This window comes from Amia ocellicauda, chromosome 6, assembly GCF_036373705.1.
Source record: "Amia ocellicauda isolate fAmiCal2 chromosome 6, fAmiCal2.hap1, whole genome shotgun sequence".
In the NCBI taxonomy this organism is placed as follows: Eukaryota; Metazoa; Chordata; class Actinopteri; order Amiiformes; family Amiidae; genus Amia; species Amia ocellicauda.
In genome coordinates this window covers 1,335,437-1,407,525 of record NC_089855.1, presented here as the reverse complement: position 1 = coordinate 1,407,525, position 72,089 = coordinate 1,335,437, and the positions used below count along the sequence as shown (strand labels likewise).

Below are 72,089 nucleotides of genomic sequence, written 5' to 3'. Positions count from 1 at the left end.
ACACCAGTATTAAAATGAAGCCTAAAGATGGTGATCAAAGTAATTATTTTAAGGTCTATAAAAATTTATATGGACCATTTATTAAGAAGGGAAAAACTACTCATAAGTTCAACATCGGTTCACGTTTCAAAGCTATGGAGTACTTTTGCCAAAGGTTTTTCTGACAAATATTTTACAGTTACCGAACAGTTGGCTAGAGACCCCCTCATGTACCGGTTAAAAGACTATGATGGGAAGGATATAGATGGAACGTTTCACGAAGCTGAGTTACAAAAAATTATTGTGGGTAAAGACAGTGTATACAGAGTTGAAAAGATATTAGCTGAAAAAACCCAGAACCGGAAAAAATATGTGTTGGTGAAATGGCGAGGATGGCCTGAAAAGTTCAATAGTTGGGTCCCGGAACAACAGGTTTGCGATATTCAATCATTATAACAACATGACCGCGGGTGTGGTGGGGGCATTACTTTCAATACTCAAGATGGAATCAGGAGGCTTCTACGTGACTCTACCCAGTAACGCGTCTCTCGATATACACTCACCTAAAGGATTATTAGGAACACCTGTTCAATTTCTCATTAATGCAATTATCTAACCAACCAATCACATGGCAGTTGCTTCAATGCATTTAGGGGTGTGGTCCTGGTCAAGACAATCTCCTGAACTCCAAACTGAATGTCTGAATGGGAAAGAAAGGTGATTTAAGCAATTTTGAGCGTGGCATGGTTGTTGGTGCCAGATGGGCCGGTCTGAGTATTTCATAATCTGCTCAGTTACTGGGATTTTCACGCACAACCATTTCTAGGGTTTACAAAGAATGGTGTGAAAAGGGAAAAACATCCAGTATGCGGCAGTCCTGTGGGCGAAAATGCCTTGTTGATGCTAGAGGTCAGAGGAGAATGGGCCGACTGATTCAAGCTGATAGAAAAGCAACTTTGACTGAAATAACCACTCGTTACAACCGAGGTATGCAGCAAAGCATTTGTGAAGCCACAACACATACAACCTTGAGGCGGATGGGCTACAACAGCAGAAGACCCCACCGGGTACCACTCATCTCCACTACAAATAGGAAAAAGAGGCTACAATTTGCACAAGCTCACCAAAATTGGACAGTTGAAGACTGGAAAAATGTTGCCTGGTCTGATGAGTCTCGATTTCTGTTGAGACATTCAGATGGTAGAGTCAAAATTTGGCGTAAACAGAATGAGAACATGGATCCATCATGCCTTGTTACCACTGTGCAGGCTGGTGGTGGTGGTGTAATGGTGTGGGGGATGTTTTCTTGGCACACTTTAGGCCCCTTAGTGCCAATTGGGCATCGTTTAAATGCCACGGCCTACCTGAGCATTGTTTCTGACCATGTCCATCCCTTTATGACCACCATGTACCCATCCTCTGATGGCTACTTCCAGCAGGATAATGCACCATGTCACAAAGGTCGAATCATTTCAAATTGGTTTCTTGAACATGACAATGAGTTCACTGTACTAAACTGGCCCCCACAGTCACCAGATCTCAACCCAATAGAGCATCTTTGGGATGTGGTGGAACGGGAGCTTCGTGCCCTGGATGTGCATCCCACAAATCTCCATCAACTGCAAGATGCTATCCTATCAATATGGGCCAACATTTCTAAATAATGCTTTCAGAACCTTGTTGAATCAATGCCACGTAGAATTAAGGCAGCTCTGAAGGCGAAAGGGGGTCAAACACAGTATTAGTATGGTGTTCCTAATAATCCTTTAGGTGAGTGTATATATATATATATATATATATATATATATATATATATATATATATATTATGTTTTATTTATCAATAGACACTAAAGACATGTACACCACTTTTCTTAGAGAGACTCAGTGAAGCACTATTTGTGAGTACTCATATGTATAAAATAATATATAATATATGTATATATATCATTTGTTTGTGCTCAAATGTATATAATTAATAAAATATATATACACACACACACACATAATGGTGACTTTTATTGTGACAAACAAGCATTTTACCACATGGAACATAGTCAGAAGTAGAAAAAGATACTCCACAAAATGTTGTACAGATACTTGTAATTAATTTCTGGTTCACAACATCAACATTGGACAGAAAGAAACACTGACCTGTATGGAGTAATGTCATTCCATAACATTTCCAGCATATTCCATATATATTCTATTAAGTCTTTCACTGTTGGCTTCTTTTTCAAAGTTATACCTGATTCTGGCAACAAAGTTCATCAGGTATCTATTGTAAATAAAGTGAGAAACACTTTTATATTATATTCCTTTGAAAATATCTTATTTTTTAAACCTACAAATACATGGTGACAACTGCAAGCATGAAACACATACAAAACACAGAAATAGGGACCACATTGCAAGGATATAATAAGCACAAATGGTATTTTATTGCAAATTTTAAGTTTTGTAAAATTATTTATATAACTTCTAGGAGTAATCTGCAAACTACATAGTGAAAATGCAGTCAGTCTTCAGGAAACACATACAGCAGACAGAAATAAGCACAACGTCATATTTATACAACCCAAAACTGCATTCTACTAAACCCTGAAACTCTGACCAACACTTACACAAAGTATGATGTAAACTTAAAGGTTTACCAGTACTACAGGGGTATTAATAATCTATTCATGCAACTTTTAGACACTTGTCTAATACAGAGCCAACAACGGCATTGAGAGCGGGTAGCAGGGCTTAGACAACGCTGTGCGCTGGGGTTTAAAATGACTCTGTAAGCCAGGGCTTCAAAACCTTACCCCATTTTAACATGGTCAAATTAGTCTCCAACCCCTAAAATACTAAGACATGTTTTTTGTATCATATGTATCATGTTGTATTACTATGTACATTAATGTGGTTTATACTTTTGATTTAATTTGACATAATTGTATCATATTTTTAATTACAAATTCATATATATATATATATATATATAGAATATAGAATAATATACAGAATAACAACAAAAAAATCCAGAAAAATGCATTTCAAAAAAGTTATAAATTGAGTTGCATGTTCAACTCAAGTTCAGGTCAAAGGTCAAATCCCCCGCAGCCCCCCTTCCAAAAAGTACCCAATATTACTACTTGCGTGGTAGAGGTTCAATAGGACTATAAAATCGAAAATGTGGAAGTACTTTACAACTGTGAATACTTTTAGGTATGTGGATGTCTTACCAGACCTGGTGTGCAGTTACAATCACATATTCCACAGAACAGTCAAGGAACGTCCAGTAGATGTCACCCCTGACAATGAGGGTATGGAGGACAGTGTATGGGTCATTTTTAAAAAGCAAACCTTCAATATTAAAGTTTAAAGGTGATCATGCGAGAGTATCAAGGATAAAAGGGACATTTGAAAAGGGGTATGAGCAGACATTCACTGATGAGATTTTCATAGTCAAAGAATGTGTGTAAAAGATTATGCTGGTGATGAGATAAAAGGTCAGTTTTACAAAGAAGAGTTACAAAAGAAGTTACAAAAAAAACTGAATGTTGACAGAGTATATCGTATACAAAACATTTTAGACTCGAGAGATTGTGGCAGAAATAAACAAGCTTTAGTCAAATGGCTGGGGTGGGGGGTTAAATTTAATAGTTGGATCAAAGTTTCAGAGGTGAAAGACATAGCCCCGGGGTTGTGAGAGGCCCAAAAAATGAGTGAAAACGGATTTTACCTGACTTTAACAAGCAATGCCTCACAGGATCTATTTCCTAATAACAAGAGCTCCAATTTTGCTGATAATCTAGCCAAATCCATCGATCTATCAGGTAAATGGGAGGTAGGGATGGTGGAGATGCACTACCCCATGACTGTCAATAAGTTTGACAGGAAACAGAGCTTCAAATTGCATTCTGAGACAACCGATACAAACTGGTATTATGAAATATCACAAGGCTACTATAAAAACATTGATGTATTGTTAACAGCCATGAATAATGCTTTCAAGGCTGTCCCCACATCGCCCAAGGTATATGTCCAATACAATTATATTAGTAGAAGTGTAAGCATTTTCGGGGATATGACTATATTGTTTTTTTACCAGGGGCCAACTAGCACACGTCTTGGGATTTATTCCCGAGGAGGGGAAAAAAAATCGCCCCACCCTGTGGATATTACTGCAGGGTTTAATCACATGTATGTTTATACCGATATAATTGAACACCAATTAGTTGGTGACACTTATGCCCCACTTCTGTGCTGTGTACCTAAAAAAGGGGAAGAAGGCAAGTTTGTTACGCTGTTATATGATAAGCCTCACTATGTCCCGCTGAGCATGGATCAGTTCGACACCATCAGTATTGAAATAAAGACCGATCAGAACAAACATGTCACATTCGCATACGGCAAGGTGATAGTAAAGTTGCATTTCCGACCTGTTAGATACAACCACTTTTAAATCATGGTGATTGTTAAGAACTATGGAGACCCGCACATGTATAGGAACTACTATAAGTAAGGTTTCCCTGGGATGCCGGTGCAATATGGTGCAGGGGAAGCTGGTATATTTAAATCATTATTAAGAAAAGTTATGCCTTTTCTGAGACGTGGGTTAGAAATTGTCAAGCCGCACGTCAGATCGGCGGCCACGAATATAGCTGTAGATGTGCTTGGACAGGTTATAAGTGTGGTGGCCAGTAGAATAAATGCTCCGAAACAGGAGGGTTCGGGACTAATGTATATCAGGAGAGGCATTAAAAGGAAAAGAACGACACCACTGGGGCTCACAGGACCTCCTGCCCCTGTTAAAAGAAGGGCTGTACAGAAGAAACACAATCATAAAAGAAACGGGGCCGGTAAGAAGAGGAGCTCCAGGCAACAAAATCACAGGGATATATTTTAAACATGGCTTTCGTGCACTGTAGCTCTGAGGAGTGCACCAAATCTGAACTGGAACTTTTTCAGCTGGCGCCCACACAGACCAGCATTGAAAAGAGTTTCTATGTGGAGGTGCTGCCCCTCACAGCGCTCTCTGACAACGCCCCACTGGAATTCTACATCACTGGAAATGGCAAAGACTATCTAGATCTGAACAACAACGTGATCTATCTGACTTTTAAAATAACTAAGCACGATGGCACCGATCTGGCCCAGGATGATCGGGTGCGTCTGGTAAATTACTCCATGGCCTCCCTTTTCAGTCAGGCCGACATCACAATCGGTGACAGAATTTTTAGCCAGAGCACAAACTGTTATCCATACAGGGCTATAATAGAATCTATTTTCAACTACATTGAAAGCACTTTGAACACACAGTACTCTGCAGGCCTTTTTGTCAAGGACACAGCCAGCCAGCATGAAGTAACCGCTCTGAACGGGGCAAACTTGGGGTTCAGAAATAGAGCTGCCTATACAGCAGGAAGCTGAAAACTGGAATTGTTGGGTTGTATTCATGCAGACATGTTTTCAAGACAAAGTAATGATGAACGGTGTTGATATAAAAATTAAACTCACCCGTAACAGAGAAGCGTTCTGTCTGGATTTTAAACTGTAGGTTCTCTCAGCCGCTCTGTTTGTGAAGAGGGTCCGGGTGGCCCCCGCTGTCAGGCTGGGCCACGCCGATGCGCTGCAGGTGGCTAATGCAAAATACCCTGTAGATCGGGTTCAGATGAAAGTGTTCAGTCTGGCCAGAGGAAGCCGGGTCTGCAACCAGGAAAATGTGTTTCTGGGCCAATTGCCTAAAATAATAGTAATTGGGTTTGTGGATAATGACGCATTCAGCGGTGATGTTACACAAAACCCCTTCAACTTTAAACATTGTGATATTAATTTCCTGGCCCTGTATGCAGATGGGGAGCAGATCCCTACGAAACCGCTACAACCGGATTTCGCAAATGATAACTGGGAGTACTTTAACCTGGTGGAAACAGCCGGAAAGCGCCTCAAAGACAAGCCTCTGGTAGTGGACCGTAAGAAGTTTGCACCCTGTTTGCATTCAACCTCAGCCCGGATCAAGAGTGCACCGGGCACTATTCGCTCATAAAAACAGGGAACCTGAGAGCAGAAATTCGTTTTTCCCAGCCATTACCAACCACTGTGACTATGATAGTGTACGCTGTTTTTGATAACATTGTTGAAATTAACATGAGACGCCAAGTTCTTTATGACTACAGCTGAAAAGGAAAACAAATGATTGCTTTTTTGCCTTTCACTAAACTGGCCATGGATACCATTTTCTGGGTGTGTTTCCATCTGATAAGCTCCCCAAACGACCACGAGTCCCGAATAGGAGATCGGTCTGTTTCATCATTAACACCCACCCCCACGACCGACCCGGGGAGCACTGGCTCGCTATCTATCTAGGAGGAGATGGGGAGGCTGAATTCTTTGATTCTTACGGATTACCTCCCAATGCTCCTTTTTTCCCTAAATCAATCATGCGTTTTTTAAACACAAATGCCATGTTAACCATGTATAACAGTAACCAGTTGCAAGATGCTTTGTCCACAACATGTATTTTTTACAACAGCGTTGTAAAGGTTTAGCTTATAATCAGATATTGGATTTGTATTCTGAAGATTGAATTAGTAATGACAACATGGTAATGCAGTTTGTGAAAAGTAATAACAGGAGAATGAGACCTATGTATTTGTTTAAGCTTCATGTAAATGAGAATTGTCAGGTGTGTAACCGAATGTATGATTTTAGGATCTGTCATAATTGCTAAATCAGTCATGAACAGAAATAAGCAATGTTAGAGCAGTGTATGAATAACGCTATAGAGGTATAGACACGCTAGATTAGTGCTTGTGTGTGTGTGTGTTGGGGTGTTTAAGTTAATGAAATTTGAAATTGTCATATATGTAATGCCTGTTAATCAGATAATAAAATATTATATACACAATAATTACGGTTTTACCTAGTTAATAAATTCACACATACAAACACCATTGTTTACATTTTTATTCAATCCTATTATCACAAACAAATTACAAAAAAACAATGAAAGACCACTGACAATTGTTATTTGGTATACAAACATAATAATAATAATAATAATGATAAAATATGTTTTTAATCAGAACACTGATATTACAGATAACAACAACTTATGTATTTCTATAACCTATATATAAACAAACACCCACCAAAATACAAAAAATAAAACAATGAGACCCCCCCTTTTACAGAGATAACCATGATAATTTGCGTCTCTTTGCGCTGCTCTCTCTGTGGAGTTCCGGGTGGGGCAGCGCCCCCCTCCAGTGAGATAAGCTCTGGATCAGGAGAAATAGGGTATCTGAGCAGACATAGAACTGTCCCTAGTAGGGGCCATTTTTAGTTTCTCTAATAACACCCTGTTAACTCTGTTGGACAATACAGAACCGGGGATATTAATCTCCGCCATAGCGGTCATAAAACTGCCCCAGCCTTTCGGTGCCCTGCCTGAGGCAAGAGTGTGCTGTTGTGTGACAGCCCTAACGAGATCTATCACATGAGACCCGCGGATAGGACCCCCTTGTACACAAATTCCCCATTCTTGTTCCATGAAGTTACAGCATTGTTGGATACCATTCTCTTAAGTAATAGCAATGATCTGTGTCACTGCCCTTGCCAATAAACAGGTAGAGGGCGTTGCTAGTGCAGTGCAGTTCAGCTGTTTCTTCCTGTCTGCTGTAGGAGTTGGGCATGGGAGATCACTGGTCACCCGTATCAGTATCTAAACTCACTGTCTACGTCTGACCTGATACTATGTTGTCATGTTTAGATTGGTCACAATAAAAGACTGAGATTCATGCATATTTTACTGAGTCTCGTTTTTCTTTTTTAATTTACTAAAACAAGTTTCTCTTAAACCGCACCCGCTCTTGGTTTGTGCACTGTCTAAGTATATTGATCCGATAACCATTGTGAAACATGTTCTCTTTTTACATGGGCACCCTTTGCTCTGGCACTTCTCAGTAGTGTATCGATTCCTCCAAAACTTCCTGCTTCACTGGGTGTATAATACATCTCTTTTAACCTCTTTTCACAGCTTATTCTCTCACGATTCAATAATACCTGTTGCCCTTAACAACTTATACCAAGTAGTAACACCTGGGTGGCCAAGTGGTTAAGGTGTTGGACTCAAGATCCAGTGGACATATGGCCGTGTGAGTTTGAATACCAATCTGGGTACATTTACTAAAACAGTATCATAAAACAATATAACCTGATAACCTGCCCCGTCTCCAAAGGCATCAAAAGCATTTAAGGTTATAGAGGCGGGCAGACTGGCCAGCCTTGATTTTAAATACAAGGGGGCTGTATTGAGGCTGGTCAATGTCTATGCCCCCACCAGCCAGAGAGAGAGAGTCCTCTTTCTCCCTCAGCTACGCCCGCTCCTGATCGGCACCTTACCAGTTATCATTTCAGGTGATTTCAACTGTGCTCTGAGGGATGTAGACCGGAGTAAGACCCGCAATGATAGATCCAGCAGGGACCTCGCTGCGTTCGTGGAGGACTTTGAACTCTGCGATGCAGGTCGGGACCTGGTCCCCTTGTTCACCTGGGTGAGTTCTTCTGGCTCCTCCTTCTCCAGGATAGATCTCGTCCTCCTCAGTAAGCCACTGGAGAGGACCGCCATGTCTTCGGAGGCGGTCTTCTTTTCAGACCACAGGCTCCTGACAACAGAGGTGCTCATCCCGAGCACACAGGAGTCGGGGCCTGGGGTCTGGAAGCTCAACACCTCCCTGCTCGATGACCCTCGTGTTATTAAGACCTTTAGCAGACGCCTCGAGGAGTGGAGGACCCTGAAGGACCTTTTTGATTCTCCCATAGAGTGGTGGGAGATGGTGAAGAAAAGAACCAAGGGCTATTTCATTCAGCTGGGGAAACGGAAAGCTCGTGAGAGGCGGGCGAGATATTCCCATCTAAACGCCCGCCTCCAGTGCCTGAGTCTTTTACAGCTCAGAGGCTTCGACCTAGCTGAGGAGGTGGCTCGGGTCAAACTGAGTCTCTCCGCCCTCTATCGGGAGGACCAAGAGAAGATCAAGGTCCTTTCCAGGGTCCGCATCATGGAGGACGATGAGAAATGCAGCCGCTTCTTCTTCAAGAAAACGAAGGAGAGGCGGCCTGCAATGTCCTCCATGATCGACTCCTCGGGGCAAGAGGTGGAGGGCAGAGAGGCTGTTGAGACAGTGGTGCGGGATTTCTACAGGGAGTTGTATGATCAGAAGGTGGTGGATCAAAATCTGATCCATCACTTTCTGTCCCTGTTGGAGTCCCGCAATGAGGGGGATGAGGAGGAGGAGGAGGATCCAGAGATCACCACCACTGAACTCTCCCAGGTGATAAAGAGTCTTAACTCTGGAAGGAAACCGGGTCCCGATGGGATCCCTGCTGAGTTCTACAAGATCTTTTGGGAGGTGCTTAAAGAAGATCTGGCCCAGGTCTTGGGGTCGATGTACAGAGAAGGTAGATTGGCCCCTTCTATGAAGAAGAGTATCCTCTCCCTTCTTCACAAGAAGGGAGACCAAAAAGATCTGAGGAACTGGCAGCCGGTCAGACTCCTGTGCACCGACTACAAGATACTGGCCAAAGCACTGACGCTCCGGCTGCAGTGGCCACTCCCTCAAGTCGTGGGTCCCGACCAGGTCTGTGGTGCCCGGGGGAGATCGGCGGCCGACAACGCCATGCTGCTCAGGGATGTCGTGGCCTACTCGAACGAGAGAGGGCTTCCCCTGGTCCTAATCAGCTTGGACCAGGAGAAAGCCTTCGACAGAGTGGGCCACGAAAACCTGCAGCTCGTCATGGAGAGGATGGGTCTCGCTCTTGGCCTGAGGAAATGGGTTAAGATCATTTACAGCTGTCTAAGCAGCAGGGTCCTTGTGAACCGAACCATTTCCGGTCAGGTTGGGGGTCCGGCAGGGTTGTCCCCTGTCGGCCCTGCTGTACGTCCTCTGTCTGGAGCCGTTCATGCAGGTGACCCGCCGGGACGCCCGGGTTCCGGCGGAGAGCAACTGAAGGCCCTGGCCTACATGGACGACGTGGCCGTGGTTTGCACAGACGCTCCGTCCGTGGCCAGGGTCGAGGAACTGCTGGACGGCTTCTGCAGGGCGACGGGGGCCGCTGTCAACAAGGCCAAGAGCGGGGTCTACCTCTCCAGGGCATGGCCTGTCGGCCGGGGCCCGCTGACCGTGTTCCCTGTGAAGCTGTTTATCAAGGTTCTGGGGATCACGATCGACGGGACCAACACGGGCACCCGGAGCTCGGAGGAGGCCATATCTAAGGTCCAAAAGAAGATCCACGGCTGGAGCACAAGGACCTTGACGATGGCTGGTAAGGTGCTGGTCGTAAAGGCCATCCTCTTCCCGATACTCCTCTACGTAGGAATGATCTTCCCCCCAGACAAGGTCATCGCAAAATTTGTGACCCGAATTATATTTTGGTTTGTCTGGGGGAGCAAAATGGAGAGGCTGAAAAGAGTGCAGATGGTGAAAGGTACCCTGGATGGAGGCAGGGGGGTCCCGGACGTTGTGCGGCTGATAAAGGCGCAGGGGCTGCCCTATGTGGTCAAGAACATCCAGGCTGCTGGCAAGAAAGTGAGTTTCATGAACCGCTTTTATTTTGCCAGCAGCCTGAGACCATTCGGCCTCTGCGCCATGGATAACACCAGGCCGCACTCGTGGGATCCCCCGCCGTTCTACAGGGTGCTCCGAGCCTTTGCGGTCTTATACGGTCTTATACGGTCCTGCCAGGGGATTAACATCTTCCACCCTGAGGTGCTGGTGGCGTGTCGTCTGCGCAGTGAAGCAGGCCCTGTGGGAGGGACGGAATATCTGTCTATTCAATAAGCAGGAGCTGGACCCGATTGTCATCGCGCGGAGGGGCATGGTGCTAGTGAGAGACTACGTCAATCTGGAGGTCCATCAGTGGGGCAAGGAGGAAGCCTATAAGAACTGGCATATACAAGATCTGGGGGAGCTCAGGATCCCATGATGGGACCCACCTCCGGGGACGGTCAGTTCCCCCTGCTGGAGCCCGAGTCCAAGATCTTTTAACCATTTTATGAATGATTGTTTTTAAAATGACGTTTAAAAATGAATCTTAACTGTTTTTAAAGATTTAGTTGTTTTTAAATCACTAATTGTTTAGGGTTTTTTTGGTTTAGTTTTGTTCTATTTTTTTGTCAAACACATTGTCCGTTTTGGATTTAATTTTAAATGCATTGGACCTTTTTTGTTTGTTTTTTATTTTTACCTTTTTAATTGTTTCTTTATTTTGTCCAGTGCATTTTCAGTTATTTTCAATGTATTTGACTTTTATGTTGGTAGCAGTTTTTGCTTTAATCACATTTGTTTTGTTGTTTTGTGCACTTTTGTGCACTCGTTAAATCACAAAGATTTTAAAATTTTTAATTGATCTTAAGAATTGTATTTTTAAAAAGTTTTTAATCATAAGTATTAAAAATTGGTTATATGTAAAATACTCCAAACAATAAAACATTATATTTCTCCTCAGCCCCTGAGCACTGTGACTCACCCAGCCTGGGTCCCAGGACTGACGGACTGACTCCAACACTCATCTCCTCATTCACACAGGCAGCACAGTGCCAGTCACACTGTGTCAGGAGTTGTTTTCAATGGTTCATTTTATTAAGTGTAAAAAGAATAAAACAAAGCCTGCAATAAAGGAAACCATTTCGACCTCAAATAAAATACCTCCAGCTTTACTCATTATATATGATATATATACATTTAAAAGACAAGTGTCTGAACAGTATATGTCAGAAGAGGGAGGTGTGTGCAGGTGCAGGTCCAGTGGCTCTGCTCGGCCCCTGGTGTTCGGGGCCCCTGTATTTCCTCCGGGTCCCAGATCAGATCAGCCCTCAGCGCTCAGGTCCTCTGCAGTAGATCACAGCCAGCAGGGCCACACAGAGCAGCAGTGCTGCCGTCCTCGCCACGGAGAGCCACGCCAGCACACTCAGCTGGGCGGCACAGGGCCGCTCCAGTGGCTCCAGTGGCTCCGCCTGGTCACCTGATGACACAGCGATGCAGTCACTGCTGTGGAAATGATCATCACTCAGAGCTGCACCCTGCGCTCCTCAGGATGGAGAGCCATAGCAGCACACTGATCTGAGGGCACAGGGCTCTACAGCTCCAGAGGACAGCAGTCCCATTATTGTCAGCATGAACTCATTGAAGCATCAGTTACATACTTAATACATACATCACCATAGAGAGAGAGAGAGAGAGAGAGAGAGAGAGAGAGAGAGAGAGAGAGAGAGTGAGACAAATGCATTCAGTTCAATGTGTGTGTCCTGTTAAAATGTATTGATTTAGATAATTTACAGGTAGGCACAAAAGGAACCAATTTAATTTGTGAACAGCATGTGTAACGGAGTTAATTTTGTCTTGTTACTATTAAATTTATGCTGAAATCACTGGTTAGAAGTTACTAATTGCAACCTGATATTTAAAGGGTTACATTTCTTTCCTTCATCCATTTTGTGTTGCTTCACTGAGTCCGCAGCAGTTTAATGGAGTCTCGCTGCTGGTAAGACGGCCCTTATTTTGATTAATAATATATGCAAACTTGATTGATTGAGTCAATAATGCCCCAATTGATGTATTAATTCAGTGTGCGCCTTCGTAACTGTGTAGGATGCACAAAATACCACATTAAACAGGTTCATTTTGTTTATTATTTTTTAACCACGAGGTGTAGGCTTATTTAAAAACTCACGTGTAAGCTCTGATGTTTTAAGAGACAGACGATTAACTCTGCATTTCTGCTTGCTTGTGCAGTGGTTTTGCTGAGTGAGGAACATTTCCCTGAACCCTGTATCTATTATTATTTTCCCAGCATAACTATTTCTCCAGACTGCGAGTGTGGTTTATCTAAGGCCCTCTTCTCCGGCAAATGGAAGGAACAGGAACTTAAACTGTCACACATGCATGTCAGGCGGACTGTTGTTTCCTGCCATTGAAATGAGGAGCACATTTCAAATGAACACAATATTTATATTTATATCTACACATTTGACATAGTTGACTAAACAATTCTACCTCACGAAATGTCAGTGACCAAGAAGAAGATTGTGATAGTTAAGAAAATGACAGAAACACAAGTAACAGATCACCTGTTTCCATGTTTGAGTGATGTCCTCCTGCAATGAGCACAGTGTTCACAGTCTGATGGCAAAGCAAGTCTTGGAAAGAAGCAGTTCAACGTTTTGGCTCTGATTTAATTTCTATACCCAGATTAATCAAAGCGACTCACACAGTGCAGACATGAAGCAGGTTTTATTCACGTTTATTAGTCACAGCAAAGGTGGGAATGTTAGAAAGGTCTAATTAAGATTATGTTTATTATTATTTGTTAATTTATTTTTACATCTAGTACTAATATAGAGTATCACTCCTGTTCACATGGGTGTAAATGAGTCCTGGAAGGGCTTCTCCTGAGCCATGCCTGAACCAATGGTCTCAGTGTGTATTGTACACTGCAGAGTCACACTGTCTCCTGGCTGGATGGGGACAGACGCCGGCTGCTTCTCCACTCTCCTGCTGACGGACCCTGAGCCTGAGAGAGTGACAATATGGTATACAGTAACACATTGCAGCCTGGATCAGTAATGTAAGGGTTAATATACAGTTGAGATTGTGTTACATAAAGTAATCTGAATCTTTACATCTTGACGTAGCTGTGCATTTTTCATGTGAAATTATTTTTCGTAGATCTTCTCAATTTGCCCAATTTCTGTTTATAAACACAATTCCTATATAAACATATCTAAACATGTCTCATCTTTTCTGGCTTTGTCAGCTCTTTCCGCAACTTAAACTATATTTGTATCTTGTATTTGTTTAGTTATTATTAATTATTTTAAGACATGGAGCTAATTTTAGTATTATGTTATTGTGGCCTTTATGAAGAATATCTATAAGGCATTTTACGTTATATATTTATTAATGACAGTAAATTATTATTATTATTATATTACTCAATACATTCGTTTTTGCATCATGAGAAGCACTGCAGCTTTGAGTATTGTTCTTTGCATGAATTTATGAATTGTGAAATGAAATCCTAGTCTTTTTGACAGAAACACACGGGTGAGAGATTTGTACTGCAGCAGGCAACTCAATCTGCCTCCAGCGCTGCATCTAGTGACACACAGCCAAATACAAGCAATGCTTTTATAAGGAGAATATTTGGACAATCCCGTAATACCTTTCTTTATGATATTGTGAGCGTACGGCCTTTAAAAGATGATGCCGCCTGAAACACAAGATTGTAATTTAATGGAAAACCAGTATCCATTATAACTTCACACTTAGCATGAGGGGAAATAAAATGTAAGATAAAAACCCCTGATAAGAGAATTTCTTTACTCACCTTTCAGTCGTATTGAAGTTCCAGATCCGAATCTCACTGTTGTGTCCCTGATTGCTCCACAGTAGTATCTTGCAACGTCTGACGCTTCAATGTTGGAAATCTTGAGATTAAAAGCATTACCTCTTCTATCTATTGCAAAGCTCTTGTTCTTGTTATCGCCACCAAGTAATGGAGACTCATGATTTTTAAATAATTCTATGGATGTTGAAGGTCCTCCAGATGGTTGCTTTATCCAGACCAAGGCATTGCTTGCGTAACGCTCAGGAACGCTGCAGCTCAGGGTAGCTGAACCTCCGAGCTCCACTGTCACCGAGGAAGGGGACTGAGCAAACAGCTGACAGAGAAGCAGACCTGGAAAACACAGGGAGTCGGGCAGGGAGGACGACATACAGCTCCATCTGGACACGACCTCCTGCTCTCAAATACTGCATCTTAACGAGAATCAATAAACAAAGCAACTGAAAGAACATATTGAAACACAAGCTAAAGAAATACCAGCAATACAGTGGGGGAAAAAAGTATTTGATCCCCTGCTGATTTTGTATGTTTGCCCACTGACAAAGAAATTATCAGTCTATAATTTTAATGGTAGGTGTATTTTAACACTGAGAGACAGAATAACAACAAAAAAATCCAGAAAAATGCATTTCAAAAAAGTTATACATTGATTTGCATGTTAATGAGGGAAATAAGTATTTGACCCCTTCGACTTAGTACTTGGTGGCAAAACCCTTGTTGGCAATCAAAGAGGTCAGACGTTTCTTGTAGTTGGCCACCAGGTTTGCACACATCTCAGGAGGGATTTTGTCCCACTCCTCTTTGCAGATCCTCTCCAAGTCATTAAGGTTTCGAGGCTGACGTTTGGCAACTCGAACCTTCAGCTCCCTCCACAGATTTTCTATGGGATTAAGGTCTGGAGACTGGCTAGGCCACTCCAGGACCTTAATGTGCTTCTTCTTGAGCCACTCCTTTGTTGCCTTGGCTGTGTGTTTTGGGTCATTGTCATGCTGGAATACCATCCACGACCCATTTTCAATGCCCTGGCTGAGGGAAGGAGGTTCTCACCCAAGATTTGACAGTACATGGCCACGTCCATCATCCCTTTAGTGCGGTGCAGTTGTCCTGTCCCCTTAGCAGAAAAAAACACCCCAAAGCATAATGTTTCCACCTCCATGTTTGACGGTGGGGATGGTGTTCTTGGGGTCATTCCTCCTCCTCCAAACACGGCGAGTTGAGTTGATGCCAAAGAGCTCGATTTTGGTCTCATCTGACCACAACACTTTCACCCAGTTCTCCTCTGAATCATTCAGATGTTAGCAAACTTCAGATGGGCCTGTACATGTGCTTTCTTGAACAGGGGGGCCTTGCGGACGCTGCAGGATTTCAGTCCTTCACAGCGTAGTGTGTTACCAATTGTTTTCTTGGTGACTATGGCCCAGCTGCCTTGAGATCATTAACAAGATCCTCCCGTGTAGTTCTGGGCTGATTCCTCACCGTTCTCATGATCATTGAAACTCCACGAGGTGAGATCTTGCATGGAGCCCCAGACCGAGGGAGACTGACAGTTATTTTGTGTTTCTTCCATTTGCGGATAATCGCACCAACTGTTGTCACCTTCTCACCAAGCTGCTTGGTGATGGTCTTGTAGCCCATTCCAGCCTTGTGTAGGTCTACAATCTTGTCCCTGACATCCTTGGACAGCTCTTTGGTCATGGCCATGGTGGAGAGTTTGGAATCTGATTGATTGATTGTTTCTGTGGACAGGTGTCTTTTATACAGGTAACGAGCTGAGATTAGGAGCAGTCCCTTTAAGAGAGTACTCCTAATCTCAGCTCGTTACCTGTATAAAAGACACCAGGGAGCCAGAAATCTTGTTGATTGATAGGGGATCAAATACTTATTTCCCTCATTAACATGCAAATCAATTTATAACTTTTTTGAAATGTGTTTTTTGCTGTTATTCTGTCTCTCACTGTTAAAATACACCTACCATTAAAATTATAGACTGATCATTTCTTTGTCAGTGGGCAAACGTACAAAATCAGCAGGGGATCAAATACTTTTTTCCCTCACTGTATGTTTACATTGACTGCATCATCTGCAATTTATTATAATTTATTTTACAGTAAGATTATCTGATTTTTAGTTTATCCAACAGATATTAAATGTATACTAATGAAAAGTAGTTTCTTGCTATTAAATGCTTTATTGTTTTTGAAATGTGTTTGTTTCTGTAAGGACTGTCATACAGATTTGTGAACAACACTAAGCCTTACCTGCTTTAGAGCAAAATGAAAGAAGAAATAAGATTATGTTCATTGTACTCTGTTAGAGTTTGTCTTCTCTATTAGTTCTTCTCAATGAAGTGTTCTGTCTGAACTGAAGATTACAAATCTGTAGATGAAAGGACTGAGCACATTAGACTGTCATTTGATTGGCTACTAAATGGTTCAGTTACACTGCTATATATAGACAAAGACTATTCGCCTCTTGCAGATCTATGCTCAGAAGGGGGGCTTGTGTTCTTATGCTATCATAATCACAGGCGTGAAATATCTCATTCACTTACTCTGTAATTAGACTATACTGGTGCTAAATGTGTACAGTGTCCGTATGTCTTGTTTTTTTGCATGAACCCCAATACAGAGATCAATCAATCAATTTTTATTTGTATAGCGCCCTTCGGAGGGTAGCCACATAGCGCTTTACAGACTGGTAAACATACAACAAATGTACAGCAAAGTAAAAAACATAAATACAATAAAATCAAATATAGACCTGTAAACATTTTACATGATCTTGAATAAAGTGAGTGAACATTTAAGTAAATAAACCATTTAGGCACGGAGGAGAGAAAAACAAAAAACTCCTATGGATGGCATGTAGGAGAAAATGAATCTCTGGGGGTCCACGGCTTAGGGCCCAGGCCTAATGGTTGCCTCCCCTCCAGGCAGTATAATTATTACAGCATGTTTCCTGCTAGGTCTTAGTTTTGGTGCATGTAGAGGCTGTGAGTCTGTCTTCATGGGCTGAGATATTGTATGAGCGCTCTTTGTGTTGTATCTTGTCCACCGATGTCCTTTTTCACAAACTGTTTGTCCGTTCTTGACTCCAGACTGTGACTTCTGTATTTTACTTATTTCTACAACATATAGTTCTGAGGTTTAGGTTATACATGAGCCAAACCAAGATGCTGACAGGGGTGTTAACAAGGGAGCTGACTCTATGGTGTTAACAAGGGTGCTGGACTCTATGGTCCAAGTTTTATTTTGGACCGAATCAGTTGCTCAATGTTGTTAATTCTGGCTTAATTCTGTTCAAGGTGACAATAACATCACACTGAGAAATAATAACATGAGAACAAAAGCCCCTCCCCCCCCTACAAACAAAGCCTACATGTGTCATCTGCAAGAGGTGCATAGTCTTTGAGATGGCATTATCACCTGCCTTGTTCCATCTTCAATCACAGATCATTTAAAATCAATATCATGGGGATATTATGGACACTTATTCATGAATGTAGATGAGATTCTTAGCTCAATATGTCACTGAGCCGCCTGCTTGATTTGACAGTGTTGTGCTGTTTATCATTCAGATATTCATGCTCATTGAATACCTGCCCTTAACTGCAGTGTTAAAACAATAGGGATATTATCTGATTTCCACTCACGTTTGATAAATCGGCGACTTCATTACAAAGGCTCAGCATTAAAGATAACATAGTTATCTGCCAGCAGTCTGCTTACAATTAAAGCAGTAAACACAACTGAAACTAAGGAGCAGTAGGGAGTGCTGTGCACTCGACAGAATCTCCTGCATGGAAATCAGTGTAGCGAAGGCTATTAAGGTACAAAATAAACCAACACTGTCAAATCAAACTAAACATGAATTTGCAGTTCACAAAACTGACAACACTTAATAATTTACTATAATTGAGATGAATATGAATAAATATGAATATGAATGCAGAAATTGAAACTCGCTCCATATCAGGAAACAAAAACAAAATAAAAGAAGCAGAAATCTTGGCAAAGGCTTATGGTATCTGTTGTCTGTATTAAACTACATGACCATTGAACGACAACCTTACTGTTATAAATGAAGGAGGGGATTGGCCGCATAAAAAATGACTGGCGGTTATTCCAATGACCAATGCCAGTGCTTTTAATCCTGTGTGGGCGTGGCTTGTCCGGAGAATTAGTGGGTTTCATAATAAACCTACACTACATTTAAGCTCTGTGCGTCTGACGACAGTAGCACGTACACAAGCACGCGTGCGCACATCCTCTACATGAAGAACATATAACATAGCATGAAAACTCATTTCTTTTTTACGGAAGATAACTAATATTATTACTCAAATTAAACCTCTAACGTGTTATATTAACTCGTTATTGAGACGTAATATTATTACAGTAGTGCGTTCCCAACTGTATTTCAGTCCTCCAGCCCCAAGAGGCCGATACAAGGGGTGGCTGACGGTGCTTTGTCGGACTATTTGACCACTGTTGCTTCATATCCGTGTTATTTTTAGGGGGACTGAGAGAAAATACAGGGGGGTAAAGTCCCATAAATAGAGTCAGCCATGGATATCAGCTAATTACAGAGACTTCTCTTGGGTTGTGAAATGCTTTTGTCAACATTTATACGTAATTATTCCTTGGACAACGATGTTATCTATCGCTGATGTTATAGTTATTTGTGCTAACGTGACCATTAATACGACTAAATTGCTGCTCTGACGTTAGCTAGATAGCGTGCTACCTCTATGAGCTGGTTGCGTCGGGGCACTCGTAGGCTTGACTTGAACAGTGACTTTCTGCTGAGCTTGACAAGATGATGTTGACGGATAAGATTTCTATAAAAGCTGTATAAACAGAGCTGACCCGGCAGTGAAGAGCATGGCTGCTCCACAAGGCTGTGCTGGCCGCATGTTAGGATGAGTTTATGGCAGGGCTGGGGATCCTTCTTCCTATCAAGGGCCATTCGAGTGTTTACAGATGTATTCATGGGCCACAACCTTAATTAATACACCTGCATCAAAACATGAACACAGATGAAACTTACATTCTAATGCAAGAACAAATCACTTTTTCTAAACTCACACACTGCAGTCAATAATGAATAACGATGTAGTCTACAATAAGCAAAAAGCTCAATACAATAAGAGAATGAAACCAGTGTAAACGTAAATATTGGAGTAATGCTCAAAAGCAATATTAAACAAAAATAACCATTGCATTTATCAGAACATAATTGTACACTAAAGTAAACATTTTCGAAACTCTGTAAACTTGGTTTTCAACATACGGTGCTTGTATTCACTGTAGCTTTGTATTTCAATAAACTATTTACATACCTGACAGCTCATACAGTCACACAGGACAGTTTCTGCACTTTCCCTGCATGAGCTCATACCTCACACTGCATTTTGACAGCCTCTCCAGGTGACACTTACTCCACAAATATATGACATCACAATTAATGCTCAGCCACTGATAATGTCCTGAATCATTATTTTGGTGGATGTGCTGCGCATCAGTGGAGTAAAAGCACTCGGTGCCATTTGGACCTGCGTTTCATGTGACAATGACAAAGGGGGGGAACAATTGCCACCGTCACATAACCACGCCACCCCCATTTTATTCCAGTGAGGAGGGGGTCTCACTATTCCCACCTCTCCCCGCGCAGGCTAAAGCAAGATCCGAATTTACACACCACAGAGTCAATATTTGGAATTACAACAAGTTTATTACAATGGTTGCCAGGCGGGGCAGGAAGTCCACCGGCCTAGAGGCCCCATTACCTAGAATTAGAAACACTAAAGCCGCCTTTAGTAACAAGCGTTTGCGCTAGCAAATCGATCAAAAAAAGGAAACGGGAAATGTTTAAAAGACAGGCAAAATAAGATCCTATAACTAATCCAGTAAAGCCTGTCTTGGCCGCGCCCAAAATCAAAGTCCCGGAATTAAGGTGCGAATCTGCTGCAAGGAGACTTCGTCACCAATGTCCGTTCAAGTTCATGGCAGGTGGATTCCTAGGAGGCTTGGCAGTACGGTGCCCCCCTCCTACTGTGTCAGCCCCTGGGCCAGGCTCTGCAGTGCCACCAACACACACAATACAGTGGTTATTTTCCCCATTCACGTCCCTCCGCTATCCTTTTCCCCAGCATCTCTCCACAGGTGCACTGCTTTCCGTCTCAGGCCCAGCTGACCACCGGGGGAAACACCATCTCTACCAGCCCAGTCAGGTAAGTAGGAAATCAGTCCGGTATCTTCTCAAATTAACTTTCCTTTTCTCCTCAGGATACCACACATGTTACACAGAGGCAGCCAGGAGCCAGGAAGGGTGCACAGCAATCAGCCAAAACTCAAGGAGAGCTTTCCCAGAAGACATCAGAGTACTTATCCTGCCATGAACAATTCCCCTGTTCCCATCTGCAGCTTCCTCTGTTCCTCAAGGCTGTCTTCTAGGCTTGTTCCCCATTATCACACACCCTCCTGCCTGGCTCCCCACAGTGCTGTCCTCCTTCCTTCTCAGTCCCAGGTCTGCTTCTTCCTGCTCTCTGCACTCTTTTTAAAGCAGGTGCTCTTCAGTAGGGGTCAGGAGATGAATGAAAACAGTTGTGCTAATTAAAGGAGTGGGGGACACCGCCCAATCAGACGGGTGTGTCCTTGATTGGTGTCTGCAGTTGGTGAGAATGTTGCCTTTAAGTGAAAACAATTAAGTGAAAAGAAACAAAGCAAATCAAGTGAAAATTAACAAGCAATATAACAAATACAAAAGTAATGACAAGTGAAAATAAAACCCCACAAACTCCATAATAAAATTAACATAATAAATAACACCAATTAATAGGCAACACCAATCACCCCTCCCAACACCTCTTGTAACACTTCACTCGCAGTGTTTTCACAGCACTGGCACAAACCCACGACTGATCTGTCATTGCCAGTATCACTGATCCCCTGAATCAGTCACGTTCATATACACGGCATGTCCGAAACGAGCTCTCTTCAGTCTCCGTTTCAAATCCATGTTTATTTGCGGTAATCACTGTATCCACTCAATCTGAATACAGTTGTAAGAAACACCTGTAATGCTGTACAATGCGTGTGTTTTCCAAGCACATGAAAGACTGTAGACAGGTAGAGATCACCACTGCGGCACCAGACTGACTGTATTGTAAAGGGCAGGCAAGGATTATGGGTTATATTTGAGTTATTATGTATTTAAATGACCGGTGGAAATAACCCAATTTTGGCTATTCTACCTAATTGTTTTTATAACGTATTTATTTCCGTGTTTATGCAGTTAAAACACAGTAGAGATGTTTATTACATAAGTTCAGGGCTTCTAGTGTTAAGTGTATGTCACAGAAATTATTTTTTTCAAATGGACTCAAGGGCCGGAGCAAACAGCCTGAGGGGCCACATACAGCCGGGCGGTGGTCCGCAATGGCCGAGTTTGTTGGAAACGAGGAGGAAAAGCATTATGTTTAGTTATCTCCGGTATCAAATGGAGAAAAGGCCGCAAGTATTTATATTTAACACTCCGACAATTTAAAAACGTATCAATTCCCAAAAATAAATAAATGATGCCTTTGATTTGTAGAGTACATTTGTGCATATTCATGCTCACGATAGATTGATACCACTGCATTTTGTCTTAAAACATAAGTGCCACACAATGTATATTAATCTAGCAGTTTTAGGTATTTCACAAAATGTAAAAGCAGAAGAAATTAAGTAAATATACTGTAACGGCTGGCACCGTGTCTCTAATTGTTGCAGTGATTTGTCCTGTGTGTGTGTTGTGCAGCAGCTATGTCTCTCTCTCTAATCCCCTGCTTTCCCTGTGGTTATCATTCGAGCTCCCATTGGTCGGGTCTGGACCAATGCACTCCTGAGAGAGGCCGTGATTGGTCTGTTCAAAGTTCCCGCTAACCTGCACTGAGGCTATAAAAGCCATTGCCGAGCCTGTTGTATGGGTATGTGTTCCCGAGTTGTCTTGAATAAAGTTTTGTTGTGCCAGTCTCTCGTTGTCGTCCTCTCACCATTGAACTCTGGTGATGATGACCTCTGGTGGCGAGTTGGAGAAGTGTGGGGGGGAACAATACCTAACACTAAATCGCAGTAAAGGTGAATAATTTGAAAGGAGGAGTCTTAATTAATGGGGAGTCTTAATGGTTTATGAGAGGTCACCTTAAATACCTACACCTTTTCCTTTGTTCGAATCATCTCCACAGGGTGTAATTTGTTAGGGTCTCTCTCTGGTCCACAAAGTGCTGTGTCTGAAATAAACATTGCAGCAGAAAGTCTTTAGAGATAAAAGGCAAACACACTTCATTCTGCTGTTTGATTGGTGTACCATTGATGCTATAAACACACTTGTTAAAGACTAACCACCTCCTGTTCTCACTACAACTAGGGTGACACTCAGGAGTGCCTTGTTTTTATCTAAATATCTTTCACATGTCCAAGAAATCCTAAACCAAACCATTCAGTTCCACTTTAATATTTTACTTGCATCCATTGATCTCATATCGATATAGTATTTAAATACTCTTTATGTACGTAAGTGTTAGCGGAAGAGTGGGGCTTTGCTCTGGGTTACAGTTACAATTAAGGCTAAGCTGGCTGTTGCTGATTATTCGCTCCACCAGCAGGGCTCAGAGGACGTGCAGAAGACAGGAGTCTGTCTAGGCAGCATCCCCTCTGCACTGCACACACCATTCATTTAAAATGGCACTGGAACATGTGTTTCCTGGAGGGCTGGGGTCCAGATATTGGGATACACAGAAGCTCCTGGACTTGGTTGCTTTTCAGTTTCAACAGATTGTCTGTATAAGTTATAAACAAACACAAACTAATATCGATCAGCATGTGACCTGTCCCCCTTCACTGCAAATGGAGGACACAGGGGTAGAGTAGTAATCTGTGCACATTCATAGCAGTGTTGAGATTGTGAGGACTGGCTCTGTAAGTGTCCCTGAGAGATGTGTTTCCCAAGTGTGTTCAGATCAAGGCAGGAAGCACACATTTCACACGCTGCCCAATAGATCTCTCACTTCCCTCTGATAACGCTGCCCCCATGTGAGGCTGTGAGCTGCAGTGTGGCTCTGTGATGTCATTATTCATGGCACAGGCCCATTAAACGCTGCACTGCGCTGTGTCCTGCCCCTCCCTGTGAGCAGAGGCTGCTGATTGGTGTGCTGGAGCAGGAGGGCTGCAGGGCTCCACCTCACCCTCACTCTTGATTGGCCGGCTGAGCACTTCCTGTGAACAGCGGTGAACTCACTGGTGACGACCAGGACTGGATCATATGGGTTTAACACTGCATTAATGGCAGGCAGTCAAAGTGCATGAATATCTGAATGATAAACAGCACAACACCGCCAAATCAAGCAGACTGTTTAGTGACATATTGAGTCAAGAATCTCATCTATGTTTATGAAATACTGTCCAAAATATTATTATTATTATTATTATTATTATTATTATTATTTTTATTTCTTGGCAGACGCCCTTATCCAGGGCGACTTACAACATAAGTGCAAACAAAGTGCAAAAATACAGAGAAGTACAAGGCATCAATCATTACAAATTCAATTTGGCTAAAACAGCAATTCAAAATACATTTTAGTACATTAAGAGACTTCCTACATCCTGGATGGTGAAAGCTAAGTGCTGTCAAGATGTAGGATTACAGACGAGGGCTACGGGAAAGGGAGCAAGGAGGAAAACAATCAAGAACGCAAGAAGCATAATAAAACTGAAGTGTTATCTAGCAGGGATAGAGGACTAATATTACAAGTACTGTCGGAAGAGATGCGTCTTGAGTAAGCGCCAGAATGAGGTCAAGGACTCTGCTGTTTTGACTTCAGTGGGCAGGTCGTTCCACCATTTAGGGGCCAGGGATGAGAAGGAGCGGGCTCTGAAGGAAGGATATCCCCTTGATATTTATTTTCAATGATCTGTGATTGAAGTTGGAACAAGGCAAGCCATAATGCCAACTCTATGCACCTCTTGCAGATGACACATGTAGGCTGAGAAGTGGGGATCTGATGCTTATGCTATTTTCTATCAGTGTTATTTTAATGTTAACTTTAAAATGTTTATGTCATAATTAACACCATTAAACAACTGGTTTGGTCCAAAACAATCATTGGACCATAGAGTCCAACACCCTTGTTAGAACCCCATGGAGTCAGCACCCTTGTTTGGGCACATGTAAGAACTGTAACAAGCAGTTTGTGAAAAAGGCCATCGGTGGACAAGATACAACACAAAGAGCGCTCATACAATATCTCAGCCCATGAAGACAGACACACAGCCTCTACATGCACCAAAACTAAGACTTAGCAGGAAACATCTCCTTATTGGGGTTCATGCAAAAAAATGAGACACTCAGAAGCTGGAGAGACAGGCAAGTTCAAAATGAATTTATGAGCCTGTAGACATTTAGCACCATTGCGGTCTAATTGAGTTAGTGAATGAGATATGTCAGACTTGTGGTGATTTTGAATTAATAGTAAAGATTTTATGATCATATAGGAACACAAGCCCCTCTTCTGAGCATAGATCTGCAAGAGGCGAATAGTCTTTGAGATGTCTATATATAGCATTGTAACTGAACCGTTTAGTAGCCAATCAAATGACAGTCTAATGTGCTCAGTCATTTCATCTATAGATTTGTAATCTTCAGTTCAGAAAGAACACTTCTTTGAGAAGAACAAATAGAGAAGACAAACTCTAACAGAGTACAATGAACATAATCTTATTTCTCCTTTCATTTTGCTCTAAAGCAGGTAAGGCTTAGTGTTGTTCACAAATCTGTATGACAGTCCTTAGAGAAAAAACACATTTCAAAAACAGAAAAGCATTTAAGAGCAAGAAACTACTTTTCATTAGTATACATTTAATATCTGTAGCTCCCTCCAGTAGTCAACACGAAGCACGAGGTCTTGGTTAAAAAACGGGGTTTTATTTCAACAACATATCATGTCAACCCGTGAGAACTGGGTTGAAAGAGAGAAAAAAAATAAAAGGAAATTATAAATACAATGCATGTATGTATGTCTTGAATACAGTTTGTGCCGTTATAGTTACACACTAGTTAACACAAGCTATGCACATGAAATATATCACAGACAACTGGATACAAAAGAAACATACCTCGTAGGCTGCTTCCTACTTAGGAGGGGCTAAATCTCAAAAGCCTTCTTCCTTGTCTTCTTTACTCGGATAATATACATTTAGATATCTTTATATTCTTAATATTTACTTAGCTCGGAGAGCTCTTGCGATGCTATGTTTTAGCTCTACACTTTAGATGTTGTGCCCCCTTTAATTACGTGCGGAACACAAGGATGGCGCTAATTAGTTCCGCCTCTACGATATCCTATTAATTTTAGGTAGGAACCAAAAAAATAGTCACAAACTTAACTAAAGCTGAGAGGCAGTTACACTCCCACCAAATCACAAGTGATTTCTCAGAACAGCTTGGAGACACACATACTGCATATAAACTGCACATAATATTAATTTCAAAGTACTAACTATTTACTTATTATCTTAACTTAAGAACTAGTTGAAAGAGTGACTAGAGGATGCTGGAGTCTTCAGTCTGCTTCCAACAATGTAACTGTCTTATGGATGGGCCTCTCCAAATGAACAGGTTTAGAGATGCGCTTTCCTCTTCCATCCAGAGTTGAATCGCCGATAAGCAACTTGAGCCTTCTCACTCTTCCGTCCTTTCCTGGGTACACTTCAATAACCTTTGCTAACTTCCACTGGTTTCGTGGTGTAGCATCATCTTGCAAAATGACAATATCATTGACCTTAGCGTTTCTGCGGTCTTTGGTCCACTTCTGTCTCTGTTGGAGATTGAGGAGGTATTCCTTTTTCCACCGTGTCCAAAAGTTGTTGGCTAAGAGTTGAACTCTGCGCCATCTTTTACGGAGGTACAGATCTTCCCTGACGAACTTTCCAGGAGGTGGAGAGATGATCGTGGATTTCATGGTCAGGATGTGATTTGGTGTCAAGGGCTCTGGACAGGATGGATCGTTCAGATGATCAGTGGTCAGAGGTCTGCTATTTACAACCGCCATAACTTCATATAGGAACGTTCGTAGTGAGGAGCAGTCAAGTTGTCTGGCTGACTGTTCTAGAATGGACGTCAAGACACTTCTGATAGTGCGAATTTGTCTTTCCCAGACGCCACCCATATGACTTGAAGCTGGGGTGTTCATGATGAACTCACATCTCAGTTCTTTGAGTTCCTCTTGATCCATCTCCTTTAATGCTTGAATGAACTCACGCCTGGCACCAACAAAGTTTGTCCCTTGATCACACCTTATTTGCCGTACTATTCCATGAATAGCGATGCATGAACGCAGAGCGTTAATGAAGGCATCTGTGGTCAAGTCGTCGAGCATTTCAATATGCACTGCTCTGGAACACATGCAGGTAAGTAAGAGTCCATAACGCTTTAACTCTTTTCTTCCTTCCTTGATGTGGAATGGCCCGAAGCAGTCCATCCCGCAGTAAGTAAATGGAGGGGTTGTTTCCATTCGATCTTCCGGGAGATTTGCCATCCTTTGTTGTTCTGTGCATCTTCTGAACTTCCTGCACGTTGTGCATTTGTAAATATGGGATGACACTGCCCTGCTGCATCCCAGGATCCATATACCATTGGATCGGATCTCATTTATGGTCATTCCCCGTCCCTGATGGTGCACTCTCTCGTGATAGTGCTTGACGAGTAATGCCGACACGTGACTGTCTCTAGGGAGAACAGCTGGATGCTTCACATGTGGATGAAGAGCAGCATGAGTTAAGCGGCCTCCGACTCTGAGGATACCTTGGTCATCCAGGAATGGACCCAACTTGTGTAACTTGTTGGCCTTGTCTTTGATTTGTGAGTTCTTATGACACTGGATGCCCTGTATTTCTTGAGAGAGGGTTGCTTGTTGGACCATCTTGATTATGCTGAGCTCTGCATCTCTCCTTTCCTCTAAACTGGTGCTTTCCCAGGACCTTGGCCTGAGGCCTTTCGCTTCCCTTGCACGCCGCTTTAGTCTGGCTATAGCTTTCACCATTCTTGACCAGTCAGAGAACTTTCGTAGACAATCTAACAGTGACCTTATTTCCTTTGCCAGGGTGTCATGAGCCTGGGCCTTCTTGATCTCTGGATCACTACTTGCAATCTCTCCCACCTTGACTACTTCGCTGGTCAGCTCTTTCTGCCAAAGAAAGCTTGGACCCGTGAACCAGTTGGAAGCTACAAGTTGTTTTGCTGCAAGACCTCTTGAGGCATGATCTGCTGGATTCTCTTCGGAAGCCACATACCTCCATTGCGCAGACTCCGTACTTTGCTTGATGCGTTCCACACGGTTTGCCACGAACACATGAAATCTCCTGGCCTCGTTACTGATGTATCCGAGGACAACCTTTGAATCGGTCCAGAAGAATTCCTGTAGGCAATCTATCTCCAGTTCCCTTTTGAGCATGTCACTGGTGCGGACGGCTACGACTGCTGCTGACAGCTCAAGTCTTGGTATGGTGGTAACCTTAGCAGGGGCTACTCTTGACTTCCCCATTACCAAAGAGCAGTGGACTTCACCTGATGCACTGACTGCTCTGAGGTACGAACACTCGCCATAACCTGACACGCTGGCATCAGAGAAATGATGGAGCTCGTAGCTCTGAACCTTAAAGTTTAATGGAATGTAGCATCTCTGAATCTTTACACCAGCCAGGTTTTGCAGGTCTTGGAGCCAAAACTCCCACAGGGGTCGAAGATCATCAGGTAAGATGTCATCCCAACTGAGCTTGTTATGACACATCTGCTGCAGAATCTGTTTTCCCACCAGGATGAACGGTGCCACAAATCCGAGTGGATCGTATACTGAAGCGACAGTGGATAAAACTCCTCTTCGGGTAAGTGGATTTTCTTTCACAATCACTCTGAACTGGAACTCGTCAGAAGCCACGCACCACTGTATGCCAAGTGCTCTTTCCACGTGTAGCTCTCCCAGGGCCATGTCCAGGTCTTGGGCAGCTTTTGCACATTCTTCTTTGGGGATTGAGGCTAGGACTTTCTTGCTGTTGGAAATGAACTTGTGCAGCCTGAGTTTGCCTTTGTTGCAGAGCTCTCTTGCCTCCTTCACTAACTGAATAGCTTGGCTTTCAGACGCTAAGCTTGACAAGCCGTCATCAACGTAAAAGTTCTTCTGAATGAACTTGATGGTGGCTTCACTGAAGTGTCCGTGTCCTTCGGCTGCGAGGTGCTTGAGTCCATAGTTAGCGCAGCCAGGTGATGAAGCAGCGCCAAACAAGTGGACCTTCATCCGGTAGATGGATGGTTTGGCTTCAAGATTTCCATTCTCCCACCACAGGAATCTTAGGTAATCTTGGTCTTCTGCTTTAACGTGGAACTGGTGGAACATGCGTTCAATGTCACACATGATTGCCACTGGACCTTTCCGGAAACGACACAGAACTCCCACCAAGGTGTTTGTCAGCTCTGGACCGGTCAGGAGATGGTCGTTTAAGGATGTCTCTTGAAATCTCGCCGAACAATCGAAGACAACACGTATCTTCCCAGGCTTTTGGGGATGATACACCCCATGGTGTGGGATGTACCATGCTGGAGCTTTATTGAGGTCTTCTTCTGGGACCCTTTCTGCATCTCCACGTGTTATGATCTCATCCATGAAGGTCTTGTAGTCTTTGTAGTACTGTTTGTTTCTTTTCAGCTTCCGTTCTAGGCATCTGAGACGGTGGATGGCGCACACCATGTTATCTGGTAAGTTGGGTCTTTCATTCTTGAATGGCAGTGGCATCTCATAATGACCATTGTCCTTGAGCCTGATGCCTCTTTCCATCTTTGACAGGAATCGGAGATCCTCTTGAGAGATGTGACTGTCCTCCAAAGACCTTTCGACAAAGTCCGATTCCAGCACCTTGATGACATCTGCAGGTGAGACTACCTCTTTGACTTGAGTTCTACAGACATAGTGAACTTCGCTTGTGAGGTTTGAAGAGGACTGAAGACCAGGCATCACTTGCCTCACGATGACCTGGTGACTTATTCCAATTTCATCTCCATAGTCAAGACATGGGTTGCCATAGCCAACTACGCTCCAGCCCAGGTCTGTTCTCTGAGCAAAGGGCTGATTTTCTTTACCAGGCACCACTTGCCTTGGGACAAGAGCTTGAGGACAGTTGTAGCCGATTAGCAGGCCCACGTCGCAGCTTTGTTGAGGAGCAATCTCGTCTGCGACGTGTTCCAGATGAGGCCATGCCTTTGCAGTCTCTGGTGTGGGAATATGATCTCTGTTTGCAGGGATGAATTCTCTTGAGTAGGTCACTGGCAGAGGAATTATCTTGTCTGAGTAGAATCCTCTCACTTGTAGTCCAGTCAGTTTCCGACAGGACACAACTGTGTTTCTTGAAGCCATTGTGGAGAGCTTTAGCTGAACTGGTTCCTTCTTTGTGTGAAGAGTCTTTGCCGTTTCTTCCAGGATGAATGTCGTGTCGCTCTGTGTATCGAGGAGTGCATACACAAGAACTTCACGATCTGGCTCACTTGTGACTGACAACCACACTGGAATGACTGTGGATGTATGAGTGTCTTTAACATTCTGTAAAACTCTGTTGGATGTTGACTCACGTGATGATCTTGCTGCCCTATCTTGTGGCCGCTCTATTTTCCTTTCCCTTGACTTGCCACTGTTCCCTGCTCCACTAAGCCGTGTTGACATCCTTTCTTCTTTGGTGCGATTATCATGGAGGCAAGCTGGATGTCTTTTTTCACACATATCACAGATCTCTCTGTTTTCACAGTCCTTCGAGCGATGGCCAAACTTCAGACAGCCGAAACACAATTTCTTCTCTTGAACAAACTTGACTCGCTCTGAAATAGTCTCATCCATAAATTTGCGACACTTGTGTAGACTGTGACCTGCCTTCTCACAGAAGATACAGCTTGTGGTAACAGCTTTCTCGTCTGAGTTGGTTGCCAATACCTTTGCTCCATGACCTCTTGTCTTTGAAACCTTGATCTTCTCATTTTCACTTGGTTTTAGAGCGTGGAGGGACGTTATTGAGTTACAGGCGATTTTGGCTTCACGTGTGAGAAACTTGACGAACTGGCTAAAGCTTGGGAACGTGTGACTTTGTTCTTCCACTTCTATCACCTTCCTATTCCATCTTGAGGTCAGCCAGTCTGGAAGTTTAGAGAGTATTTTCTGATTTTCGTTGCAGTCGTTGAGTACTTCAAGACCTCTGATCTGAGACATGGCCGCCTCACAGCTGCGAAGGAAGTCAGCGAGTTCTTGAAGTTCCACACTCCCCTTAGAGTTTATTTTGGGCCACGTATCAAGCTTATCTCTGAAGGCCTTGGCGATAAGGAATGGATTGCCGTATCTCTCTTCTAGGATGGTCCACGCTGCACAATAAGCTGACTCTGTGCCTAGCAAGAAGTAGCCTTCAATGGCCTTTTTGGCTGGTCCACCCACATACTTTCGCAGATAGTATATTTTCTCTTCAGCTGGTATGTTTTTCCTGTCAATAAGTGTCTGAAAGGAGACTTTCCAGTCATTAAATCTGAGTGGGTCGCCGTTGAACGTTGTTGGTTCAGGTACGGGAAGACGACTCGCACTGATGGACTCTGCGAATGCTCTAACAAGAGCTGCAGTATTGTCTTCTTGTTTTGGTTGTGTCAGAGAGTGAGGTGGGGAGCAATGCTGCAATAGGCTACTTTCATGCTTGACTTCCTCATTCTCCTTCGGAGGGACACATTGATGGAGCAGCCCAAATATTTCTTCATCTGAGCATTCACTTTGTTCATATACTTGCTGTCTCGCCTTAGCAGCCTCTAGCTTCTTGATTGTCTCCAATCTTTCTAGTTCTCTGCGCTTGGCTTCCAGCACCCTTTGTCTTTCTGCATTTTCAGCCTCTTGATTAGCTCGTAAATTGGCTGCTTCAGTTTCGAGTCTTTCAAGTTCTTTGATATGACGTTCTTGCTCTAGCAGTACTTTTAAAGTGGCTTCATTGGCAGCAACTTCAGCAGCAGCATCTCGTCTTGCAGAAGACTGGCTTGAACGGGATGTTATTCTTGAGTTAGTTTGAGAATGAGCAGACGACTTGGTGCGGTGAGAGTTGACGCTTACTTTGTCTGAGGCTGCAGCTTCAATTACAGGCTCTATTGATTTCACTCTTTGTTCTTCACCCCCTCTTGTGTCTAGAAGAGCCTTTGCAGTCTGGATGATTGTTCTTGTTACTGCTTCGCAGGTGTCTGCTCTGCGACGTGTGTCTTGGTCGGGAATGTCAATGTGCCTTAAATCTTCATAAACAACGTTCAGATTATCTGAGGCATTGCTTATCTTAGTAATGTGGTCACGCAGCAGGTTGTTTGAGCATTGTCCACTCAGCGCTTGTTTGGCATCCTTAGCGATAGCTTTCCACTTCTCGTAGCTCACACTGAAACGGTGTGCAAATCTTCTTACTTGCTGATCGTGCAGTTCTTGGCCCTTTTCCGTAAACCTGCGGACCCTTTGGCTTCTATGTGGCTCTTGTGAGGAAGTGTGGTTATCTCCTGTGCCTTCAGCAGCTTGTGGTTGCATGTCTGCGCAGTGCTGCTGCGCGTCTTCACCTGCACCCTCTTTGTCACTCTCAAAGAAAAGCTCAAACTCTGACATTTTGCTTTAGTTTGGTTTAAATCTAAACTTGTTTTTTAGTTGAGTAAATTACCTTGTTCACAATAATCTAAGTTATGTTTAACTTAGCTTAAGCTCAATTGAGTAGTTGTTTTTAATCTCTGATATGTGAATAGTCAGCCTTTAATTACTTGCAGCTACTGACACTACTTTGGAGAAAAATTACTCTCTGCAGCTAAATTAACTTGCTTTTTCCAAAATAAAAACTGTACTAACTGTACTCAAAGACTAGTAACACTCACTTTGTGATCTATGGAGCTATGGTCTTCTTGCCTGATAACTTGTTATAGTTATATATGGCCTTATTTAAATCTTAAATTACCACAAATGAAATTAAACAAACCAAAAATATTAACTCTTAGTTAAACTTGTACATATACCACATTAAGTAATAACCATTCACTTTTAAGTCTAAATATGACCAATTCTGCCTTACTCTCGGTACTAATAGTTCTTAATATTCACATCCTACTCATCAGTAGACACAATATCAACACAGTAGCAATATCAATCCACTTCAATTTGAGAAAAGGTAAGTAAACAAAACATTAACTAATGGGAAATGCAAAGAAATGTCTCATTCTCTTGCCCAGAACGCTTAATGTCTCTGAATTACAGCTTAATTTGCGTTATGAAACCTGATTCTTCCGTGGGCACTGCCTCTTCTCGCGCTGGAATGAAGGCGCGCACGCGCTGTCATGTGCAGATGTCTCGGCCCGACCACGATTCGCGCTCTCCTATGCCGTCTTCCTCGCCTCCTCATGCGGAGCAGACGAGTTCTCACTGTAGCTCCCTCCAGTAGTCAACACGAAGCACGAGGTCTTGGTTAAAAAACGGGGTTTTATTTCAACAACATATCATGTCAACCCGTGAGAACTGGGTTGAAAGAGAGAAAAAAAATAAAAGGAAATTATAAATACAATGCATGTATGTATGTCTTGAATACAGTTTGTGCCGTTATAGTTACACACTAGTTAACACAAGCTATGCACATGAAATATATCACAGACAACTGGATACAAAAGAAACATACCTCGTAGGCTGCTTCCTACTTAGGAGGGGCTAAATCTCAAAAGCCTTCTTCCTTATCTTCTTTACTCGGATAATATACATTTAGATATCTTTATATTCTTAATATTTACTTAGCTCGGAGAGCTCTTGCGATGCTATGTTTTAGCTCTACACTTTAGATGTTGTGCCCCCTTTAATTACGTGCGGAACACAAGGATGGCGCTAATTAGTTCCGCCTCTACGATATCCTATTAATTTTAGGTAGGAACCAAAAAAATAGTCACAAACTTAACTAAAGCTGAGAGGCAGTTACAATATCTGTTGGAAAAACTAAAACTAAATCTGTAAAATAAATTATAATCAATTAGATGTTTTGGATATATATATATATAACTGGTATTTATCTATTGTAACAATATGTTCTTTCAGTTGCTTTGTTTATTGATACTCGTTAAGATGCAGTAGTTGAGAGCAGGAGATTGTGTTCAGATGAAGCTGTATGTCGTCCTCCCTGCCCGACTCCCTGTGTTTTCCAGGTCTACTTCTCTGTCAGGCGTTTGCTCAGTCGCCTTCCTCGGTGACAGTGGAGCTCGGAGGTTCAGTTACCCTGAGCTGCAGCGTTTCCAAGAGTTACTCAAGCAATGTCTTGGTCTGGAACAAGCAACCATCTGGAGAACCTTCAAAATCCATTGTATCATTTATTAATCATGAGTCTCCATTACTTGGTGGCGATAACAAGAACAAGAGCTTTGCAATAGATAGAAGAGGTGATTATTTTAATCTCAAGATTTCCAACATTGAAGCGTCAGACATTGCCAGATACTACTGTGGAGCAATCAGGGACACATCAGTGAGATTCGGATCTGGAACTTCAATACGACTGAAAGGTGAGTAAAGAAATTCTCTTATCAGGGGTTTTTATCTTACATTTTATTTCCCCTCATGCTAAATGTGAAGTTACAATGGATACTGGTTTTCCATTAAATTACAATCTTGTGTTTCAGGTGGCATCATCTTTAAAAGGCCGTCCGCTCACAACATCATAAAGAAAGGTATTACGGGATTGTCCAAATATTCTCCCTATAAAAGTATTGTTTGTGCTTGGCTGTGTGTCACTAGATGCAGCGCTGGAGGCAGATTGAGTTGCCTGCTGCAGTACAGATCTCTCACCCGTGTGTTTCTGTCAAAAAGACTAGGATCTCATTTCACAATTCATAAATTCATGCAAAGAAAAATACTCAAAGCTGCAGTGCTTCTCATGATGCAAAAACGAATGTATTGAGTAATATAATAATAATAATATACTGTCATTAATAAATATATAACGTAAAATGCCTTATAGATATTATTCATAAAGACCACAATAACATAATACTAAAATTAGCTCCATGTCTTAAAATAATTAATAATAACTAAACAAATACAAGATACAAATATAGTTTAAGTTGCGGAAAGAGCTGACAAAGCCAGAAAAGATTAAACATGTTTAGATATGTTTATATAGGAATTGTGTTTATAAACAGAAATTGGGCAAATTGAGAAGATCTATGAAAAAAAAAATCACATGAAAAATGCACAGCTACGTCAGGATGTAAAGATTCAGATTACTTTATGTAACACAATCTTAACTGTATATTAACCCTTACATTACTGATCCAGGCTGCAATGTGTTACTGTAAACCATATTGTCACTCTCTCAGGCTCAGGGTCCGTCAGCAGGAGAGTGGAGCAGCAGCCGGCGTCTGTCCCCGTCCAGCCAGGAGACAGTGTGACTCTGCAGTGTACAATACACACTGAGACCTGTGCAGGAGAGCACAGTGTTCATTGGTTCAGGCATGGCTCAGGAGAAGCCCTTCCAGGACTCATTTACACCCATGGGAACAGGAGTGATGCGTGTGAGAGCAGCTCTGAGCCTGGGCTTCCTGCACAGGGCTGTGTGTATGAGCTCCCCAAGAGGAACCTCCGCTCCTCTGACGCTGGGACTTACTACTGTGCTGTGGCCACATGTGGGCAGATCCTGTTTGGCAACGGGACAAGGCTGGACATTGCAGGTAGACTGCATATTTCAATTGATTATTAAATTTGTATATAAACGGTATCTTATCAGTGTTATTTAATCGTTGATTTTTATTATTATTATTATTATTATTTTAATTATTATTATTATTATTATTTTTATTTCTTGGCAGACGCCCTTATCCAGGGCGACTTACAACATAAGTGCAAACAAAGTGCAAAAATACAGAGAAGTACAAGGCATCAATCATTAAAAATTCAACTTAGCTAAAATATAGCAATTCAAGATACATTTTACAAATTCCAATTACAATTTACACAAGTACAGTAAAAGACTTCCTACATCCTGGACGGTGAAAGCTAAGTGCTGTCAAGATGTAGGGTTACAGACTAGGGCTATGGGAAAGGGAGCAAGGAGGATTAGTATTAGTCTCCGTGTCAAAACATGCAGTCTTGTTCTCTTACAATAACGTTATTATTTTTTCCATCATCCTGACACTAACTCCTCCTACACTGGAAAAAATGAATTGTGGGTCAAGTAAATTATATATATTTAATTTTCTTAAATATTACTTAAAACATTGTCTATGTTGATCATACTGAAATCACTTAAATAAGTTAACCTGTGACAGATATGCAGGTGCTGCCACAGGGGATGCTGGGAGATAGACCTATGGACTTTAATTTGGTCAGTCCGGTTGGACATTTATTCCATTTTATCACTGTTGTGTGGTTAACCTGTCTGTTTCTCACTGTGTTATGCCTACACTTGTGTTTGTTCCCCCATGACTCATGAGTATTCACGCTGAGAATTGCCCCCTGTTTTATTCTGAGTTTGGCTGTTCTATGTGCTCCCTGTTCTAAAAGGTAGAGTGTAAGTGCATGTGAGAAATAAAAAACACACGTTCACTCTATCTTGGTGTATGTGGGAGCCTCCGAACTATAACCTAGAAGGATTATGGTCAAGCAAATTAATGACAACAGTTATTAAGTTTGTATATGTTGAAAAAAAAATCCAGTTGAAAATACTTAATAAAAATTCTTCAAGTTGTTACACATATTTCTTTTAAGTTTTTGTAACTTGCAGTAATTTTAGATTTTCAGTACTTAATTTTGTATACATTTTTAAAATTCAAGGTACTTAAATGACTTAAGGTCCACAAACTACACAAAATTAAGCAATTCTTTAGGAAATGTGTCCATAGCACTGTTCTCTCACTATTATGTGTAATATGCTATTATAAGTTGTCATAGTTTTATGAATGATAGTATTGGTAATAATAATAACAATGACACACATTGCCCATCGCAGGTGAACGCAGTGAGGCAGGAGGCAGTGCAGAGGGCCCGTGTGGCTGCGGGGGCCACAGTGCACTCTCTCTCAGTGTCCTGGCTCTGGCTGCAGTGCTCTGTGTGTTTGGGACGCTCGTCACAGCGCTGCTGTGCAGGAGACACACAGCAGGGACGGGCCCCCAGGGTGCTGGTAGGCTGCTTTACACTGCACTGCAGATGACTGTGCTCAGAGTGTGCTCTATTAGTGTTTCAATAACCAACAAGTGGGACGCACATGAACCACAATATGATTCATCTTTATGATCAAAACTTTTCTGAATCATCAATGTTTGTTTTTGTCTTGAATGCCAGTCTGCATTACTAATGATGCCCTAACAAATTGAGGGTCCTAATAGAGATCTCCACCTCAATGCAGACTGAAATCTTATCTGTCCCTGTCACTGGTAGCCTCTCTGTCCCACAATCCTCTGGGCCGGGCAGTCTCTGCATCACCTCTCTCTGCTGTGTTTTCAGAAGCAGCTTCTGGACGTCCTCCTCACAGTGTCCAACACTGCAGCCCTGCCCACGACACAGACACAGAGTCACAGGTACACAGTCCCCTGCACACAGACACAGAGTCACAGGTACACAGTCCTCTGCACACAGACACAGAGTCACAGGTACACAGTCCTCTGCACACAGACACAGAGTCACAGGTACACAGACATAGAGTCACAGGTACACATTCCTCTGCCCACAGACACAGAGTCACAGGTACACAGTCCTCTGCACACAGACACAGAGTCACAGGTACACAGTCCTCTGCCCACAGCCTCTCACACACGGGTCACACTGAACAGTAACTCACATGATTTCTGAGTGAAGGATCAGTGTTTCACACGTGTTACTGGTACATGACTGTTCTCCAGCAGAGAGGAGAAAGAGACGTGATGGTGTACGCAATCGTGGATTTTGATCAGAATAAAAGGAAAGCTGGAAAAAAGAGAAGAGAAGGGAGGAGTGGCTCAGAGCTGGCCTCGGAGTATGCTGCGGTCAGGACCCAGAGGAGATGAAGCTCCTGTGAAATGTGCTGTGATCGTCAGTTAATGCTCTTATCACACCTTAAAGACACCTTTTCAAATCTAAAAATGCATTGCTTTTACATTAAATGATATTAAATATTATAATATTAAATACATTGTTATTATTACCTCTAACTATGTTGTAACTATTAAACCATGCAATATGTTATAACTCATGCATTAGCATCTGATAAAATTGAATCTGGCATCAATAACCAGGACCTTAATATAATGTGTTACTGATGCATTGTGCTTTGCTTGATTGACTATGCGCTGTCTATGACCTCAGTGTTGACACTCGTTTACAGACTCTGTGGGATGTCTACTCAGAGAAAACCACAGATAAATGCTACTGCTAGTTTTAATATGTGTGTTGTTAATTATTTCTGTCTGCATTAACATATTAGTGAAATTGCATGATCAATAAAAACATAATTATAATAAATGTGTGTTCTGTTTCCTGTTACGGGAATCAAAGTGTCCCTGAATGTAAGAACCTCAACACAGTGTTTCTCATTCTCGAGATTACTGCAGATCTCATTGACTGCCTGTCATTAATGCAGTGTTAAACCATGTGATCCATTCCTGGTCGTCACCAGTGAGTTCACCGCTGTTCACAGGAAGTACTCAGCCGGCCAATCAAGTGTGAGATGGGGGTGGAGCCCTGCAGCCCTCCTGCTTCTGCACACCAATCAGCAGCCTCTGCTCACAGGGAGGGGCAGGACACTGCACAGTGCAATGTTTAATGGGCCTGTGCCATGAATAATGACATCACAGAGCCACACTGCAGCTCACAGTCTCACATGGGGGCAGCGTTACAATAGGAAAAGAACTCCAGTCCAATCCTCTGTCATTTTATATTAATTTAATAAGAAAGTAAAAATAAAATAAGTAATTGTAATACAATAATGATGAATTACACTGCTAATACACACAATTACAATGCAATTAAAAGAAAAATAAATACCTGAATAGATACATAAATGGGATTTGAAACTTGCAGGGACTGCAGATTCAACATGCATCTTAAAAGGAGTTTTCACAATGAAATCCTTGAGGATGGAGGACCCAAGTGTGGGCTGAAGTTGGAAAACAGGCAGAAGGTCTGGGGCCAGCTAATACAGTTTAGTAGAAGATCCAACAGGCAGAATTTCAAATATATATGCTATTCCACCCTTTTGTGTTGAACTGGGGAATAAGTGATCTGCTTTAATTCAAATATCATTTTAAGACATTCTACAATATCTCTTCAGTATGGTAGCCATCTGATTTACAGTAAGCATCAGTAAAATAGCATCTAACAGGAGGGATTGGTGGAAGTAAAGTTAGAAATTCCTTTCCCACAAATATTGTACTTCATGTATACTTAAGAAAGACAAGATCAAGCCAACAGTCAGGCCAGAAGGTAGTTTGACCTGTTTGTTATTTACGATGTGCATCTTGGAGACAATGCCAAACAGTATGATTTGAGGGTCTGCTCCCTAATCCTTGTATTGACCTATGCACTCTGTCCTCTAATGAGATATATTCTGCTTAGCTAGCTTTTAAGATAACATAGCAATGGCTTGTTAATTATAACCAGATCTTTTACTTCGGAGTGTATAAAACCTCTGACTTTTAGTATGGAGTCAGAGCAACTCTGGAATCTCCTTGATTCACTGTTCCTCTCCACGTTGCGTTTAATAAAGGCATTGCAACAAACGCTACAACCTGATTGAAGACTGAGTTTCTTCCACAACAGCATGACTTGATTTTCTATTCCAGAATGTGTGAAGCATTTTCATGAGGAGGTGGAGGTGGAAGTAAAATGTGTAAAACACAAAATGAAGACTACAGTAGAATTCATGCAGTAGAGAAGTGCTTCAGCAAATAAAAAACGGTTTTGGAATCGTAGGACATTAGGAAATCCTGTATAAAAATCAAAAGAGACAGTCCATGTGTAATTTGTAATGTAATATGCAAATGGCTGATGAACCATCGCTGGTGATTATTCAAACTTGTGTGGAGATTTTCCTCTTAATAAAACCGGCTGAGAGAGTGTTGAGTGTTGATCAGAAAGTTTACTCGTACAAGCAGCTTGGGGAAGAAAGACACACGGAGGCATCTCCATGAGGTTTCTCTCCAAAGATACAGTTTCAAACAGGCATATTTATGCAGACCAGACAGGAGACACAGATAATAGGCCCACATGTCTGTCCTGTGATAAGTGGAAGCTCGGTTTCTGCCTGACAACTGCTCAGGAAAACCCATATATGGTTAAACCGGGGAAAATGTAATGTTTAATATAAGGGGGGTACGATGTAATCAAGCCCAAATTGCTGGTGAAAACTGGTTCTTATCGGACTCTGTTCTTCTAGATATCAGGGTTGAACTATAGCACAGTACAACAGAGAGACAGTGACCTTGCTCACACAGACACATAGGGAAAGAAATGCAGTTCAACAGCGGGATCCCATCAAATAAAGTTTAGAGTTTACTAAACACGTTTCCATAATTTAAATCTATTCTCCTTTTTTAATGTAATAATTAAAATGCTACCTGCAATGTCCAGCTGTACCAAACAGGATCTCCTCACATGTGGCCACAGCACAGTTGTAAGTCCCAGCATCAGAGGAGCTGAGCTGAGGCTACAGACACAGCCTGCTGTAGAAAATTTCAGCTCAGAGCTCCTCTCACACTGATCAATCCAGTTTTTATGGGTTATTAATCCTGAAAGGGATTCTTCTGAGCCGTGCCTGAACCAATAAACACTGTGCTTCCCTGTACAGGTATAATAATCTGTCACACACTGCAATGTCACATTGTCTCCTGGCTTGACGGGGACAGACACAGGCTGCTGCACTGCTCTCCTGCTGACGGACTCTGGGTCTGGATCTGTAAAGTGAGGGTCCATTAATAATTAGTATTGTATATAATGAGCAGTGAAGGGCTGTGATCATTAACAAGGTCACATGTCACCAGGTAGAATTTACGCTTCATCCTCCTCTTCAGCCTATAGCAGACCTGGGCAAAATACGGCCCACGTGCCGGATCCTTACTTCACCGCTATGACCTCCAGACTAAATTATAATTTTGAATAATATACACTTGCGTAGCTGATGTCGCAGGAAAAGGTGTGTGCTTACTTTGCAAAGAAATTGTAGCAGTATTCACTTGAACTGTCACTTCAAGACTAAAGATGCAGCCAAATATGAGAACGTCTTCAAAAGAGAAAGGTAGACAATCACACAAGATGGTTTCACGAATGCAAAAGGAACAAAGCTTTTTCACAGACTTTATTCAGCTCAAGATGGAATTACCAGAACAAGCTATGTGGGTGCTCACAAAATCACAATACACAGCAAGCCATTCATCAAATGGCTTCATCAAGAAATGTTTGGTTGAATCTGCTGCAATGTTGTGCCCTGACAAGAAAGCGCTTATTGAAAAACTTTCACTGTCAAGACATGACGCGATGTGTTGAAGAAATCTCCAAGAACTTGGAACAACAGTTGAAAGGTAGGATAAACAATTTCTTATTTTTCTCTGGCCCTTGACGAGAGCTGTGACGTTAAAGACATAGCCCAGCTGTTGATTTTCATACGAGGCATTACTACAGATTTTACATTGACTGAAGAACTTGCTAGGCAAAAATGTTGGGTTATTAAAAAGGATACAAGACCAAGTGACAGAAACTATCCCAGAGCAGAAAATACATTTTCTGCATTGCATTATTCACCAGGAGGTTCTCTGCAAATGTGTTCTGAAACTTAGCCATGCTGTGGAGACAGTTACACAAATAGTGAACTTTATTTGAGTAAGAGCATTAAACCACAGGCAATTTGTCTCTCTATTGGAGGAGTCCAAGACAGAGCACACAGATATTCCCGATCATACAAATGTCCGATGGCTCAGTTTGGGGAAGGTGCTGAAAAGAGTGTGGGACCCGAAATCAGAGATCAATTGTTTTTGTGAATGAAAGGAAAAGACACAGACTTCCCTCAACTGCATGACACGGACTGGCAGACTGATTTTGCGTTTGCCATTGATGTCATGGGTCTCCTGAATGAACTGAATTGTAAACTACAAGGAAGGGGGCTTTTCGCTCATGACATGCACTCCCTTGTCTAAGTTGCTACTTTTTTCCCCCGTCAAATTGAAGGCAAGAACTTCACACACCTCCCAACATTTCAACAGATTACAATATCTGATGTGAACCGGAAAAGATACGAGTCTCCACTGATCGCTTTGCACGCTGATATTTCATGCCAGTTCATAGATTTTAAAATGTTAGTAAATGACATGGTTTTGATTTCGTCCCCTTTCACATTCAGTGTGGACAACGCTCCTGCTGATCTCCAGCTTGAGCTTATTGACTTGCAGTCTGATGCACTGCTTGCAAAACAATTCAAATCTGAGATTTTATGCATCTCTCAATGAACAAAACTTTCAAAAGATCAGGGCCCATGATCAAAAGATGCTTGTATGTATACAAACAGACATTTTTGGTGATTAAATTCAATAAATCAAAGAACAGATCCTCCATTAGTGACGAACACCTTGCAGCAGTGCTGCACATTGCAACTTCAGAAATAACACCTGACTTCACCTCCCTTGTTAATGTCAAAGAGAGACTCTCTTCTTCACGTTGAATGAGTAAAAGTTTTAAGTTAGATCCATTACACGTTCTAACAAATATCAGTGTAAATATTGTAGCAATCCTGGCAGATGTCTGTGGGTCTATGCCAGTAGGGCAGCCCAAAGGTGGGGGGGGGGGGAAGAGTGTGTATGCAGGGTGGGCGGGTCAGTTCGTGGACTCTGTCTCTGTATTTGTGTGCATGAGTGTGAATGTATGTTATATGTGGGGTGTTGTTGTGTTGGGTTAGGGAGGGATATTGTGGGTTATTGCGTTTGTGTGCCCCCCCCCCCCCCCTTTCCGTTTCTTTTGCTTTTTATTTCAACAGCGACCATCAAAAGGCAAGGTCGCTACAATGTTAATTAATATTATTATTATTATTATTAATTAATAATAGGACACCAGGCCCCTATTCCATTTTCATGACCAAATTTAACAATCTTTTATCTGACTTAGCCATACACTATGATAAACTCATTATTTTGGGGGACTTAAACATACATATTGACATTAATGACGACCCCCTTACTATTAGTTTCCTGTCACTTTTGGAGTCTGTAGGCTTCACTCAGCATGTGTCAGGACCCACACATCGTCACAATCACACACTATTTCTGACCACTGCCTTATTACATTTGAGCTGCCTGGAGTAGAATCAGACACAGGAGAGGAACATAGAAACTCGCTGCCTAAATCCCACTGCTATTCATAAATGTAGTACTCTGTTGTCTAATGCTAGCTTTATCAAAACAGGATCTATAGATGAATTATTAAATAACTTCAACAATACGCCAAGCACTGCTTTACATACAGTAGCTCCATTAAGGACACGACCAATGACACCAATGAAACACTCCCCATGGTCGAACGAGTCACTTGCTCACTTAAAACAGAATGCTGTAAATATGAACGTAAAATGGAGAGCAACTAAACTAGAGGTCTTCCACATGGCAAGGAATGACAGCATGATAATATACCCAGTCCTCTGCTAGGTCTGCTTATTACTCTAATTTAATAGAGACGCATATTTCAATAAATATTCCAACAAAAGTAAAACCAACGCACTTGCATATTGTTTTGGAACCAAAGCATTTAAAATAAAAATGCAAATTGTATACACTACTGGTCAAAAGTTTTAGAACATCTATATTTTTCCAGTTTTTATTGAATTTACACAGTTTAATGTCTCAAATTAAATTAAATTAAATTAAAGCAACTAATTGGAGATAAATAAATCATTGAATAGTTAACAAATTTTAACCCCTTGAACTGACAAACCCCTCTTAAAAGGGCCCCAAATCCATGTTATTCTCTTTAATCCCATGTGTCCTCTTCACTGTTGTGTTGTTTGCAGAGTGTTTGGTATCCCATGAAAGTTGAGACTCTCCACTTTCGAATGATGCGAGAAGTTTGTTTCTTATACCCCCCTTGCATTTACACCTACCCTCCTCCACAATTCTGAAATGGGGGCGTCGGGGGATACTTGGTCTGAGTAGGAATACAAAACCTCAGAAAATATTGACAATGATGACATTCTGGAACCAGACAGTCTACTGATCAAAACAAGACCATCCATGTGCTGGTAGAAGCAACACACACCCATAGAGAGCTCAACATGTAAAGATGGAAAACTCTGTTCACAGTGTACTAATACACTACACACCATTTTAAATACTTGGATCTGAACTTCTCTGTGTTTGGTAGAACATCAAATAATAAATATTGGATTCATTGTTAGGTTGCTCTGAAACAAAATAACCCTACTTGCAAAGAAATCCGATCGAAACTCTAGAGAAGCGGAACACGTCTGACTCTCCGGCTTGTCAGTTTCTGCTACTTAAAAGAATGAATCAGGGACTTTTTTTTTTTTTCCAATTTTGCCTCTTATTCTGTAAACAATAAAGAAAAGTTTATAGATCAGCACGCACACACTACTGGCAATGGAGTCACCCTGATATTTCAACTGTAATGATTAGACCAAGGTGAGTGTACTCCAATCTTGCGTACTGTGTGGAGATAGCGCCATCACACCCTAGTGTCTGGAGGCTGGAACTACATCTGTTGGTTGGTTCACTTACCATTTCAGTAATATAATACTCTTTTGAATTTTGTGTACGAGTTGTCCCTTTTCCTTTATATCCCAGTTTCCACATGCCACACAAACAACTCTCTGTACAGCTCTTATACAGAGGAGAAACGTCTGACAAAGCAAAGGGAATATCCAAAAGACGATGTTTAAAGGCAGGCCAGGGGTCAATAGATTGGGCAAACGGACAAATAGGTAATCCAAAGGGGTGGTCAAAAAGCAAAGGCAAAAGGTCAGGAACACAAGAAAGTCAAAAGCCAGAGGGAATGCTTAGAAATGAAACTATGAATGAGAAGACTTAGAGAGTGAAGGGCAAACAGGGCTTAAGTGCAGAGCAGAGTGGAGTCCGTGGAGCTGGTGGAGAGAGGGAGAACCAATGAGTGAAGAGGGTTAGTAGGACAAGTGCACATGGAAGGTAGGAATGTTAATTGGAAGATTGCAGGGTTAGTACTCGGGTGATTATGACATCTGGTGGTGAACAGAGGAACTGTGGCTGGCAGGTGTGACACTACGACCCATTGTAGTGTAACGATCACCCTGCATGACTGTTAGGCAGTCGCACTGTCCTCTAAACTTTACAAACAGTTAAACTACATCAGCAAGGGTGACAAACTGCAAACTCAGGGACATCGATTGTGTCAATTCATAAACATTACAGTTTATTGTGGGGATTCAGTATGATGGAAACAGCAATGGGATAGAGGGGGAAAAAAGCCATGAAACAAGTAAAGGATAGAAGGTAGGACAAGAAAAACAGCTACAGCATAAAGATAGCAAAGAGACTTCAATTGATATATAGAAAAGGATTTGTTAAATGGTAGGAAGGTACTGGAAATATAAGAGGAGAAAAAATAAAGTGTTGAGCTGAAGAAAAATAACAAAGTAAAGGTAAAATGAACGGAGATGCAAAGTAACAAAGTTAGCAATGTCCAAGTGCTGTGAAAATGATCCTGGAGAAACCAAATCAATGTCAACAGAATGGAGTGAGCTCACCCAGCAGAAGTCCAGGGAAAACAGCAATTAAGGTTAACTGGAAACAATAGAGAGCGTTGCAGTGGTCTTCGGGAATAATCGAAAAGGTGAATGCAGTAGTTGTGAGGGAAGTCCAAAACAAACCAACACACACACACTGTAACACAACACTCAACAGGGACCCACTCAAGACAAAACAATAAACCCTTACATAAAACTAGAAAACAAAAGACAAGGAAGTATATAGATGTCTGAATGCACTGTTGGTAGGTTGATCAAAGTAAATAGGAAGCTAGACTAGAAAGGTTTGAAAACAATAACAATAGTAATGGAGTTACCCAGCTATGGCTGCCCTATATATACAGGGAATAGGGGCTGCCTAGGCTGTGATTGGATAATGAAGGATTTGAATGAGCCAATGGGGGAAGAGATAGAACCAGAGGACTGTGGGGAAACTAAGTTTTTACCTGGCCAGGCTACTGTCTCTAGTTTAGTCACCCACTTGTGTAACATTGTGAGTGTTACAGTAATCATGAAAGGCATCGACCACATCTAACCAGAGGAGCTTTTCCAGATCAGCAGGGACACACGCACCCGGGGACACAAATGGAAATTGGGCTTCAAGGCATTCAAAACGGAAAACAGGAGACACTTCTTTACACAGAGAGTAGTCACAATCTGGAATAAACTACCCAGCGATGCGGTTGAAGCTGAAAGTTTGGAAACATTTAAAAATAGTCTGGATAGGATCCTTGGATCACTTAGATATTAATGAACACCAAACGAGCACGATGGGTCGAATGGCCCCCTCTCGTTTGTAAACTTTCTTATGTATAAGCCCAAGCCCCCAAACACAGTAGGTCGTCCCAATGTCTCATAAGTCAAAGTCCGTGGCGGCCTCTTTTCTCTTGTTGAACATCTTCTTTGCAATGGAGGATTTTTATCCTCAATGTCACTCTGTCCCTGATCACTCATAGTTCCCTCAGTGATCATTTCAGTATCTGTTTCAACAGTTGCAATAGGTCTACAGTCTACAATGTCCTTAGGAACATCAGTCACCATCTCAGTCTCTGATTCTGTATTCCAAAACTGTGTAGTTTCTTCTTCCGGTTGTGGGTAAAAAACTTCTGCATTAGGATCCAATGCTGAGTTACTAGGAAATATGTTCCTTGGGCAAACAACATAAGCACCCTCCAATTCTTCATACCACTCTGAATCACTTTTCACTTGAGCTGACTTAATTATATTGTTGGGTGAACTTATTTGTTGATCACGGTTGTTCTTTTCACTTATGAAGTATGTTTTTTTGCTTCTCTATTTTGCTGTATCACTTTCTCTTTGTATAATTGGTTTATAGTTTTTTTGTATTGTTTTATTGTCTGTCCTGCCAAGTGCACGCTACCAACCTACATTCTCACCTGGACTTACCTGCACGCTCTCTCCTAATCACCTTCACCTGCACCCTGGGCTCTGTCTCAGTATTTAAGCTGGGAGAGATGCTTCACTGGACAGCAAACAGAATGAGACAGGTTGCTATGAAAGGATGGAGAGGATGGATGTGGAAATGATTGTGGTGACAGATTAATTCTTTACTTCCTGGTGGATTATAAACTGTGCACCCGGAGACCACAATGATACACCCTAAGGACTTGGCAGCAGAGCATTGATGGCGTGAGCTTTGAGCAGCTAAGTCTATGGGTTTTTGATTGTGTATGCAGGAGGGTTGCAGTAAGCGAGAGGGCACTGAGCAGCACTGACGACTCTTTGAATACAGAAATCAAGAGCTACAGGCAACTGTACTTTATGGAACTGGCTTTATTTGATCTTGATCTGGCACTTGGTACAGACCTCTTGGTTATCTCCTCCCTTGGGTATTCTCTGAATTGAACTCTATTTGGAGGAAGAAAGTATTATTGTGGATTATACTTTAGAGTTGTGGTGAGAAATTAACATTGAACATTTATTGCGCTCATCTTCCCTGAGGTTTCACTGCCTTTGGGCAAATTAGGGAGACCCCCTTTAGATCGCTCAAAACACGGGCTTAGTGAGTTCTTTACTAACCATCTTTTTGTTCTTTGCCTGCTGTTGTCAGTTTGGCCAACGGGGTGCTGTCAGACTGCTGGGAAGAGAACCTGACCAGTTAATCCCACTTACCTGTGCGGCTTGAGTGTTGATCGCACCTGCAAAAGAAAGTTATTGGCATCTTTGCTTGCATTATAGTTGTATGGAAATGGTAGTTTTATAAGACTTTACTAGTATTCCGGTTTATTGCTTGCATTTTTTTGTAATTTTTAGTGTTTAGACCCCCAGGGATTAAAGGCGGTTTTAGCTAGGTTTTATAGTAACTTTACTTTGCATATTCTGTACAGCTTGTGACGTCCAGGACCGTCTTCATGCCCTGACTGGAATTTCATTAAATATGGTTATTTTCCTTTACCTGTCCATGTGGGAGTGTCTTGGTTCTGTCGAGCCTGCCCAGGGAGAGAATCAGTGTGGGTGGCATGGTCGTGTAGTGTAGTTGCCCCTAAACACCCACTAGGGTGTGACCGATATTCTTAAATGGTTTCACATCAATCCGATAAAGACTTAAGTAATCACTGCTACCCTTGATCTTTCAGGTGTTCCTGAGAGAAAATGGAGACCATGATGCTGTTCCTCGTTGGTTTCCTGGGGGTTGCCATTGATGCTGCAATAGTTTACGAACAACCATAAGACTCCATAACATTATGGGGATTGCAAGCCTAAAATGTGTTCTGAATATTGATAATCTTGACTTAGATGTAGAAACTGCTGTACAGATGCTCACTCATACCTACTATAATGGTATCCATTTGTGTTACTCTCATTTAACCTCTATAATGTGTTACTGGATCTGTAGTTAGTAGACACTTGGTTTGTGATGTATATGATGTACAAACTTGTCGATCCCTGCCACTTGAATTTCCAGAACTGTTGAAAACCATTTATAGGTCAAATGAGAACCTCATGGCATGTTAATGATACTGAATGTTGACTTTACCCATCACTCTACTCTGATGTGTACATGTAACGTTATTGGAGACTCATTACAGTTTAGGGTTCATAACATTCACAGGTTATCAACCTTCCATGCTGTACCTGTGGATACAACAGGATATTTGCAAGCACGACCAGTAGGCAATCACACGTAGTGCATTACAAATTACCATTCTTATTTGTACAACAATTTGGAATGTCCAATAACAAACTCCACTTTCTGTGTTCAAACCAGAAGTGCAATTAAGATTGGTGATCTGACCTTGCCTTGTATTCTGCAACATTTAAACTTCTCGCCCACATTGCCGGCTATGTTTTGCAGAGATCCTGAAACCTGTTGATGCCGAGATTTTAGAGAAGTTCAAGCCTTTGTTGAAACATTGTTATAATTCTTCTCAAACTAAAAATTCAAACCCAAACCGTTCAACAGCATATGATTTCTGATGGAAACTTGGAGATCACAAAAATTATTAGTGGGATTTTGCTCTTAAAGGTGCTACTTTCTTTTCTGTATCAGTGTTAATTGTTATTGTATGTTTTATTGCTTACACTGTCTGATATGTACTCATTATAGTGATGTTATCGCCATTCGTAGTGAGGCATTAGTTTCACATAAGATTTTTGGTAAATCCTCACATACTTGTATAACCTCACAACTACATATAATAGGGGCATTGACTAAATGTTTATTTGTATTTTTTAATTCCTATATTTTTAGATTTGATTTATAGAAAGGTCAAATATCTGTTGAATGTTTTTCCCTCCCAAGGTGGGGAAAATATTATTTGTTAGGACAGAATTTCCCAAAGAAAAATACATTCTGTGTGGTTCAGTATAGGAAACAGACTTCTTTCCTTCCAAGTATCTAGTTCCCTAAATTTTAAGGAGGTCCCTGGTAGCCTATAACAATTGTTATATTGTAAAAGTGGTGTACCTTCTAACCCCTAGTGCAGCAGAGTTGAATAGTGGTTAGGGATCTGTACTCATAATTGGAGGGTCGTGGGTTCAATCTCCGATGATTGAGCTAGCAGGTATTTTACCTAGATTGCTCTAGTTAAAAGTCCACTCTAAGAATATTTCATTATATGAACAAAATATAGGGTATACTTTTACCAGTTGTACACTCACCTAAAGGATTATTAGGAACACCTGTTCAATTTCTCATTAATGCAATTATCTAACCAACCAATCACATGGCAGTTGCTTCAATGCATTTAGGGGTGTGGTCCTGGTCAAGACAATCTCCTGAACTCCAAACTGAATGTCTGAATGGGAAAGAAAGGTGATTTAAGCAATTTTGAGCGTGGCATGGTTGTTGGTGCCAGACGGGCCGGTCTGAGTATTTCACAATCTGCTCAGTTACTGGGATTTTCACGCACAACCATTTCTAGGGTTTACAAAGAATGGTGTGAAAAGTGAAAAACATCCAGTATGCGGCAGTCCTGTGGGCGAAAATGCCTTGTTGATGCTAGAGGTCAGAGGAGAATGGGCCGACTGATTCAAGCTGATAGAAGAGCAACTTTGACTGAAATAACCACTCGTTACAACCGAGGTATGCAGCAAAGCATTTGTGAAGCCACAACACGTACAACCTTGAGGCGGATGGGCTACAACAGCAGAAGACCCCACCGGGTACCACTCATCTCCACTACAAATAGGAAAAAGAGGCTACAATTTGCACAAGCTCACCAAAATTGGACAGTTGAAGACTGGAAAAATGTTGCCTGGTCTGATGAGTCTCGATTTCTGTTGAGACATTCAGATGGTAGAGTCAGAATTTGGCGTAAACAGAATGAGAACATGGATCCATCATGCCTTGTTACCACTGTGCAGGCTGGTGGTGGTGGTGTAATGGTGTGGGGGATGTTTTCTTGGCACACTTTAGGCCCCTTAGTGCCAACTGGGCATCGTTTAAATGCCACGGCCTACCTGAGCATTGTTTCTGACCATGTCCATCCCTTTATGACCACCATGTACCCATCCTCTGATGGCTACTTCCAGCAGGATAATGCACCATGTCACAAAGGTCGAATCATTTCAAATTGGTTTCTTGAAAATGACAATGAGTTCACTGTACTAAACTGGCCCCCACAGTCACCAGATCTCAACCCAATAGAGCATCTTTGGGATGTGGTGGAACGGGAGCTTCGTGTCCTGGATATGCATCCCACAAATCTCCATCAACTGCAAGATGCTATCCTATCAATATGGGCCAACATTTCTAAAGAATGCTTTCAGCACCTTGTTGAATCAATGCCACGTAGAATTAAGGCAGTTCTGAAGGCGAAAGGGGGTCAAACACAGTATTAGTATGGTGTTCCTAATAATCCTTTAGGTGAGTGTAAGTTGCCCTAGATAAGGGTGTGTGCTAAGAAATAAATAATAGTATAAGGTTTACACTTTTTTTTTTTTTTTCTTACTTAAAATAGTCTGCACAACTGACTTTTCTCTCCCCTGGACAGACTGTTAATGTTAAACAACAACTCTGTGGATGGGTCACACAGAACAGCCAATTCTTCAGTTACATGTTAGTTTGAGTTTCAGAATGAGAAAACAATAGGGGCTGGATCTTTATGAGGTTACAACTCTGGTTATCATTTCACCCATCATGTGACCAGGACCGTATAAAACACAAGGTTCCTGCACTTCGCATTCATCTTCAGCGCACAAGCATTCACAAGTAAGTTTATTTCATTGTCACAAAGACGGCTGCAGTGGATGACTTCAGACCAGAAAACAGGAACACACACAGAGACTTGATCGCGCTCAGTATTTAATAATTAAACAGAACAGAAAATAAAAGGTTTGAACACAAAACAGGACAGGGCGCTTGAGGCCAAATAAAACAGATAAACAAAACGTACTATACAGACAAACAGCGGATGAACAGACAAACACGGTGAGTACAAAAAACTATCAATTTACTTTACTTTATTTTACTTTACTTTACTTTCTCCTCACCACACCCATTCTCCACTCACCGAACACACAACCCTGAGTGAATGAAATGTACATCTATATATACTGTTATGATGGGATTCAATTACTAATGAATTATTCACTTAAATGCCAGCATGTGAATTATGTGCAACCTCGTGCTCACATATTAAATAAATTTATAAATGCACATGAAGTGATAGTGCAATCCTGTGTCTAAATACAATTATACATTTTAAATACTTGTGCTCATAACCCACATTATATCCCGTGTACCAATGACTATACACCAGCATTTACACACAACACGTAACATATAAACATAAACTACACACAAGGGTGTGGCCACATTCCCACATTCATTTTGAATTCACTTGAGCAAAGTACGTAGCAATGACTATACAGCATACATTTCTACTGGGTTTTGTTCCAACTGAGCTCTCAATTACGTAATCTAACCCTTAATTGAACTGATAATTAGCCTAATGAGATTTTAAACAGCTGGAGATTTCTAGTTCAATGTAAAACAATACAAGGAACTTGAAGTCTCCAAGGTTTTGTAAACTAAATCAATTGAAAAGTAAAATCAAGCTAATTATTAGTTTAAGTAATTAAGAGCAATTACTTAATTAAAAAGACCTCCAGGACAGTGGGTCCCCAGGATAAGGATTATGTGCTATAAAGATTTAAAGGATGTTGGCCATCTCAAGATCATTATAGAATAGTAGAAGTAATTTGAAATCTCTATGAACTCTTAAATAATCAAAAAGCTCAGATTAGGCCATTTTGTAAGGGTTAAATTAAGTAATTGAGAGTTTGGTTGGATCCCCAGGACCACGGTTGAGAACCACCATTTTTAGGAATAGGTGTATTGATCAGTTTCTCAACTCAACCTATAGTGTCTGCTGGGTTTTGGTCTAGGCATTTCTGATTATGCTGTAATATTCACATGCAGTGTCATTGTTTATAGACCAAGGGCACAGTTCTGTGCAAAGGTATCGTTTATCTCATGTAGACCTGGTTTCCAAGATAAATTGTTTTGCAGTACTATGTGCTAACAATGTACTATACCAGTGGTTTTCAATCCTGGTCCTGGAGCACCACTGCCCTGTTGGTTTTTATTCCACCTGAGCTCTTAATTAACTAATAATTTGTCTTAATTGGAGCATTTTAATTATTTTACAGAGTTGGGACATGTCTAGATATGTATAAAATTGTATAAGGAACTTGAAATCTCCAAATCTAAAATCCACATGCAGTTCTGTGCAAAGGTATCGTTGGTTATCTCATATAGAACTGTTTTTCAAGATAAAGACGTTTTACAGTACCATGTGTGTAGCAGGCTTATATTTATTTGTAGCCACAATGCCACTCCCAAATGGTAATAGGAAGAAGAGGACAACCATCGTTAAGGTTCTTTTTCTTATTGGGCAAGGACTCATACAAGTACCAGCATCAAGCCCAAACACATTACCAAGAGAAAAGTTTAGAAGGTTTATTAGCACAAAGGACAGGTCAATTTAACAGCAATTATTCCAATGTAACACATTTAAGTGTAGTAGCAATTGTTTGAAAATAGCAGCAATTGTTTGAATGTAACAGCAATTGTCAGATTCAATAAAAAGGCACAGCCATTAGCAGCAGCATGTACCACAACACATAATCAAACCAAAATGAATATCAAAGGTGAATCAAACAAAACCAAAACATAAGTAGAAAATAATTTTAAAAATTAAACAAATTAACCAATTCATTGTTACAACAACCTTAAAATAATTAACCACAGTTAAAAACACATACAGAATAGTAGAACACATACACATTGCCCTAACATGGAGCATGGAGAATACAGCTAATAATAACAGTTTGAATTTGGTATGTATCTACCACGAATACTTCAGCTGTGGAGCTCAGAGGACACACAATTTAAAAAGGGCACAAGCAGAGAGAACTTCTCAATGCAATTTAAACAGCAGCCAATTTTCCATCAATACAAATTCCCAATAGTCCTCGCGTCTCACCCTGCCTCCACACTGCGTTCACAAAACTTCTTCGAATTATAGTTGACTCAGCTTAAGTACATTTACCTAAACAATTAGAACAAACAAGCAGCCTGTGTTCTCAATTGGCATTTTCGGTGTTAAAGGTATAGCAGGGTATATACATGGGTTCTACATGTGCTAACAATGTACTATACCAGTAGTTTTCAATCCTGGTCCTTGAGTACCACTGCCCTGTTGGTTTTTGTTCCCACTGAGCTCTTAATTAACTAATAATTCCCAGATATGTATAAAATTGTATAAGGAACTTGAAATATCAGGTGGAACAAAATCCAGCAGGGCAGTGCTACTCCAGGACCAGGATTGAAAACCACTGTACCATACTATTTACCTGCAAAGTTCTGTGTAGATGTACATTTCAATAGAAGCACCCTTGTTCTCCATAGGGAGTGCCTGCATAAAAGTAAATATTGCACTGTGAGCAGCACTGCACGGAAATGTTCATACCAGTGCCTTTTTCTGCTCCCAATGTAGTTCATTTGGAGTAAGAAGCACTGCGTCCAAACTGTTGCGGTCATTTAACCATGAAAGAGGAAGTTTTTCATACATATGTGAGCAAGAGGATGATGGGAAATTTAGTTATGATTGGTACATGTGAAACCTTGTGAATGTATAGGAACATTTAACACACAAGTAGTCAAAGTTTTTGTTCTTTCTGTTCAAGCATTACACTGGGGAGATTGCACCGTGTTGAAAATTTGAATTTTCCCATTGAACTGCATTTTCCAAACTCCGGTTTCCCCCTCAGGATCTCAAGCAATACCTCAATGTCTGGAGATAAGACTGACACGGTGGAGCTGGCTACTCTTGGACAGCCCTTCCATCTGGGGATGCTGTATGACTGTCAAAGTGACTCACTTATTCCAGGTAACTGTGATAATGGCAAACATCTACCATGGGGTCATGCCCAATCAAATAACACCAACCTGAAGAGTCAGGTCCAGTGTTTGCAAACTCTGCTCCTGGAGCCCCGTCTATACTGCTAGTTTGTGTTCTAACTAAGCTCTCTATTACTTAATTGAACCTTCAGTTGAACTACATTTTCTTAATCAGATATTCTAAATTGTTTAGCTGATACACACATGTAATATGTAATACTATATACACGTAACACTCTGGTTAAGTGTCCAAAGCCCTAACCACAACTCCACACTATTGACCTTCTCTCGACTACTTAATAGCTATCCCGGAACCAAATCAAGCCATTCCCAACTGTCGAGAGGGGCGGAGAGAGCTTTCGACTGTTTCGGAATCAAATTAGGAAGGCACAAGAGAGCAGCTTCTGACCAATCAGTGCTTACGTTTCCGGTCTTTCTAAAAGAGGCTGGATCAGGAAAAGCAACCCGATTCAAACAGTGACTTACTTGCAGAATGTTTTTCATCAATAATAATTATTCCTCAAAAAACCCTGGCATTTAATGTATTAAAAGTAGTATATTTTGTGCAGACATTTAATGTGTTTGTTACGCAGAGTATAGTTTTTTGTGTTTGTGTTCGAAAAATGTTAATTTTTTCAGGCATTTGTGTGTTTTTAGGAATTAATGATTTTGCCCGTGTTTATAACATCCACGATCCTCCAAAGTTATTTAAAAAAAATTGACTTGTAAAATGAGTCAATGTTTTGCTTGTCAAGCAACCTAAGAACAATACTGTTAAAAACACTGGATAGGCCTCTTTTGAACCGTAATATTCAGTTGTTACCCATCTTTGTCCCAGTTTTTAATGGAGTGCAAGCTTCACTGCAATAGGGCACTGTGCCTTTAAGAAATGCATACTGAAGCAGGTGACCTCACAGATGATAAGGGGAAAGGGAGAATTAAAAAACAACAACAAAGAGGCATAGCGAACTTCAAAAATAAAAATGGATAAAAAAGAAAAAGTGCTGTACCATCACTGAGTGGGACACTGATCCAAAGAAGCTTTTTGTCTTAAAAATTTTTTTTTTTTTTCAAATGATAAACTGTGCAAGAAAAAAATATACCTGTGTGCGCATGTTCATTTTTACTATTAATAACAGTAATAAATCATATCATATTTTTTGTACTGTAAATTATGAATGTTTTGTGTGCATGTGTTTGATATATGGAGTCAGGGGAGCGGTTTGGAGGGTTGGCTGGCATTATTTTCTTAATAGAAAACTTGGAATGGTATTTTTTTAAACATTTTCCTTATATAGTCAATAGTTTTCGGCTATAAAATCAGGTCATGCGAAAGGTTATCAACGTGAATTATCAACGAAAATCTTTTGATTTTGTTGGGCGATATCAAACCACTCCCTCGTTTCCACCCATTTTTAGTGTCCACTCAAAAGTTCAATTTTGATGGTCGAAAAGTGCTAGATCTGTTCTGGGGATAATTCGCTTGTCATTTGTTTTTGTTTTACTACCGGAAAAGAGTCTACAGCATCGATCGACAAATGCAAACTTTGATTTGGTCCGACCCCTAGTTTCAATGTTCTGAACCATAATAATTTGAATACATAAAACAATATGAAATAAACCATCAGAAATCACCCTGAAATTTCATACCACCACACATTCAGCTTAACAGTTCATGGCATCATAACCACCCTGTAGTAATATAGTGTATGTGTGTTTGTTGCAGGGATCACACTATGGGAACTGAACAAAATTCGGGATTCCATTGACATTCGCTCTCAGCGCAACACATATTTTCAGGTTATCATGGTAGACTCTATTGAGGAGAAAGCTTCTTCGTTGGATGTGTCAGCTTCTTTAAAAGTGAGCCTGCTGGGTGGAATGATCAGTGTTAAGGGGTCTGCTAGCTATTTCAATGACAGCAAATCATCAAAGAACCAGGCTCGCATCACACTGCAGTACCACACCACCACCAGATTTGAGCAGTTGACTATGAGCCAGTTGGGTACGAAACACATTGCATACAATGATGTGTTTGACCAGGGCACAGCCACACATGTGGTCACAGGTGTGCTTTATGGAGCCCAGGCTTTCTTTGTCTTTGATCGGGAAATCGCTTCGAACGAGAACAAGAAAACAGTCCAGGGAAGTATGGAGGGAGCAATCAAAATGATGGGCTTGGCCGAAGCAGAAATCAAAGGGTCTGTTGCTGTCTCTAATGCAGAGAAGGCAAAAGTCGACCAAATCAAGTGTACCTTCTATGGAGATTTCAAGCTTGAATCCAATCCGGTCACTTTCCAAGAAGCCATCCAAGTGTATTCTAAGCTTCCGAACATGCTAGGGCCAGACAAAGAACATGCAGTGCCAATTAAGGTCTGGCTTTACCCATTGAAGCTTCTGAATAATCTGGCTGCCAAGTTAGTTCATGATATCAGTGTTGAGTTAGTATACCATTCACAAGGAGTCTTGGAACAGCTGGGGAACTATGAGATGCAATGCAATGACGAGGTCTCTGCCAAGTTCCATGTGATCAAAAGAAAGGCACGCCACTTCAAAGAACTGACATTCCAGAAGGACTTGGCTATGGTCCTGCCTCAAATCCGTGGAGGTGGACAAGAAGAGTGTTCGCTGGCAAAAATCTTGGAAAATAAAGAATTGTCCCCTTTCAGAGATTCTTCTCTCATTGCATGATTAGAAGACAAAGAGACAGAGAAGAATGTGGTAAAAGCCTACCTGACAATGATGAAAGACATCAGAGTTTTGGCCAGGAAGAGTGAGCTTGAGGAGGTGATCTTAGACCCTTTGGGTGAGAATGTTCTCTGCCTGGTTTTCACCTCACTGCACGGGGATGAGCCCTACCTGAAGGAGCTCTCAAACTACCTTAAACCCCAGGAAGGTGATAATCAAGTCCCAGAAACAGGCTCATCTGGTAGAATGCAAGAGCTATGGTTCAGCAATGTAGAAGTGTCCCAGCGCATGAGGAAACTGGCCAAGCACTTTTTAGAGTTTGTGGACACCAACAAGAATGGGAAAACCAAATTTCTTATATCTTCTGAAAGTAACACAGATCATCCTGGACTGTCTATCTACCTATACGAGGAAGGGAGGCTGGACAAAACTGACTTCAAGCCCCCATCTAAACCTGATGTCCCACTGGTCGTTGAAAGATCACATAACAGTATCACCCTCAAGCTAAGGCCACCTAAATATGGTGCAGAAGAGACAACAAAATGCAATGTGGAATATACATCACCGTCAGGTCAAGAGCACTGTGAATCTGTATTCACACATGACAATACAGAGACTTTCACAGTTTCTGATTTGACTCCACATACCAAATACCAGTTCAGATACAAAGCAGTTACCAAACCCGGAGTGAGTGTAACAAGTGACACCTGTGAGATTGTGACCACATATCCAGCTAGCCCACCCACTGAATTCACTGCATGTGAGGAGAGACAGTCATTCAGATAATGTGGGAGGAACCAGATGCAATAGGACTTGGGCTCAGTGTATGTAACTACAGAATTGAGTACAAAAATGAAGGAGAAGAAACATGGGTCACAACAATGGCTTGGGAGAGAGAGGGAGACCAATACTGCACTTTCCAAATTTGGAATCTGATGCCAAACACAAGCTATACCATCAGAGTAGCGGCAGATTGTGGGGAAGCTGGTTTGGGCATCCCAAGCAATGAGTTGGTAGTAAAAACAGATTGGAGGTTTGGGTTTGCAGTAGAGTGCACATTGATAAGCAGGGAAAAGCCCCGTATTTATAAACTTCACCTGGAGGAGGAGATTATGGATGAACATCGATATTACAAACGGTGCACTTTGGGGGAAAAAGATGAAAATCGTGAGGAAAGAAGGATCCTTCTCCTTGGGATCCGAGGAGTTGACAAAAGCACATTGATTAACGCAATGGTTAATTACATCTTAGGAGTTGGTTGTGGAGACATTTGCAGATTCACAATAACCAATGGAAACCCAGGCAGTTCTGAAGATGAAGCAGAGACACAGTGGATTACAGCTTATGAAATCAATTATCAAGATGGGTTTAGAATCCCTTACTCTCTCACTATAATTGATGCTCCAGGATATGGAGAATGGAGTTCTCAGAACAATTTGATTGATGAACAAATCAGGGATTTCTTTCATATGCCTGGAATTCCTGATGACCTCAACACCATCTGCTTTGTAGTTGAATCTTCCTTGGGTGTTAAATCTCCACCTGCAATTGTTCAAGCTTTTGGGAGAACCTGCGAAATTTACCAAAGAAAAGAGACTGGTTCTCCAGTTTCTGACAATGAAGACCAGTGCTAAGGTGACATAGTCATTTTTACAACCTGCTCTGAAAACAATGAGCTCCCAGTCCTTAAGTTTGTAGAGGGATATTCGTGTGTTCAGAGTGTTTTTCAGTTTAGTAAATCAGGATTATGTACTATACATGGCAATGAGGATGAAGATGTTTCCCAGGTGGTAGAACGCTGGGAAATTACACTGCATGATCTTGGTGCCTTTTTCAATTAGCTAAATGGGTCACGAAATGTGGCTATTTGTGGGTAAACCCTTCAAGTACAATTATTGTCTTAATGCAATGGCCTGCACTTCTTTAACTGCTGATAATCCACTGGACATTGCTATCCCCTAACTGATTTTTCTAATCTTGCAAATTAATATATAGACATATAATAGCTTTTCTTAAAGAATCATATTTACTAAGGCTGGGATGTGCCTTATTTTTGTACTATCGTTTTACAATTAATCTTTTTATTACCATTATTATGTAAAAACAAGTACATGGATTACCGTGCAACATTACTAAGAGTATTATACGCATTCAATTATGCTAGTTTATGCATATATGAAAAATGCTTATCTGTATTCATGGCAATTGGGGGTTAATGTTCCATTGAAAAAAAACAGTTAGTTAAATCCAGAACAAACCAGTTTACTAACAACCATCCCTGAGAACTACAGCACACACCAGTAACAAAAAGAAGTTATCACTGTCCACAGCAGTTCAGTGACAGTGTTGTCTGTGGTTCATATTTTATTATTAACAGGCCTTATCATACATCACTGTATTTTGCTTTGTTGTGTACGTGACAGACTGCAAGTTTCGAGAGGACGTCACAGTTCCCTAGCCCTGACCCTCTTTCCCCACTAGAGGCCACCAATGTTCCCTTGCCTTTTCCTGCTCCCTTCACTGCTTTCCTTTTTTCATTCTGTCAATTAACATTCCTCCACACCCTTGTGCACTTCTGCTCCTGTCCTCTGCTCTCATTGGTTCTACTCCTGCATTCCTAGTTTCTGATTCTCCTTTATAAAGGCCTCACTGCCCTCACCCTGGGTGAAGTGTTGTTAGCTCTACCTGTATCACCAAGCCCTCTCCCTCTCCCCCGTCTCTCCTGACCACCTGGATTTTGACCTTAGCCTGTGACCTCAACCATGCCTTTGATTTCTCCTTGGCTTCTGTCTGCTCATTGTATGAGATCTCCACTTGGGTCCTTTCTCCTAAGCTTATTGTCCTCCCCCGAGGCAACCGTGATAGGACACAAATGGACTCAAAATAAAAGCTTCTTAACCACAAAAAAAGAAGTTGAATCAAAGGTTATTCAGGACTGCATTTTCCCTTTGTGTGCACTTGTCTACCTAGGAACAAGTGATACTATTAACCATTTCATAAAATGAATGTGTCATTGGCTTTAAGCAGTATTCATTTGTAAGAATTATAAGTTATATGAAATATAGCCAATTTGTCAAAGGGTGTGGGTTATTTGTAAATGTGTATTTGTGTATGTCTTGCTGCAGTCATTAAGTCAATTAACTCATTCATTTCTTGGGGGTAAATCAAAAACCAGGAGACCCTGCAGCTCTCCAGGACCAGGGTTGGCCACCTCTGCTGTAGAGGATTGTCAGTATTCGTAAACAGAGACTAGAAGCCTGTCAATATGATAAAATAAAAGCAAATTGGACTAAATTGAAAGATGAGACCTGATTGAACTTGATCCTTGATATATGTTCAGAAATTCTCTTCTTTTCTGCAAGAGACTCGACAAATTCAGGCTCCTGGTATAGCTGTTGTAAGTATACTGAGCATCAAAAGAAACTCATCACAGCTATAACACATTTATTTGTTTAATTATGGACATTGATGAAATATGTTTGGTTTCTTTTTAATCACTTGATCATTCATCCTCGACCATGAGACACGCTGGAGTGACTATGACTTAAGAATATGCACTTAATCACCTAATTAGTGAGACAGTTGATTGGACACTGGGTATGGAGTGATTTCAGCTGTTGAACTGCAAGTTTGAATAAAAGCTATGTCTGTCAAGAGAGCAGCGCCTTTGTGCATTGTTGGAAGCTGGACTAGGGCAGCGTACTGTGGCTCGCCATCTTGGGTGCTCAAGGCCAGCAATTTCAAACCTGGCGAGACAGTATAACCAGACAATGACAGGCCATGAACTGGGAGACCAAGAGTCACCTGGCCAAGATCCACAAATCATTTTGCAGCATCTTCTTGATGTACACACTACTAGCTTGTGGCTTTCACAGTATCCCCAGTCCCCCCCATAACTTGAGACGGTAGAATGTCAATTGTTAATCAGCACAATAAAACCACTGCACCTGCTCTAAAACAGTTTGTCATTTTTCGATCACATCTAGTGAATAAGTGATATGTTTCCTTTGATGATCAGTATATGTCACAGCAGGGGTTCTCAACCTTAGTACTGGGGACCCACTGTCCTCCTGAATTTTGTTCCAGCAGAGCTCTCAATTACTTAATTGAATCCTAAATGGAACTAATAATTTGCCTAATCAGAACTTTTTCATGATTTTAAACAGTTGGGAGATTTCATGTTACATATACAATGATATAAGGAACTTGAATTCTTCAACTTTTTGTAAGCTAACCTACCAAGTCAAAGCAAATGATTAGTTCAATTACGTAACTAAGAGCTGGATTGGAACATAAAACAGCAGGTCAGTGGGTCCCAGGACAAGAGTTGAGAACCCATGTGTTACAGTACTAAAGCTACTGTTATGCTACTGTATTTTGCTTTTTAGTAGTTTTCTGTATTGGTTATTAATTATTTTTGGAGTGATGCCCTGGATTTCATTGACTCATTAATCTCCAATAATTACATACATAATTGCTATGTATTTGCTTATTTAGTTCATTGCATCATTTTTTTTTTTAATTTTAATTATTTTAAATAATTTAGTTTATTGTATTAATTGTATCCATTTTAATTATTTTAAATAATTGTATTCACACAGCATTGTTAAGCATTTACTCATTAAGCTCATCACATTGGCAAGCAAGCTCTCAAGTACTTAATTTAACCCTCAGTTGAACTAATAATTTGCTTACTTAGACTTTTTTAAATTGTTCAGCTTATAAAAAAAGTTCCTTATCCAATTTGACACATAACCTGAAATCACTAACAGTTTAAAAAATATTTTAAAAGCTCTGATTAGGAAAATTATTAGTTAAGTTCAGGGTTCAATTAAGTAATTGAGAACTCGGTTGGAACAAAAACAAGCAGGGTAGGGGGGCTTCAGGACTAGGGTTGAGAACCCCTGGTATATTGTATCCATTGTATTATTTCTAATCATGTTATCCATTATAGAAAATCATGAGCATCGATTAGCTTTTTATTTAGTTATTTAATATGTATTCATAAATTAGAGACTTGTTTGCTGTATCAATTTATTATTTTTTATCATGTTACTCCTTATATTCATATACATTTTAAGCATTTACTCATTTTACTCAAGTTGTGAATCATTCAGCTTTTATCAATTTGTATTAATTTTAATCATTTTTACTTGTTATGTTTGAATAAGTAAATCATTTTGAAAGTGATGGGAAAAGTGTAAGTTTAGATATATGACATACTGTATTTAGATCCAGCACTCTAAAACAACTGATCAAAATCCACAAGCAAATCCTAGTTGTATGCATCTGATTCAATCATCTGTTAACTTACTAAAACTGTGGGTACATTATTCCAACTGAGCTGTCAATTAACAATGTGCTTAATTAGACATTTTAAATTCATAAAGATTTTAAGTTACTTCTACAATTTTACACATGAAATCTCCAAATCTGTAATGTCTTGCGTGCTACTGCTGCTATACTGTACAAAACAATGCAGTATATATCCTGTTGAGAGCTACCATACAGCACACTGTACAAGACAAGTACAAACTGGAAGTCTTTTCATTTGTGTTTTAATTTGAAATGCAACCTGATGAGAACTTGTCAAATGAATGACTCTATTCAATAACAGCACAGATGAGAATATTTGTGTTTCCGTCATTATTTGAGTAATGTTTAATTTGTAATTGTGTTTAAGTGAAGCATTTTCCAGCACAATATAACCTTCTATCTCATGTTAATAGTTTAATATAATACAACATATATATTATTATAAATATTTTATAGTAAACCATAAAGTTAGAATAAAGATTAATATACTTGTATATACAAAAAAAACATGTTTCATATTGCCATGACCCTCACCAGGACAAGTGGAATGATAATGGACAGATAGATTGATGTTTCATATGTTCATGATGTTTTCAAAATACAAGATATATGAACAACATGTATGTATATATTTATTTTATTTGTATGTATATTACAGTTTTTCCCAATTGCACACACACTATTCTCTGAATAATACCCCAATACCCCTAAACTGTTAACACAGTGGCAGGTGTCGGATACGTTTCATGGGGGGTTGCCTTTTACTCTTCTCATTTATGTTGATTTAATTAATTGTATTGTCTCTCAGTGCAGGAGATGAACTTATGCATGTTGATTCCAAGATATAAAGAAAATCTATCAATAAAATAATTATTAGCAGATTCATCAGACCAGGCCACCTTCTTCCATTGCTCCGTGGTTCAGTTCTGTGGACAGGGGTCAGCACGGGAACCCTGACTGGTCTGCGGCTACTCAGCCCCATACGCAACAAACTGCGATGCACTGTGTGTTCTGACACCTTTCTATCACAACCAGCATTCAGCATTCACTTTTTCAGCAATCTGAGCTACAGTAGCTCGTCTGTTGGATCGGACCACACGGGTCAGCCTTCGCTCCCCACGTGCATCACTGAGCCTTGGCCACCCATGGCCCTGTCGCCAGTTCACCGCTTTTCCTTCCTTGGACCACTTTCGATAGGTACTGACCACTCCAGACTGGGAACACCCCACAAAAGCTGCAGTTTTGGAGATGCTCTGACCCAGTCGTCTAGCCATCACAATCTGGCCCTTGTCAAAGTCGCTCAGATCCTTATGCTTGCCCATTTTTCCTGCTTCTAACACATCAACTTTGAGGACAAAATGTTCACTTGCTGCCTAATATATCCCCCCCACTGACAGGTGCCATGATAACGAGATTATCAGTGTTATTCACTTCACCTGTCAGTGGTCATAATGTTATGGCTGATCGGTGTATATATGTGTGTGTGCATAGGCGCAGAGGGCTGAAACCCCTACGACCAGTGTCAGATAAAAAATAGTGGTGCTGAAGGTGGTTTCTCCGATAAGAGCGAGGGGAGAGCAGGGGGGCTGACAGTGTTTTCTCCTGAAAGACCGGAGGGAGGGGGGCCGACGCTGATTTCTCCGGTATATGTAAATGTTGTTAAGGTTAAGGGGTGAGCCCCAGTACTTTAAATTCCGGGGGAGCTGAAGCCCCTGTGTTTGTGTGTGTGTACGTACATATATATAACATATATATATATATATATATATATATATATATATATGCTATTTCCCTTTGTAATACCAATATTAGGAACTGTTAATATATTTTTACTTAAAAAGATCTCTGGGGAAAGATTACTTTGTGCTCGGTTTACTGTAGTGGTATACAGACGGGTGACAAACTAAGATTGATAATCCACGCTTTTAGTAAGACTTACTCACAGATGGTTTAAGAATCCAAAATCAAAGCAGTTCCATTCAATTAAGTAATTAACAGATTTAAGGTAACAGTTTACTTGCACAATTGGATATTAAAAAAAAAAAACATGACTTGCAGAGTATTCTTATACATAAACTGTTTTTTTATTTGTTATGCATTACAAAAGTATTTGAGAATTAAGAAATATTTTCTTAAACAGTGGCATTGTCATTAACATAATAAAGGCACTAAGGCAGTATGACAAGGGGCATCATCCATAGCCATATTTCCACTGCTCACTCGTCTATCAGGTGTAAGAACAGCCTTTGAATTTGTTAATAGAAATTAAAAAAAGAACAATTATAAAGCTAGGTATATAATAATAGTAGTAACATTCTTATTATAAAAATATACTAGTGAATTAAAATTATATTTAGTGTTAACTGTACCAGTATCAGTATGGTTGTCCTTGATCGATTGATATTTCTGTCTAAGAGAGACTGGTTGAGCCTCTGTGAAGGGTGGGGGGGGGTAGACAGTGAGAGAGAGAGAGAGAGAGAGAGAGAGAGGAAACACTTTTTGTATCTGTCATCTCCAATACTTTGAGTAAAGGCTTTAAAAGTGAATCCACCACCTATATATCCTTCATGTCATGTTATACCCGCTTCACACGCCTCATCTCTGAGTGGAGCCTCAATCCGTGCACCGTGCTCACAGCTCCTCTCTTCTAATGACACTTTCATGATCAACGTCCATTACACCTGTGGCAAATTACCCATTTACAACTGTTCACCTTCTTAGTACTGCCCCACTGTGTGTGCTATTTATAATAAATATTAACTATCAATACAAATATGCTCGTATTCAATATCCTGCACCTATAAACACAATAAAGAGTGACGCTGTGTGACCTGAAGACAGTCATCCTGAAGCACTGAGTCTGCTGCTGAGGTTTGTCGTTCATGTTCGTCAACAATACAGTACAAATAATAATGCAGTACTAATAACATGTCATGAAGGAAATGAGGGCCTGTGTTGCTACAGCTGTCAGTTAAAAACATCACATGAGTGTCTTTGAAGAGAAAGAGGTTCAAATGTGTTAAAGGAAAATGTTACCCTGGAGCTGCTCACACATCATGCAGCTCAAGTCCTTCACTCTCTCAGTACAGACACAGGAAGTAACGCGGCTCTGGGTCTGTGTCACACACTCTCTCACACACTGACTATAGTGGACTAACGTCAGTGTAAAGCACTAACAATGACACTCTTATTCATTTCAGTATCATGTCATTAAAGGAAGAAGCAGACTTTATAAAATGCCCAGTGCAATGACAATGAGACCAATCCTGCGGCACATGAGAACAGAGTGCGTTCTCACTCTCGTTCACACAGGAAGAGCAGTGCCAGTCACACTGTCTCAGGAGTTTGTTTTCAATGGTTCATTTTATTAAGTGTAAAAAGAATATAACAAAGCCTGCAATAAAGGAAAACATTTCAACCTGAAATAAAAATACCTCCAGCTATACTCATTATTTATGATATATATACATTTAAAAGACAAGTGTGTGAACAGTATATGTCAATGTAACAGAAGAGGGAGGCGTGTGCAGGTGCTGGTCCAGTGGCTCTGCTCGGCCCCTGGTGTTCGGGGCCCCTGTATTTCTTCTGGGTCCCAGATCAGATCAGCCCTCAGCGCTCAGGTCCTCTGCAGTAGATCACAGCCAGCAGCAGCAGCAGCAGCCGTCCTCACCATGGAGAGCCACGCCAGCACACTCAGCTGGGCGGCACAGGGCCGCTCAAGTGGCTCCAGTGTCTCCGCCTGGTCACCTGATGAGACAGCGATGCAGTCACTGCTGTGGAAATGATCATCACTCAGAGCTGCACCCTGCGCTCCTCAGGATGGAGAGCCATAGCAGCACACTGATCTGAGGGCACAGGGCTCTACAGCTCCAGAGGACAGCAGCCCCGTTATTGTCAGCATGAACTCAATGAAGCATCAGTTACATACTTAACACACACGTCACCAGTAAGCTACACAGTGTGTAGTAGTGCTTATGTGTGCCTTGTCCAGTGTTTATTGCCTGGTTGAATTCTGTTTAAACAAAGACATGAATCACTAATTCCACTCGTTTATAAGGTCACATTACCAAAGTCTGTGTCTTACACTTAATGCTTTACACAAACATTGATTCACTCTTCCTAGTCAGTGAGAGAGAGAGAGATGTATTTTCATGTACATGTATTTTCTACGTGTGTATTGTGCGTTTCTCTGTGTCGAGGTCATGCAGCTCCGTTAGCGGGCATTGTTTCCCTTTGCTCAGCTGAAGTGTATTGGGTGGAGGAATATTTTATTTCAATCTGAATTGTTCTCTTGGGAGTATTTATTTAGTGTTAATACAGGTATTGCCCTGTTTTATGAGGGATAACTGTTTCTAAGGAGCTGTTGAATATATCACAATATCACTATACGATCACAGTGTAAGTTGGCAGCAGTTTAGTCCCGCTGCTGTGGTTTTGCTGAGTGAGGAACATTTCCCTGAACCCTGTATCTATTATTATTTTCTGCGACTGCGAGTGTGGTTTATCTAAGGCCCTCTTCTCCGGCGAATGAATGAACAGGAACTTAAACTGTCACACATACATGTCAGGCGGACTGTTGTTGCCTGACATTGACATGAGGAGCACTTTTCAAATGAACACAATATTTATATTCATATCTACACATTTGACATAGTTGACTAAACAATTTTAACACAAAAAAGTTTGGTGACCAAGAAGAAGACTGTGATAGTTTAGAAAATGACAGAAACAAAAGTAACAGATCACCTGTTTCCATGTTTGAGTGATGTCCTCCTGCAATGAGCACATTGTTCACAGTCTGATGGCTAAGCAGGTCTTGGAAAGAAGCAGTTCAACGTTTGGGCTCCATTTCTATACCCAGACTAATCAAAGCGACTCACACAGTGCAGACATGAAGCAGGTTTTATTCACGTTTATTAGTTGCAGCAATGGTAGGGAATTTAAGAAAGTTCTAATTAAGATTATGTTTATTATTTGTTTGTTAATTTATTTTTATGTCTAGTACTAATATAGAGTTTTCCATCTCCACTCTGATTTTTAATATTGTGTTATTAATAAAGATATGCACAGGTATTATTAACATAATATATATTTTTTTACCTGCAATGTCCAGCCGTGTCCCGTTGCCAAACAGGATCTGCCCACATGTGGCCACAGCACAGTAGTAAGTCCCAGCGTCAGAGGAGCGGAGGTTCCTCTTGGGGAGCTCATAGACACAGCCCTGTGCAGGAAGCCCAGGCTCAGAGCTGCTCTCACACGGATCACTCCTGTTCCCATGGGTGTAAATGAGTCCTGGAAGGGCTTCTCCTGAGCCATGCCTGAACCAATGAACACTGTGCTCTCCTGCACAGGTCTCAGTGTGTATTGTACACTGCAGAGTCACACTGTCTCCTGGCTGGACGGGGACAGACGCCGGCTGCTGCTCCACTCTCCTGCTGACGGACCCTGAGCCTGAGAGAGTGACAATATGGTTTACAGTTACACATTGCAGCCTGAATCTGTAATGTAAGGTTTTTTTTAATATACAGTTTATATTGTGTTGCTAAGTAAAGTAATCTGAATCTTTACATTTTGACTGTTTATGTTTAATGTGTAATAATTATATTATTTTATGTTTTATTTTTAAATAATTTTCCTAATTTCATACAAAAACAATTCCTATATAAATGTACCTGAAAATGTATGTTAATTAGTATGCATTTTTGATATCAAAAATACAAATGTATTGTATGGTATTAATTGTACTGTAGATATCAATTTTATTTTTGATATTAGAAATTGAAGTTTTGATATCATAAATACATACCAATTATCATATGGTTAAGGATTAAATGTTACAACTGAGTGCCATGAATTGCTGATATCAGCAATTGTATTTTTGATATCAGTAATTATGGATTAAATGTCATAACGCCTTGCCATACTTATCCTTAACATACACGCGTCATTATTTAAACCAACAATGTTTCACCTGGCCTGACAAGAGCGCTTTACTGCATTTTTTTAAATGTCTTTAAGAATTGTGAAATGAGATCCTAGTCTTTTTGACAGAAACACATGGGTGAGAGATCTGTACTGCAGCAGGCAACTCAATCTGCCTCCAGCGCTGCATCTAGTGACACACAGCCAAACACAAACAATGCTTTTATAGGCAGAATATTTGGACAATCCTGTAATACCTTTCTTTATGATATAGTGAGCGGACGGCCTTTTAGAGATGATGCCGCCTAAATAGTATCACTGTAACTCAATGTAAATCCAGTAGTAGTGAATTGCTGGACTTACCTTTCAGTCGTATTGAAGTTCCAGATCCGAATCTCACTGATGTTTCCCTGATTCCTCCGCAGTAGTATCTGGCAACGTCTGACGCTTCAATGTTGGAAATCTTGAGATTAAAATAATCACCTCTTCTATCTACTGCAAAGCGCTTCTTATTGTTAAATCCAAGATAAAATGAAGTCTCATAATTTTTAAATGATACTATGGTTGCTGAGGGTCCTCCAGATGGTTGTTTGATCCAGACCAAGGTATCACTTGAGTAACTCTTGGAAACGCTGCAGGTCAGGGTAACAGACCCTCCGATCTCCACTGTCACCGAGGAAGGGGACTGAGCAAACACCTGACAGAGAAGCAGACCTGGAAAACACAGGGAGTCGGGCAGGGAGGACGACATACAGCTCCATCTGAACACGACCTCCTGCTCTCAACTACTGCATCTTAACGAGTATCAATAAATAAAGCAACTGAAAGAGCATATTGAAACACAAGCTAAAGATATACCAGCAATTAGTTTACATTGACCAAAACATCTGCAATTTATTATAATTCATTTTACAGTAAGATTATCAGATTTTTAGTTTATCCAACAGATATTAAATGTATACTAATGAAAAGTAGTTTCTTGCTCTTAAATGCTTTTCTGTTTTTGAAATGTGTTTTTTCTCTAAGGACTGTCATACAGATTTGTGAACAACACTAAGCCTTACCTGCTTTAGAGCAAAATGAAAGGAGAAATACGATTATGTTCATTGTACTCTGTTAGAGTTTGTCTTCTCTATTTGTTCTTCTCAATGAAGTGTTCTGTCTGAACTGAAGATTACAAATCTATAGATGAAAGGACTGAGCACATTAGACTGTCATTTGATTGGCTACTAAAAGGTTCAGTTACACTGCTATATATAGACATCTCAAAGACTATTCGCCTCTTGCAGATAACATGTATAGACTGAGGGGGGGGCTTGTGTTGATATTGGCACAATTGGCACAAGGGAATGCATGGGCAAGTTTGGTGAAATGGTCGGTGACCACTAGGACATCAACAGAACGCTGCCTACTGTCCTCCGCCGACCAAAGATCCATGCACACTAACTCCATCGGGGCAGAGCTCTTGATGCTTTCTAGGGGCGCACGAGCAGCAGGTTCCGGTGACTTCCCAAACACACAACTCTGACAGCATCTGACATGTGCCCTCACATCCCTCTCCATATCAGGCCAGTAGAATCGCTGCCTTGCCAGTGAAAGAGTACGATCCTGCCCTTGATGACCTGCCAGATCGTGTATGCCCATCAATGTCTTTTCTTTTAGACTCAGAGGCAACACATATTGACATCTTCTCTGCTTGGACACGGGATCTCTCGTCACCCGATACAACATCCCGTCATGGACTTCCAACTTGTCCCATTGCTTGAACAATCTGAGGACCTTCGAATCAGCGCCATGCCTTTCCCGCCTAGATGGTCGCTTCCTGGCTGCAATGAAAGGTAACACCTTAGAGATGCTGGAGTCTTGCTCTTGACTCAGTTGCAGCTCCTGAGCGGAGAACATGGGCGTAACATCCTGACCACTCAACAGCTGTTGGACATGTTGGGCCAAATAAAGTGCCCTGGATTCCGCTGCATCAATCCAGTCACAGTGTGCCTGACAAAGAGCTCTGATCTCGGCTGAATCATACGCCAACTTGAACATTGGATGGTCCCCTGATCTGTAGCTTTGAGACTGGCAACTGACCCTGAAAGCATCCTGCACAGAATCCTCCTCTATCCCATTAGCTTCCTGAATCAGGGTGGGATATGATTCCTTCAGCAGCCTCTGACAAATGGGCTTCGCAAAGAGGTCGCGACTCAAGGTATCAGCCACCACATTCCTTTTCCCGGGCAGGTGTTTAAGATCAAACGTGTAAGACGCAAGCTTAGAGACCCAACGGATTTCACATGCGTCAAGCTTTGACTTTGTTAGAAGGTAAGTTAGTGGATTATTATCCGTCCAAACTGTGAAGCTACGGCTTTTTAGCCAGTGGCTGAACTTTTCACAGACACTCCACTCCATGAACTCCAGTCTGTGAGCTAGATACTTCCGTTGTGACGTACTGAGGGTCTTGCTCGCAAAAGCAACCGGTCTGGCCTTGGTCTCTCCTCGTGGCACTTGAGAGAGCACTGCTCCAAGTCTGTTCAATGAAGCATCGACTGATAGAATAAATGGCTCGTCAAAGTCCGGATGAGACAGCACAACACATCCCAACAGCATGGTCTTCAACCGATCAAAAGCGATTCCACATTCCGTCGACCAGTCTGCAGGAGTAAGCTTGCGATAGGCACCTAGAGGCTTCTTATCTCTAGCTAACCATCCCCGCCTCTTCTGCCCAGCCGTAAGTACAAGGGCTTCGCAATAGAGGAACAGTTTGGGATGAAATGCTGGTAGTAGAATATCATGCCAAGGAAAGATTTGATTCTCTGGACAGAAGGCGTGCACTCATCGTCCTCCATGAGGTCTCGTACTGTCATCCTGTTGATGACCTCCACTTTGCCAGGATCGACCTCCACACCCTCACCATTAATGTCATGTCCAAGGAATCCGACTTGTTCTCGAAGCAGATGGCACTTCTTCAGAGCCAGTTTCAAAGTTATTCTCCCGCAACCTCTGGAACACTGTGCGGAGTCTGGACAGGGCTTCATCCTCAGACGATGCAAAGACAAGAAGATCGTCAAGATAACACAGGAGTTTTGTGAAGTTCATGTCCCCAAAAATCCCAATCATCATCCTCATGAAGGACGCTGGACTGTTACACAGTCCCTGTGGCATGCGATTATATTCATGCAGTCCAAGGGGGGTTGTGAAAGCTGTGTACTTCTTGTCATCCTCGTGCATTGGGATGTTGAAGAAACCAGAAGTGAGGTCCATCGTGCTAAAGAGTTGTCAACACTCGCAGTAGTCATGGGCACCGGAGATGGCACCGACGGTACAGTGGTGTTTGGGGATGGTGTACTATCAGCCATAGGCACATGACACTGGGAATGGACTTTGTGCTCTACTGTGCTCGATTTAAGTGGCCTAACAGTTGCAGCCTGAGTTTTCTGTCCCTGCATGTGCTCATCAAGCCTCTCTTGGATCTCACCTGCTGACCATTTCTCCGCAGACTTGAACTTGAAAACACCTGCAAGACATGCTGACTTCATGACCTGGGTTATCAATGCTTCGGCCCTGCCTTTTCAGATACTCATCAGCTACATCAACTGTTTTTTTAGCCGTATCCAATATTCCATAGCATCTTCACCTGGCATGGGCAATGTATTGTAGAAATCTGCTAAAGGCATGTTTGAGTAAGTCAGTTCGCTAAAGTGTTGTTTCAAAATATCAAAAATCACATGGGGATTTGCAGCATGATTAATAGATTTGTTGTTACGCAGCTTTATCCTCACCACATCCCCTGCTTTGCCCATAAGCTTTGCCAGGACTTCCTGTGAATGCTCAATCACTGGAATAGCTCGTTTCTTCAAATACAGAGTCATAAGATTTTCCCACTCATGAACTGTGAATTTATCACCCCTAAATATAGGAGGCTCTCTTACATCTGACTGCATGACAATCTTGATGTTACACAATGTCATCTCTGAGGGCTGTACAGGAGTACTGGCGTTGTGTGTACACCTGTCAGATTGTAGCTTAGCTGTAATGGACTCACCTAGCTTCTCAGCTAACTGTGTAATGAGTGAGCCAAGTCTGGATTCTGCTCAACTTGGCTTGGCATGGCACGATCTACATAACGAGTAGAGGTAAGCTGTGGGG

General features: G+C 41.4%; 2 protein-coding genes across 2 annotated transcripts; one reads left to right on the top strand and one right to left on the bottom strand.

Annotated features, from left to right (window-relative positions):
• Window positions 1-53,912: 53,912 nt before the first annotated feature.
• On the top strand, window positions 53,913-59,169 carry LOC136751680 (cytolytic toxin-beta-like). Its single transcript, XM_066707472.1, has 4 exons — window positions 53,913-54,012; window positions 55,750-56,631; window positions 56,719-57,234; window positions 59,135-59,169. Exons 1-4 carry the CDS (start codon window positions 53,913-53,915, stop codon window positions 59,167-59,169), a joined length of 1,533 nt encoding a protein of 510 aa, XP_066563569.1.
• A 6,474-nt stretch (window positions 59,170-65,643) lies between these two features.
• LOC136751679 (uncharacterized) lies at window positions 65,644-68,744 on the bottom strand. Its single transcript, XM_066707471.1, has 3 exons — window positions 68,313-68,744; window positions 67,128-67,478; window positions 65,644-65,774 (listed from the first exon to the last, which is right to left on the bottom strand). Exons 1-3 carry the CDS (start codon window positions 68,698-68,700, stop codon window positions 65,644-65,646), a joined length of 870 nt encoding a protein of 289 aa, XP_066563568.1. The 5' UTR covers window positions 68,701-68,744.
• Between the last annotated feature and the right edge of the window lie 3,345 nt (window positions 68,745-72,089).

What these genes read in the sequence shown, in the direction of transcription:
- LOC136751680 (XM_066707472.1), top strand. Translation starts at nt 53,913, where the DNA reads ATGTCTGGAGATAAGACTGACACGGTGGAGCTGGCTACTCTTGGACAG. An exon ending in CCTGCCTCAAATCCGTGGAG is followed by an intron (nt 56,632 to 56,718) that starts GTGGACAAGAAG and finishes TTGCATGATTAG; the next exon opens with AAGACAAAGAGACAGAGAAG. An exon ending in GCTAAGGCCACCTAAATATG is followed by an intron (nt 57,235 to 59,134) that starts GTGCAGAAGAGA and finishes TGTACGTGACAG; the next exon opens with ACTGCAAGTTTCGAGAGGAC.
- LOC136751679 (XM_066707471.1), bottom strand. Translation starts at nt 68,700, where the DNA reads ATGTCGTCCTCCCTGCCCGACTCCCTGTGTTTTCCAGGTCTGCTTCTC. An exon ending in AACTTCAATACGACTGAAAG is followed by an intron (nt 67,479 to 68,312) that starts GTAAGTCCAGCA and finishes TCACTCTCTCAG; the next exon opens with GCTCAGGGTCCGTCAGCAGG. An exon ending in GACACGGCTGGACATTGCAG is followed by an intron (nt 65,775 to 67,127) that starts GTAAAAAAATAT and finishes CTGTCTCATCAG; the next exon opens with GTGACCAGGCGGAGACACTG.